Source organism: Miscanthus floridulus, chromosome 3 (assembly GCF_019320115.1).
Source record: "Miscanthus floridulus cultivar M001 chromosome 3, ASM1932011v1, whole genome shotgun sequence".
NCBI lineage: Eukaryota > Viridiplantae > Streptophyta > Magnoliopsida > Poales > Poaceae > Miscanthus > Miscanthus floridulus.
In genome coordinates, this window is record NC_089582.1 from 99842478 (window position 1) to 99914566 (window position 72089).

General features: G+C 41.1%; 2 protein-coding genes across 2 annotated transcripts; both read left to right on the forward strand.

Moving 5' to 3' along the window:
• The first annotated feature begins 11585 nt into the window (after nucleotides 1–11585).
• On the forward strand, nucleotides 11586–12329 carry LOC136546246 (uncharacterized). Its single transcript, XM_066538208.1, has one exon. The coding sequence runs from the start codon at nucleotides 11645–11647 to the stop codon at nucleotides 11981–11983; it is 339 nt and encodes a 112-aa protein (XP_066394305.1). The 5' UTR covers nucleotides 11586–11644; the 3' UTR covers nucleotides 11984–12329.
• An 18455-nt stretch (nucleotides 12330–30784) lies between these two features.
• Nucleotides 30785–31492, forward strand: LOC136546247 (uncharacterized). The gene has a single exon (XM_066538209.1). The coding sequence runs from the start codon at nucleotides 30847–30849 to the stop codon at nucleotides 31183–31185; it is 339 nt and encodes a 112-aa protein (XP_066394306.1). The 5' UTR covers nucleotides 30785–30846; the 3' UTR covers nucleotides 31186–31492.
• The last annotated feature ends 40597 nt before the right edge of the window (nucleotides 31493–72089 follow it).

Consider the following 72089-nt stretch of genomic DNA (forward strand, 5'->3'; position numbering starts at 1 on the left):
TAACATAGAGTTCGGTGACTGGGCACACAATGTTTCATTGATCCTTATACTTTATATCAAATTTCATTTGGACCACCTTGAAGAAGTATCGGGGTAGCCCTTTCCAGTCATAAGTATGCAGTTATACTTTATATCAAATTTCATTTGGACCAGTATCATGAACACTAAACTTTTCTCTAGTGCACATATTTTATTTGATGAGCATCATGTGGTATTGATAATGGGTCATCCAATGAATTGCAATCAATCACATGTTTATTCTGATGAAGTTTAATCAGGCCAATAATTAATCCTCTGAAAGCAAGATATATAAACAAAGACAACCTTGATGTCTCAGTGAGCTTCAATACATTCTTTAAGGTGTCCACAAAAATTCCATTGTACTTCTAGTCCTTGTAGTATATCTCCTTCTGTACTTCTTGCCAAATAAATTTTGGTCCTTGTAGTATATCTCCTTCTGTTCCATTGGGATTGATCTTCTGCTACATTTTTTATAACAATCTAAAGTATATTAGCTACTTGTCTAGCCTTCAATGCAGTTCTTGGATCTTGAAAAGAATAAATTTTAAACCCATCTTGCCTTGGGAAACATATTTGCTTCAGGTTGTTGTCAAAAATAGCTTTCTTTGTACTAGGAACTAACCACATAGAAAATGTAAATACCTTTCTCAGGTATACAATGTTCCATAGGCATGGAAGGGAAGATGGTCCTGGCAGTTAATATATTGTTGTGTAGCCTCTGGGAAGAATGAGACAAAGTGCCTTCCTTGACTAAATATGTTACATCTAATCCTCTAAGGTCACCTAGTTTAGAAAGTTCTTGGGTTGTCGAAAAAGATTTTGGAGCTTATGGGTCAATGTTGTTCAAGGTCCATTAATTTGTTAAATCTGTTAAAAGCATGACATGTCATAAAATACGTCTACACATACATGTTCTCAAAATACATAAAAAGGGTGCTCAAGTGAAAGGAAAATGAATTTAGGTTTAAATTGCTTTCCATGCAGGATTCTATATTGTTGGGGGAGTCCATGTAGTATATGGGCCAAGACTCCCCCTTGAAGTGGCCCAATTCGTGTTAGAGTAGTGGCATGTGAAATCCACCCCAACCAAGGGGGCACTTGTATATAGCCATTGTCTATATATGGTGCCCAATGGCATGAGAGCAAGGGACTCTCTCCCACCCACTCTCATTTGCTTCTTGTCAAATCCTTAAGTGTTCATGGATCCTCTTGGTTTGTTCCACATTAGGAGTTGGGCAAGATCCCTAAGTGTTCATGATCCTCTTGGTAGTAGACCTTACTTTACTTTATAATATATTTATATCAAAGTTCATGGATCGTATATTATATCAAAATTTATGATCCTCTTATCAGTAGACCTCTTAATAGTAGACCTTACTTTGTAGCAAAGTTCATGGATCCTCTTGGCAGTGACCTTAATTTATGTTAAATTTCATTAAGTAGCCCCTACCTATCGATCCCTAAGTGTTCATGGATCCTTATACTTTATATCAAATTTATTTAATTTTGGACCAGCTTGAAGCAATATTTCATGGATCCTTATACTTTGTATCAAATTTCGTTTGGACAACCTTGAAGCGGTATCGGGGTAGCCCCTTCCAGTCATTATTATGAAGTTATACTTTATATCAAATTTTATTTGGACCTGTATCATGAACACTGAACTTTTCTCTAGTGCACATATTTTATTTGATGAGCATCATGTGGTATGGACGATGGGTCATCCAACAAATTGCAATCAATCACATGATTATTCTGATGAAGTTTAATAGGGCCAATACTTAGTCCCTTGGAAGCAAGAGATATATATAAACAAAAAACAACCTTGATGTCTCAGTGAGCTTCAATACATCCTTTAAGGTGTCCACAAAAATTCCATTGTACTTCTGGTCCTTATAGTATATCTCTTTCTAGCCAATATACTTCTTGCCAAATAAATTCTAGTCTTTGTAACATATCTCCTTCTGGTCCATTGTGATTGATCTTCTGCTACATTTTTTATAACAATCTAAAGTATATTAGCTATTTGTTTATCCTTCAGCGCAGTTCTTGGATCTTGAAAAGAATAAATGTTAAACCCATCTTGCCTTGGGAAACAAATTTGCTTCAGGTTGTTGTCTAAAATAGTTTTCTTTATACTAGGAACTAACCGCATAGAAAATGTAAATACCTTTCTCGGGTATACAATGTTCCATAGCCTTGTCTATTCTATCCAAAGCATCGAAGGGAAGATGGTCCAGGCGGTTAATATACTGTTGTGTAGCCTCTTGGAAGAGTGTAGCCTCTAGGAAGAATGAGACAAGTGTCTTCCTTCACTAAATAAGTAACCATTGGAATTCTTCTTTAATCCTCTAAGGTCACCTAGTTTAGAAAGTTCTTGGGTGATCAAAAAAGATTTTGGAGCATATGGGTCGACGTTGTTTGAGGTCCATTAATCCTCGGTTGGTTGTATCATTTGTGTTAAATCTGTTAAAAGCATGACATGTCATAAAATACGTCTACACATACATGTTCTCAAAATATATAAAAAGGGTGCTCAAGTGAAAGGAAAATGAATTTAGGTTTAAATTGATTTTCATGCAAGATTCTATATTGTTGGGGGAGTCCATGTAGTATTGCTGCCGCTTCTAGGGATGGTAACAACAACCTGTTCCCTCTAACATTTGGAGTTGTTAGTAAAGAGGACAAAGATGACTAGATTTGGTTAAATAAGTTGAAAGAAGCAATTGCAGAATGGCAACAATATGGTGGACAGACCATATGTCTGATAGCAGAAGGTAAGTTTGCATGTCACCAATGGCAAAGTTATTATACAATCATATGCATTTTTTGTCATAGATGTAGCGGGATGTGCAGGATTTTGAGCAATGCAGTTAAAAAGGTGTTTCCTGCTGCAGAGGTTAGATATTGCTAGAGGCACATCTACCAGAATTTATCTGTAGTTGGGTATAGAGGTTCTCATTTGAAAGTGTACTTTCATGTTGTTGTTTATGCACACACTAAATATGAATTTGATGTTGCAATGCAAAATCTTAAAGATGTTACTGATAAGGCTCATGCTTGGCTCAGCAAGATACCTTGTTAAACATTAATTGGAGTAGAAATGCTTTTAGGACAGATAGCAAAACTGATCTGGTGAACATTTTGAGTGAGGTTTTTAACAACTACATAATTGATTATCATGACAAACAAATTCAGACCATGATGGAATGTATCAGAACAAGATTGATGAACATGAGACACCACAAAAGGGAGGAAGGCAGGTCAGCTCACTAGGAAATCACACCTTATATGGCTGAAAAAATGGAAAATGAGAAAAATCATGCACGGTACCACAGGCCAATGCAAGCAGGAGTATCAATTTGGTAGGTTGCTAGCATTGATATAGTTTATAGTGTGGATTTCTGTGAGCGTTTTAGGTGGGATCCATCTGGTTTACCTTGCAAGCATACTATAAGTGCAGAGGGGGGTGACTGATGAGGATATCACTCCTTTGGATACAAGCCATGGAGACAAAAAGAAACAGTGTGCACGTTCAAGTCATACAAGTAATGGTGGAGGCCCAGTCCAACTCAAGTTGGAGTCGATCTTGGATTCTAGGAGCAATCCAAGGTAAAATCTATGTCCAGGACACATATGGACTCCATTTTTTAGGACCCACATATGCATGGAAAAGATAATTTCATAAGCTAACCAATGTAGTTAGTTTGACATTGATATTCCACTAAAGTCAATGGGAATTGTAAAAAAAAATCAGTATCCAAAATCTGCCAAGGTGTTACGACACCATCTTCTGATCCGTTGGGCCATGCATCGTCTTAGATCCCATTAGGGGGCACATCCAGGGGCTGGTTTGCATGCACAGGACTTTATAATTAGTCATTATCGTACTCATTAGGGTTTAGGTTTTTGTTTTGTTCTTATTTTCCTCATGAAACAAACATTATTCATAGCACTTGTAACGCCAAGTTTGTCTACTATGAAGGGAAAATTGGTTTCATAGCATCCAAAGATCATGAGATCCAGAAAATACCACTCAAATATCACGGCCACATGAAATACCACCGAAAGAACCATCTGTTACCTGAAACTACCATTCTATCACGGTTTGACCTAATGACGTGAGTCCATCGTTGCTCCTCCCTTAGTGGAAATCCCACCCCTTCCTTTTCCTCAGTTTTGGCATAGGTGGATCCACTGTAGGATGGAGTCATGGAAGATCAGCATCAGCACAACCTCTGGCGAGGGGTCCAGCTGAGCTGGGTGGTGGCGAGCCTCTTTAGTGTCTTGTAGTTTGGGTGGTAGAGCTGTTGTGCCTTGCTGTGGACTCGCTGCAGCCCTCATTGGCGGGCACCCGTGCCTTTTCGCGCACCCAGCATCAAGGCCACAGACCCTACAATGTCCTCCTAGCCATACCCGAGGTGGCAAGCCGACGTTGTAGCAGTCCACGCTCTGCCCCAAGTTCTACGCTAATGGACTCGACAGGAATCTCATCCTTCTCAGTAGTACGCATGCATCTAGGCATCTAGCTCTTTTTTTGTATGGATGGAACTATGGAAGGTAGCTAGCTAATCTAACCCACGTGGCCATGAGCAGACATGATTATGCAACTACACACATGGTCGAGCTAGCGGCGTGCTTCTTAGCCTTCTTCCTCTAAGACCAGGTGACCAACTCTACAACTTCTCGTGGCACGCAAGCGAGCTCTGCAGAGGCGACAGTGGCACACGCGCAAACTCGACCAGCAGGGAGGCAATGATGGTGCAAGCGCAAACTCGACCAACGAGGCAGCGGCAGACAGGGGAGCTTGGCCAAGGTGGCGGAGGCACGTGTGCCAGCTCTACCATGGTGGCGGCAGTGCCGTGTAAGCTAACTGAGGAGGAGGCACTCACGTGTGAGCTATGTCTATGTCCGTCTCGGGTAGCCAGGAGTTGGATGTCCATGTTCATGAATCGACGAAGCTGACGCTGTTACCTTCAAATATGATGGAATGCCACTTTTAGATAATGGTTCTCTTTTAGTGGTTTTTTATGTAATGGAGTTCTTTCGGTGGTATTTTCTGAATCTCACGATCTTTCGATGCTATGAAACCAATTTTGCAATTAGGGCCCTTTTTAACTAAAATTGTGGGGTATAAACCCCCCTGGTGACTTTTAATTATAAAGGGGTGGGGCAGAGTACAACATACAATAATCAGACGCTTGTAGCAGAGTGCCTAACTAACAGTTAGACATTTTTGAATGGGTACTAAGAGTTATTGTATCCACGTGTGAATTTAACTACAAACTAACTTAGCCAGAGATAGCAACAAGGTTAGGATAAATAGGAGTGTAGAGAGGACTTCTAAGGCCTTTAAGTTTCTAACTTAAGTTAGCATGGTATTCTAGTGTTTACCAGGGGACATTACACAAGAAGAGCATAGCAAAATATACTTCTTCTATCACAACACGGGTCCCACTAGTCCTACAAATGGGAGATGGATTCCAAAGGACCTACATAACTATCACTTACACGGCCTACAACATGTTCTGAAATGTAGGGTGCATCCACAAGTAACCAATAGTCTAAGCACAACGCTTATACTAACGATTACTACTCTAATCTAGGAGCTTAACAAGGATTAAAGCACTCAAAAGAATTGTGCTCCGGATAAACACCAAAGCACAAAACTACTTTAAATCAGAAATCAATTACTAGAGTTATATCAAATGCAGGTTTGAAGAACCCGAATCCGCCAAGGTACAAGTCGTAGGAGTAGCACCGTCAAACTCGATACTTCCTCCAAACTCTTCCCTAACTATCTAGCTCACTATTTTCTATGCCCAAGAATAGATCCTAGTCTAGAGGACTACTATTCTCTTCAATTGTGATATGATTTCTAGAGGGTGTCTAGGGGTCCTTTTATAGGGGCCACCTGGCACCCTGTGGGCCCATGAAAACAAGGCACAGCTCCATATTGTCCCTCTATTCGAACCGACCTTGAATCACGGTGGAGATTGATCCTCAAAGGTGGTGGAGAGGCTTCATGTCAAAGGATAGACCGACATCCCTGACCCATTGGTCGAGCCCAACCAGGTGGTGGGGTCAGCCGACCCCACCTGTCATCCACTCGCATTGATCTTTGGTTGTTTGTCTTTGATGGTGGATTAAAGGTCCTTGGAGTCAATTTCATCATGGATAATCGTGTATTACACTGACATAGTATGGCCCACATGGCCCATTTTCTGGATAAATTAGCCTGCATACAATTCACCAAAACTTGTGGAAATCATTAGTTTAAATTCTATTTCCTATGGTGGTGATTGATCTTAAGGATAGATGCAGATTCAATTGACGGTTTATGTTTATAGACCGTCAAAAGACACTAAGCAAGAAAGGGATGAAAACATAGGAAAAAAATATGAACAAACATTACAAGGCATTGAGACACTACTGGATGGAGAAGTGCAGGTATTGCTTGATCTTGAAAAGGTGCGCAGTTACTTCCTTCTTAGAAGTAGACTTCTACGAACCAAGATTAGCAATCCTTCCATCAAAGATTAGAGCATTTCTTTCATTCCAAATACACCAAGCACCTATCATAAAAACTTCCATGAAGAATGGCTAAGCTAAGATCCCCTTAGCAGTAACAAGTTTCTCCTACATATTAGCTTCCTCCTCCCAAATAATACCCAAGGAGACCATCTAGTGACAGCAGAAGGATGGTGAAAGAATAAATGTTCAATAGTCTCCTCCACATTGTTCTAGCATAGAACACAACAATAGCCTTCCTCTAATAACTTGTTTCTTCATCTTAACATATTTCTAGTGTTGAGCCTATCATTTAGTAGAAGACAAATGAAGAACTTGATCTTTGGAACACATCTGACCTGCCATATCCATGTGACAGATCTACGAGGATGTAGAGATGCAAATTGGTACTAATAGTACTTATTGGATGAATAATTCTGAGGTCCCCAAATGAAACTCTAGCAGTCATTGGCATTAGGAAGAATAGGCTGCATTAGAAGAAGTTCATCCTTCAGTTCCGAGAACTTATTGTATGCATGTCTGGACATTGGGATTCTGAAGCAGCTTAATAAAGAGTCTGCATTTCTAAACTTCCAAAGAGAAATTCCTAGTACTCTTGCAAATTCAAACAGATTGGGATACTTCTATGAGTGAATAACACCAAATAAAAGATCATCCCAGAAGCTGACAGTATCACCTTTGTTTAGGGTGTAGAAAAGTAACCTCTATACAGAATGTGGAATCTAAGAATATCCTTCGACCAAAACAAACCCTTCTTTCTTCTAAGATGAGGAACTCCATCAAGGTAATATTTCTTCCAGATGAGTTTAACCAACTGAATATCCTCCTTCTTATAGAATTTATCTAAATGCTTTAGCAGGAGAGCATCGTTTTGGAGACTTAAGTTAATGATACCCATACCACCTTTGTCCTTGGGCTTCATGACAATCTCCCAAGCTCCCAAGTTATACCCTTTTCTAAAATCACTCCCTCTCCAAAGATAGTTCTTCCTATTTTTGTCAATGATATCCACAAATGTGACCAGCAATTTCAGTGAGCACATGTAATAGGTTGGGAGGGAGGAAAGCACAGAACTGACTAATTATAGTCTTCCAACATAAGAAAGGAATTGTGAACTAGTAGACAATCTTCTTTCAATTCTGCAGATTAGGGGAGGCCTTTGTTCTTGATCTTGTTCGCCTGTGTCGACTAGTCCTCTCGAATCAATACTTGAGCCCAGATTGATATACTTCATCTATATTTGCAATGCCAGCTGATTGTGTTCTTCACGTTCTTGCTTGTGTTCTCTGTTCGCTTGTAGGAAAATCCTTCTCAGCAAGGTCAATCGCGTTGTTGGTGGTTGATAACCAATGGAGTTGTGGGTTTAGCAGTTGTAGGGGTACAAATCATATTTGGTTTCAAGCCTGGATCAGAAACATCGAGTATCCACACATGGAATCTATCATACCTATTGAAAGATCGGTCGGCCCAAGTCTCCATCAGTGACCATACAATGCTTTGATCTTTGTTAACTATAATTTTTTGTGGAAACATGTGTTGTACTAGCATTTAGATAATGGCAACCCAGAAGACACTAAACTTGGAAATCATGAACAAAGCACCACGTGTATGTCTAGACACATTGATTAACATGTTCTATATATCCATCCGTCTGAGGCTGGTACACCAAACTCATGCTCATGCACAAGGTTGTACCACTACGCTTTAACGTAGCTTGCACAAAATGATTGTGCAAATACGATCATGGTTAGAGATCATAGACTAGAGCATATCGTGGAGTTTGTAAACATGATCCATGAATGTGTGAGCAAACGAGAGAGCACTAAAATGGGGAGATAGTGGTATGAAATGCCATATTGAGTGAGTTTATCAACCACTACAAAGATGAAGTTCTAGGTATTGGAACAAGGTAAACTACATCAATGACGTCCATTGACACCATCTTCCAATCATGAGCAAGAATAGGTAAAGGTTGCAACAAGCTAGGTGATTTTCTATGATCAGGCTTGGCTTGGTTATAAATAGAGCAAGATTGCACCCAAGTTTTAGTTGTTGCTTCATGTGAGGCCATCAGAGGAGCTGCTTAGTCCTTTTGTCGGTAACAATAAAACCTAAATGTTCCTTCATAGTACTATCATGAAAGGCTTGAAACACTTCCTGATGCAAAGGTGTAGTTGTGCAACTAGATCTTAACTTTATAACTAAAACCTTGGGACAATGTATAATGTCCCTAAAATGAAACACAAAGGGCTAACTGGGCAAAAAGATGTTGAATCATAAGATCTTCATCATAGTAGAAACCAAAAGTTCAACCACTGATGCATAGTAACTAAGAGAGGCAACAATTGACAAGGAGAAGGATGTTGAGAAGGAGCATCAACTACACCTTTTCCATATTGTTCTTGCAAATAATCTTATATTAGAAACCCCAAGAACTTGGTAAAGAATTTCTACTACCATGTAGTACGCAATCTCTTTGCAAACAAATCAACTAAGCCTTTTTATTAGTGAAAATGATGAATTCACCATGTTGGAGATAGGATCTCGACTATGCAATATCCAAGTTAATAGCCATGTATGATCTTCACATCTGTGTAAAGACCTCTTGTCTTGAGACCAAGCCCTACTAACATAACCAAGAGGGTTGTCTTCATGTGTGAGCACAACACCAATACTAGCATCACACACATCAACTTCAGTGCAAAAGAATTTTGTGAAGTCTGGCATATACTTGGACAAGTGTTGTCACTAGAGAAATCAAGGCTTGAAGTGATGATTCAGTTGCAGGGGTCCACACAAAGAATGTATGCTTGCGTTGAAGATTACTCAGGGTCAGGTTTATTTAGTGAAGGGATCGTGACACCTAAGAAAAGGGTAAATTAGGTCACTTAAAAACTAAAGCCAAAGATCACTTATACCTTTGTGGCAATCCAAGGACTTGATCAAGTGAGACTTGGTAACTAGGAACATGACTATGGTAGAGTTCTAGTGTAGATTAGGAGCGGCGCACGGGTCCCTCAAAAGGAAAAAAAAATATAAGAATGATACTTTCAAGTATAATTCAAAATGGGACAACCTCGAGTAATGAAAAATGTAATGGAATTACAAGATATAATTATGGTGATATAATGCATGTTTTGCACATTTCTAATAGAAAATGGGACAACCTGGGGTTTGAAAAAATGATTTGAATTGACTTTTCTTCTACAGTGCAATTGGAGGATGTAACACCACCTCGTTAACTGATTGTCCACGGATGGTTGAACATTGGTATATATACTATATCGTTATACTTAAGGACAAGTTTCATCAAACTAATTAATAATAGGCATTTTTATTTACAGGTGATACTTTAAGAAAGGTTTCGAATAAAGAAGCATCAAATAGAATAATGAATTCAAGAATAATGAATTTGAACTAACATTGACTGTTGTAAGCGTTTAAAGTAAGTGTATTTGTTTAACTTTGGACTGATGCCTCTTCTTTGAAGAGGGCTGAAGCTGGAATTTTCCATTATCTAAAAAAAGTGAGTATATATTTCATCATCTATGTATTATATCTTATCGCAATGTTTCTACGTATGCTACAAAATCAACGATGACAGTATTCCTACTTAGGTTTTTTATGTGCCTTGTTCAGTTGTTCCTCTAGCTTTCTACAAAGTTGCACATGTTTAGAGGGGTAGCTAGAGGGTGGTCAATGTGGGCTACGAACCATTCTAGCAGTTCTGGGCACTTTGCTGTGATCGGCGATATTCAAAATCATAGTAGTCTTGGATCAACAATGTTCATTTAAATACTTCCGATAGTTTTTACAGCTGGTACCACTAGTACAAACAATGTTCGGTAGTAGTGGTTCCAGACCTATTTCTACTGACATTTAAGTCTGCCGCCAGTGTGAAAGGCCGTGAAATTGCGAACATCATAGGTGTCTACTTGAGATGTGCCACTGTTAATACATTTGCACAGGCGATTCGCTTAATCCAACCTCCAGTGTTAAATAGATTTGCATTGGCGGTTCACCTAAGCCAACCACCGGTGTAAATCATTGACACATGCGGTTGGTTTATGTGAACTGTCAGTGTAATTTTTTTACACAAGCGGTTTACCTAAAGAGCCACCTCTAGAAAATGTTTTCCAGAGGCGGTATAGTAGCATAACCACTAGTGAATTATTTTTATTTTTGACAATTGAAATGAACCCAAATATAAATGGCAGGCAATTATATTTTCATGCATGACAAAACACAATTTACTACAATCTACCATAGTCATCAACCCAAGTGTATATACAACAAAGTTTTCAGCTCATAAGTTCCATGAATTCTCTAATAATCATCTTGTTTAGTTCTAGCCTGGCAAAATCTACAAGATCTCGGTATTGTGGCTGAGCTAACTCGGAGGTATTATCATGATATTTTCCATCAAAGTTCCATGACAGCATTGGAACATGAACCATACTTGCTCGCAGTTGGACGGCAAACAGTACCCCACATAGTAAACTTGTGGATCTTAGATCAAATAAAGTAATGCACATACTGTGACGTACGGTTTATTCGTTTTGTTATGCCTGACTCATCATTCGTCAAGCAAGTGATCTCTCCCAGACAGAGATTATATTCAGTGTTTTTCACTGCAGGGTGCCAAGTAAGCTGGACTGAAACGCATCGATAATCCATAAGATGACACATTTGATACGGAACTTAGCTTAATTCTATAAGAACGAGCGACGTACGACGACGGCCCTGTTTCATTCACTAGTACGTACGCTAGCTTGATATCGTTGGAGTTTGGTGAAACTAACCATGCATCATCGGATCTGATACTGCATTACTTCCAGGACTGAACATTAATTCATCGCCGCCTTGCACGAAATCAGCATCCCATTTAATTAAACTGAGCTTGGATCTTTTTAAGAGCCCAGAAAGCTTCAGTTACCTACGTGACTGATAGTAAATTTATTGCAGTTGCACCCTATATAAATAGCACTGCCTCACTACTCCATTTCGCATCTCTATCTTATACGTAGCGGCGATCGATCTGAGTATCTGACCATCTCGATCACTAGGATCAATCCGAAACTCACTTGCAATAATGGCTGCTCTGAAGATTGCCACCGTGTGCATGCTGCTCCTGTTTGTCGGCTCAGACCTGGCGCGCCCGGCCATTTGCCTTGCATCATCCCCCGATGATCAGGAGGCCGCGGCCGCCGGCGCGCTGCTGCGGGAGCTCCTGGAGCGCGAGCTCACCCAGAAGCTGAGCCTTCTTGCTGAACAGCACGGCGGCGACGTCGGCGAGGTCTGCACTCCCGCGTGCCAGATCTGCCTGATAATCTGCGGGATCACCTGTGTGCTCAACCCCAACCCGGCAACCTGCTTCGCCAACTGCACCGTCGCCAACGGCTGCTTCACCAAGACTTTGCCGGTCGCATAAGCCTGCATGCGTGCATTGCTTTGAGTCAGCCAAGTGTTCTTAGGCTTATCTCGTCAGATTGGTTACTGGTACCATGTGATTCTGTCTTATTTGTATGTGCCCTGTACGGACAAGTTTACAATAAGAACCTGCAGGAGGCACCAGGTTGGCCCGTGCAGACGTCCGGGGCTGGACGGCTCTTGGGAACTGTAGTCGTTGACCATCGTCCTGATGGTTGCTCAGTATCAAATGAATGTAAATGTGCTTGTAAATGTGTTAATCAGTGTCCTCGTTTGTGTGACTGTATAGTTTGTATGCAAATAACAGTCGTTTCATGCGGCTACTCTTAACGATGTACTTCTACGAATATATTATGGGATATATGGGTTGTATGTATATACGTACACCAATCTTCGTACTACTTACATTTGTTTTCTGTTAGTGCCGAAGGGGATACGAAATACTCCCTCTGTCCCACGACAATTGTCGTTCTAGCTCAGTATTTAAGTGACCAGGTTCATAAAGAAGTCCATGTATCTAGTCATATGGATGTCCAGGTTCAGACCTGCAATGATGCACCTGGTTCAGAGCTACGACGACAGAGACAACGGGACGGAGGGAGTAGATCTTATCTATTTTCTACACATAATTTAGCTCTAATAATTAATATATAGAGAGAGAGAGGGGAAAGACTTTTTTTCTGGACGGGTGTGCTCGGACAGAGGAGGAAGAAGAGGGTTGGACTGTTCGGTTTTTATATTGTAGCTAGCTAGGACACTGTTAGGTTCAGACTTGACAATGGTATTATTGAGATAGCACTGTCAGTTTACGTAATGACCAGACATTGGCATATCACTATCAATGCTAGCTCGTACTCTACTCGACAATGATATTACTATCCAGTCGTGGCTTAACCTAGTGTGGATATGGATCTTCACTGCTAGTCAATAGAATCTCAATCGTTGTCCAAGTCTAGACTTATGATCGAACGGTGAAACCGAATCAATATTGGCTCTAGCACATGTAGCAGAAATTATGTATAATAGCACAATTGACAAAAAAGAAGCACCACACAACACATCCAATCCGGCCAGGTGGACAAAACCATATTAAACATTTAGTTCACGAAGTGTGGGGATCGTAGAATATGGCCCAAAAGGCTGAGCTTCACCAAAGGCATCGGTTTATTTAATCTTTCTTCTCGTTCTTTACAACTCAAAAACACATGAATATACTCATTCCGTTTCTTTTCACTTGACATATTTGGTTTGTCCTAAGTTAAAATTTTATATGTCAACCAAACATATGTAAATGCACATTCAAATGCAACATACAAGTTTATGTGCTTGCTCCACCTACTTGTGTGCATTAATTTTTTATTGATTCCCTTCTATTGTCATATCTCTCATTTCTCCCCCTTTCTCAATGCTTTTTCTCCTCCTATCTTATCTTTATGAACTACTTCTCCTCCTTTGTCATTAATGAACACAAAAATGTGAGCTCAATTTTTTAGATAGGTTGAGTTAGCCAACTTGAAATCAATGGGGTGAATATATGTATGTGAGGATCATTAATTCACTTAGGTTCAATCTAGATTATTTACCAAAGAAATTTAACTCGGTTTGATCCAAGGACAAGCTTCTTCACACATCTCTCAATGGTTATCTTGTCCATGTTGAGTTAAACACTTTTAGCTTATTTTCTAGATTGAACACTAGGTTCACAAGCCCACAACATGTCACATGCTACCACTAGATCATATCAAACATAAAAGCAATTGTTGTACCATACAAGCATCAAATTCATTTAGTTTTCATAAATGAGCCTAATAAACATGTGGAATGACTAGATGCACTAAACATGTCCTTAGCAAAGGATGTATGCATGCCAAACAACTTTTACCTTGCTTTGCTCGAAGGAGAGGCATGTCATATAAGTGGGGGTGCATCAACACATATTTGAGAAGACAAGTATGTTCAATTCATTCCTTAGCTTGCAAAACCTTTTCTCATCAAGTGGCTTGGTGAATATATCGGCAAGTTGATCTTTGGTGCCCACACTCTCAATTGAAATGTCACCCTTTTGTTGATGGTCTATTATGAAATAATGGCGGACATCAATGTGCAGTGTTCTTGCATGTTGAACCAGGTTGTTGGTGAGCTTCACGGCACTCTCATTGTCACATAGCAGTGGCACTTGTTTGAAGTTGATTCCAAAATCATCCAAAGTAGCTCTCATCCAAAGTAACTGAGCACAACAGCTACTGGCGGATATGTATTTGGCTTCAGTGGATGAAAGTGCAACACTATTTTTCTTCTTTGATGACCAAGACACAAGTGATCTTCCCAATAATAGACATGTGCCCGATGTGTTCTTTCTATCCACTTTGCATCTCGCATAATCGGAGTCCGAATATCCAATTAACTCAAAGTTTGGCCCCTTAGGATACCACAATCCAACATTTTGTGTATGCTTAAAATACCTCAATATTCTTTTTATTGTCTTCAAATGACTTTCTCTTGGTGAGGCTTGAAATCTAGCACACATGCATATACTAAACATAACATCCGACCTTGATGCGGTCACATAGAGTAGGCTTCCAATCATAGACCGATATAACTTTTGATCCACCATATTGCCACTAGCATCACTATCCAAATGCTCATTTGTCCCCATAGGTGTCACACCCCAAAATTTTTGATTTTGGGTTATGAATACAAAACATTAAATAAAATAAATGGTTTAAATATTTATATAAAATTTATAAAGGTCAAATTAAGTTTTTGCCAATTTAGATACAGAATAGTGTGGTTTTCCAAATTTTCTAAATTAATTTGATGGGCTTTTGTTGATGTGGTGCTTATCTGTTGCTTGTTTTTGGTGATTTTGTGTGTGGTAAGTTTTAAAAACACATTTAGACATCATCCGATCCTTCCCGGGAATTTTCCGGAGCCTTTTCCCATTTTCCTATAGCTTAATAATCCAATTTTTGGATGCTCTAAAATCTCTTTTCATGAGCTCCTTGAAGGCATTTTTTCCTCCAAATAGGTGCTCTAGGAAACTTTTTCTTTAGAGCATGATTTTTCCTAGGTAACGAGAGAATCCGGCAAAGAAGACCAACGAACCAACACTTGGGCAATTGAAGCATCACCACAAGCAATGATATGATGTTGCATGACTCCCACTAGGAGCTATAGAGACAAATCATTTGATTACATAATAATAAGCAATGACAAAAGCAATCTTCAGTTGAGAGACATGGAATACAAGATGGATGGCACTAGTAGCTGGAGGAAATTTCTCCAAAATCTCTAAGGGACCGAAGACCTTGAGTGATAACTTGTTACTAGACAGATACGTAAATGAAGATTGAACATCAGGTTGGAGTTTCAAGTAGACAGAATCCCCCACTAAGAACTAGTGCACTGCTTGAGTTTTCACCCTGTTGCTAAGCACGCATGAGATGATGTTCCGACATAGATCATTCATCAAGTTATGTTCAAACTAACATAGAGTTCTGTGACTGGGCAAATAGTGTTAGGCACAATGTGCCAAAGTGTAGAGGAGGGTGACTGATGAGGATATCACTCCTTTGGATATAAGCCATGGAGAAAAAGGGGACCAGTGTGGGCATCCAAGTCATCCAAGTAATGGTGGAGGCCCAGTCCAACATATAAGTCATCCAATACTTTTAATCTTTCATCATCCTATTCTTCTAAAATGTCATCTTTTCTTCTATCAGCTTATTGATTTTTACCAAATTTGATGCAATAAAATAACATGCAAATCAAGCTCATATATGCACACATAACAGCCATGGTACCATATAGTAATACTATACATACAACTAAGTGTTCATGGACCCTCTTGGTTCGTTCCACATGAGGAGCTGGGTGGGATTAAGTGTTTATGGATCCTCTTGGCAGTAGACCATACTTTACTTCATAATATCTATATATCAAAGTTCATGGATCGTATATTCTATCAAAACTCATGGATCCTCTTGGCAATAGACCTCTTGACAGTAGACGTTACTTTGTATCGAAGTTCATGATCCTCTTGGCAGTGACATTACTTTATATCAAATTTCATTGGGTAGCTCCTTCCGATCGATCCCTAAGTGTTCATGGATCCTTATACTTCATATCAAATTTAATTTGGACTAGAGCTTGAAGTAGTATTTCATTGATCCTTATACTTTACATCAAATTTCATTTGGACCACCTTGAAGAAGTATCGGGGTAGCCCTTTTCGGTCATAAGTATGCAGTTATACTTTATATCAAATTTCATTTGGACCAGTATCATGAACACTAAACTTTTCTCTAGTGCACATATTTTATTTGATGAGCATCATGTGGTATGGACAATGGGCCATCCAACGAATTGCAATCAATCACATGTTTATTCTGATGAAGTTTAATCGGGCCAATAATTAATCCTCTAGAAGTAAGATATATAAACAAAGACAACCTTGATGTCTCAGTGAGCTTCAATACATTCTTTAAGGTGTCCACAAAAATTCCATTGTACTTCTGGTCCTTGTAGTATATCTCCTTTTGTACTTCTTGCCAAATAAATTCTGGTCCTTGTAGTATATCTCCTTCTGTTCCATTGGGATTGATCTCCTGCTACATTTTTTATAACAATCTAAAGTATAGTAGCTATTTGTCTAGCCTTCAACGCAGTTCTTGGATCTTGAAAAGAATAAATGTTAAACCCATCTTGCCTTGGGAAACATATTTGCTTCAGGTTGTTGTCAAAAATAGATTTCTTTGTACTAGGAACTAACCACATGGAAAATGTAAATACCTTTCTCAGGTATACAATGTTCCATAAGCATGGAAGGGAAGACGGTTTATGTTTATTGTAGAGACCGTCAAAAGACACTAAGCAAGAAAGGGATGAAAACACAGGAAAAAAACTATGAACAAACATTACAAGGCATTGTGCCACTGTTGGATGGAGAAGTGGAGGCATTGCTTGATCTTGAAAAGGTGCACAATTACTTCCTTCTTAAAAGCAGACTTCTAGGAACCAAGATTAGGAATCCTTCCATCAAAGATTAGAGCATTTCTTTCATTCCAAATACACCAAGCACCTATCATAAAAACTTCTATGAAGAATGGCTGAGCTAAGATCCCCTTAGCAGTAACATGTTTCCTCTGCATATTAGCTTCCTCCTCCCAAATAATACCCAAGGAAACCATTTGGTGATAGCAGGACGGTGAAAGAATAAATGTTCAATAGGCTCCTCCACATTGTTTAGCATAGAACACAATAGTAGCCTTCCTCTAGAAACTTGTTTCTTCTTCTTAGCATATTTCTAGTGTTGAGCCTATCATTTAGTAGAAGACAAACGAAGAACTTGATCTTTGGAACACATCTGGCCTGCCATATCCATGTGATAGCTCTAGGAGGATGTAGAGATGCAAATTGGTACTAATAGTACTTATTGGATGAATAATTTTGAGGTCCCCTAATGAAACTCTAGCAGTCATTGGCATTAGGAAGAATAGGCTGCATTAGAAGAAGTTCATCCTTCAGTTCCAAGAACTTATTGTATGCCTCTCTAGACATTGGGATTCTGAAGCAGCTTAATAAAGAGTCTGCATTTCTAAACTTCCAAAGAGAAATTCCTAGTACTCTTGCAATTTAAAACAGATTGGGATACTTCTATGAGTGAATAACAACAAAATAAAAGATCATCCCAGAAGTTGACAGTATCACCTTTGTTTAGGGTGCAGAAAAGCAACACCTCTATACTGAATGTGGAATCTAAGAATATCCTTCGACCAAAACGAACCCTTCTTTCTTCTAAGATGAGGAACTCCATCAAGGTAATATTTCTACCAGATGAGTTTAACCAACTAAATATCCTCCTTATAGAATTTATCTAAATGCTTCAGTAGGAGAGCATCGTTTTGGAGACTTACGTTAATGATACCCAGACCACCTTTGTCCTTGGGCTTCATGACAATCTTCCAAGCTCCCAAGTTATACCCTTTTTTCTAAAATCACTCCCTCTCCAAAGATAGTTCTTCCTATGTTTGTCAATGATATCAACAAATGTGACTGACAATTTCAGTGAGCACATGTAATAGGTTGGGAGGGAGGAAAGCATATAATTGACTAATTAGAGTCTTCCAGCATAAGAAAGGAATTGTGAACTAGTAGACAATCTTCTTTCAATTCTACAGATTAGGGGAGGCCCTTGTTCTTGATCTTGTTCGCCTATGTCGACTAGTCCTCTTGAATCAATACTTGAGCCCAGATTGATATACTTCATCTATATTTGTAATGTCAGTTGATTGTGTTCTTCTCATTCTTGCTTGTATTCTCTGTTCGCTTGTAGGAAAATCCTTCTAGGCAAGGTCAATCGCATTGCGGGTGGTTGATAACCAATGGAGTTGTGGGTTTAGTGGTTGTAGGGGTACAAATCATACTTGGTTTCAAGCCTAGATTGGGAACATCGAGTATCCGCACATGGAATCTATCATACCTATTGAAAGATTGGTCGGTCCACGTCTCCATCAGTGACCATACAATGCTTTGATCTTTGTTAACTATAATGTTGTGTGGAAACATGTGTTGTACTAGCATTTAGATAATGGCAACCAGAAGACACTAAACTAGGAAATCATGAACAAAGCACCATGAGTAAGTCTAGACACATTGATTAACATGTTCTATATATCCATTCGTCTGAGGCTGGTACACCAAACTCATGCTCATGCACAAGGTTGTACCACTACGCTTTAACATAGTTTGCACAAAATGATTGTGCAAATACGATCATGGTTAGAGATCATAGACTGGAGCATATCGTGGAGTTTGTAAACATGATCCATGAATGTGTGAGCAAACAAGAGAGTACTAAAATGGGGAGATAGTGGTATGAAATGGCATATTGAGTGAGTTTATCAACCACTACAAAGATGAAGTTCTAGGTATTGGAACAAGGTAAACTACATCAATGACATTGTCGACACGGAAATTCATCCCGTGCTGAGGGCACACGAGCAAGCCGGAAGGGTTCGCTCGATCGAGCTGGAGATCCACCTAGCTTCGACGCAGGGATGGCCGATCCTGCGCACTCCTCCTGAGACATGCTAGTCAATTTGACCCTACAATTGACAAGAAGAGAAAGTTTATCAGTAATTTAGGGCGGAATGTGCCGGTGTTGCCAGATAGTCCTGATGTGTGGCTCTGAGAGTCGATATAAAAGGAGATTGACTAAATAGTTCATAAGAATAAATTAGTTAAAGCTCGTGGGGTTGTGTAAGAAGAATCGGTTATTGTTCAGGATGAAAATCATTACTTAAACAAATATTGGTCAATGGCAATAAGATGTCAACAATAATTGGTTTATGCTAAGCCAATGACTACGAGTAACCGAACCTCTTTTATATAAAAGAAACAGTTCATCACCATTCAACCATTTAATAAAGATAAATCTAATGAACATATTAGATCTCATCTATCGTTATGACCAGTGGGGCATGAGGCAGAATTATGCAGGCCGTAGAAACAACAATAGACTCGATGACCCTAACTTATCACTAATATCAGTGGGGCATGAGGTAGAATCATGCAGGTCATAATACAATAATAAGATCATGGAGCTAACACATCTTTCAACATATCTCTACTTCAATGATCTCGTGATGTAAACTGTTCATGAAAGTGCTCGATATCGGCTAAAAGAGCCAATTTAGGCATAGCGCACAGTTAAAGTCATGCCCTCTCAGGAACAGATCTACCAAACAACGATCCCCACTCCATGGTGCTAATAGTGGGGTGTGAGGCGGGATCACACAGGCTATGATAACGGGCCATAGAACAGTTTTTGCTAGCCAATAGATCTACTACAGATTAGACATGCCATAACCACACGCTATGCACGATCAAGATTGATATAAAACAGCCGATCAAACACAACTCATCATTTAAAACACAGATTAGGTCAGTTTAGATTAACAAATGATGGGTTAAACAAGATATAAGGCCGATCAAGATCAATCTCAATTGGGCAAAGTGATATTGCTATAATTAAATAAATAATGGAAGCAATAAGCAATATCGGTAACTTAATGAATCTATCCGAAGGATCACCACCCTTAGATAGAGCCAATAACTTGACCTTAATCTAGTTCGAGTAGTGGAGGTTGACTGGATCGATGTAGCCTTACTTGAACTAGACAAGAATCGATAACTAACTTATACCAGAGTCGCAGTGGAGGTCGACCGGATCGATGCAGCCGTACGAATAGAGGTATAAGCCATGACGGTACTTACAGACAAGTAGTGGAGGTCGACCGGATCAATGCAGCCGTACTCGCTGAAGAACTCGCCGAGATCTACTCTACTCCTACTCCTAAGGGGTGATCAGAGCCAAAAAAAAGTAAGTAACTTGTATTGGATTGATTGTCTTTTACAATAGCCGGGGTCCACTATTTATACCCAGAGTCTAAGCATGAATCCTACTCAAGTACGACTTGGTACAATCTTTGCTATGAAGAAAATATTCCTATCTTAAGATAACTTGGACCCTAATCTTTCCCCTTTTGTAGAGTCCGATATGTATTTTCCTGACATCGATCGTGGTTCATTATCATCATCTGCTGACGTCATTTAAAGAGAGCTGATTCCAGTGTCGCACCCGAACCGGCTGATATCGATCCTCATGCAACCAATTCCTTGATTGGCACTAACTTGGAAGCCTGTGAGTTTCCACGTTCTTCTCTCAAATTTTGGTGTAAACACATGCCCCCCAATTTTGGGACAAAATGGTTTTATTCCAAAATTCCAGTTTATTGGTTTACCATACCGCAACCGTTTTATCCGAGATGTACGCATAACTTCTAACTTCCTGGCCCGAGTCTTGTACAATAGCCCACCAGTATCTCTTCTGACTCACTTGGCCTTTCTGCTTTCTCCTTCTTTCTCAAGCCAACCTCAACAGCTGACACCGTCACCAACAAGGCTTCAAACCCTAGCAAATCTTCCGTTCGATCGAGCCATCATCCAAGCAATCTTTGTCAAATTCAAACCTATTTTGGCTATAATGGCGACCATTGACCATGTCCTTGAGGTATGCCTCCAAATCTCCACTCTCGAAGCATCAGTCGCTACTTAGTATTTCTTTCTTTCTCAAATTTATTTCATCTGATTTCTAGGAAATGAGGAACGAAATCTTGATTCCTTCAGTTATTACTCCCAATGTCTATTTTCTTGGGCCTATGGGTGATCCTGATCCAGCTGATTTCGCCCATCAAGAAACCAACCAAATCCCCTTCAAACAGTCTGCAGTCGATTTGTCCTCTTGGAATACCAAAACTCCCTTCAGAAACTAGCCAAAGGTGCCTAAGGGATGGAGAAATTGGTTACGTAGGGTGTCCAAGAAAAAGGACAGAGATTAGGAACTTTATGATCTGAATCAATGCTTGACTCTTTCATTGTCTGGGATGGAGAGGAACGACTCACTTCTGATTGCTGCATCTTCTGTGCCGGCCTCGTCGTCGGATTCTTCTTACTCCTACAATGGCGATGACGCCCAGTGTTTCTTTCATGAGTGGAGAATGGCACAGAATCATTATGCTGAGGCGACTTGAGAGAATGGCCAACTCGAGATCCACCTCGAGGTATCTCAGGCTGCCCTTCATGCGGCCAAGGAGGAGGCCATTGCCGTTCGAGCGCGGCTGGCCCAATCTGATGCTGCGGTGGAAGGTAAGATGAGTTCCATGAATGCTTCCATTTTGATTCCCACTGTCTTTGTCTTGATGGTCTTTCTGTTCCTATGATTGCCAGCCCTGATGGTGTAGTTGGAGTCTCTCCAACTAGTGGCGAACGCAGCCGCGAACGCCATCAATGCTCAGGGTTCCCCCATTAATGCTCATCTCCAAGACATACTGGCCCACATTCAGGAGATCGCCCTCCATGGCGTTCGTCATGGCGCGTCAGTGGTGCTAAACGTGGTGCTAGTCCAGATCAGGTACGAGCTCCACACCATGGAGACCAGTTTCCCAATGGGCGATGGTCTTGAGGAACATGAGGACTTGATGAAAGAATTCATCATAGCGGCGGAGGCTATCGTGGACATCACATCCGCTCAGAATGTGGTAAACAAAGTCTTTGATTAGATTGTACTTAGGGCAAATAGATGAATGAAATCTTTTGCTCATCTATGAATATGTCTTAGTGCAATGCCCCGATGCATTACTGTCTTTGTTTTTATTTCTTGCTCTAGAGGCGATACATATCGTATCGGCTTTTATGTCTTTGAAGATTTTTTTTATTTTTTTAACTAGAGGCGATACCCTTTTGGTACCGGCTATTAGAGCCGATGACTAAATGAGTTGGCTATCAAGTGTTGATCAACTTCTAGGATAACATCCCTTTAAATATTTTATCGCAGAACTTTTCATACCAAAGGTTAAACGATTGATCAACCCATGTCAAGCATCCCATTAGCGAAACAGAACTCTTTTAAGAAATCTTATCAACTCTAAATCGCACTTACTACTCGACTTAGCATTCACATGCGTCAACCTAAACCCATCTCCAGGGCTAATGCTTATTTTTTCCTTAATCCAATGGCCGTTGTGAAGCCATGACTATTTACTAAAACAAACTCTCAGAGCCGATTGCTTGCATCGGCTGCTGGCTTTCATTGCTGATTTTAATGAAGCCTCCTTCCCATAACTTGCTAGAAAAGCATTCGAAGTCTCCTAGTTCCCAGAAGACTGGATTGGCTGTTGCGATGCTCACAGTCTCATCAGCGTGAACCAGTTCGACATCATCTCCATGCCATTGAATCAAACACTGATGCATGGTCGATGGTATGCAATAGCTCACATGAATCCAATCATGACCAAGGAGCAAACTGTATGACCATTTTCCATCGATGACGAAGAATGTGGTGAGCAGAGTCTTACTCCTGATTGTCAATTCGACATTCATTGCCCCCCCGGGTCTTAGACGCATTACCCTCGAAGTCCTTAAGCATCATGTCAGTCTCCATCAGATCTCCTGGTCCCTTGCCAAGTTTACAAAAAGTGGTGTAAGGCATGAGATTGATAGAAGCACCTCCGTCCACCAACATCTTATTCATCGGCTTCCCATCAACCAAACATTTTACATATAAAGCCTTTAGGTGCTGATGCTTGATTGGTTTATCAAATATTGCTTGTTGTATAACCGTTAACTTGGCAACTATCTCCTCATACTCCGATTCATCAAAATCTGAATAAACTTCTTGATCTGCCAGAGTTCTAAATTCTGATGGCAACAGAAAAGCCATTTGGATATTAGCCGATGGTTTCTTTCTATCAGCTGTTTGCTTAGCACGCCATACTGGAGGCTTGCTAGATGCTTGAGTCTGTTCCAACTCTTTATTCCTTAGGCATTGCACCCTTCTCTTCTGGCTTCTTATCAGACCTCCTGGACACCATTGGCCTTCCTGTCAAACATATTCTCTCTCATTGCCTTCTTCTTCATAATCAGCCCAATCTTGATCGGCAACTCTTTTTCCCAGCTGATTATGAATACTCTCATTTTTTAAGCATCGATCCATATTACTATGATGATATGCATCTTGAGCATGGATAGACCGGTAGTTGGTTTGAGATTGCCTAAACTCCTAATATTGATTGCTGCATTCTGGACAGTCATGTCTGGTAGGCAACTTCAAACCTTCATTCCAGCAATGTCTGAAGAAAGGACAATTCCAATATGATTTGGCTTGTTTCCTTTGATACCTCTCTCTTTCCAGTTGACGCTGGTGTTCTTGATCCTCTAACCAACGCTGATAATCCTTTTCCTTCTACCGCTGCCACTTATTCAACGGAATCCGAGATGTAACTTATGGCTTTGTTGCCCCATCTTTTGATGTTTTCTCTTGCTTATATCGGTTCTTTTGCTTATCGCGACGTCTTCTAATTTCTCTGTACTCGTTAGCCGATATTTGCATCTCAGGATCGACTGTTCTAGCTTCTCTTGATTTGATTGATGTTAGGACCTTAGTCTTTCCTTTAATCAGCCTAGCATCAACCATGTTTTGATCTCCTAGGAAAGGATTATCATCAACTTTCATTTTCCGAGGCGTATTAAATTTGAGCCTTCCTTGCTAAATAGTCCTCTGTATATGCTGCCGAAAAATTTTGCATTCATTTGTGGAATGAAAAGTAGCATTATGGAACTTGCGGAACTTCTTATTCTTCAACTAATTAGGGGGCAACATAACATGATTATCGGGCAACTTGATTTGCCCCTTCTCAAGCAAGAAATTAAAGAGCTTGTCTGATTTTGTGACATCAAAGTCATAGCTCTCCTCGACTCCTCTTCCCCAAGGATTTGGCACCATTACTGTCTTTTTGCCCTAATTCCATTCAGCTGCAGCAACCTCTTCCTCTTCATCTTCATAGCCGTCATCGACTGAGTATGGATTATAAGCTTCGACCACTGTGGTACTCTTCTAGAATTGGATATCTCTGCGCATACTCTAGAATTGGCTATTGCGCTGCCACTCATTGAGCCAATTGACCCAAGTTGTCAAATTCTTGTCCCAGCAGCTTTTCTTTCCACATTGGCAGCATTCCTTGAATGACTAAAGCAGCTAGTTGATCATCAGCCAAGTTTAAGGAGAAGCATAAGTTCCTAGTTTCTCAGAACATCTAAAGAAACTCAGTGTCCGATTCATTAGTCTTCTGCCTTATAATTGTCAGATCGGTAATCTTCTTTTCTCCAGTCCCTATGTAAAAATATGTATGAAACTTCTTCTCTAGGTTAGCCCAATTGGCAATGGAGTTGACTGGTAGTGATGAAAACCAAGAGAAGGTTGGCCCTGACAGGGACAAAGAGAAGAAACAAACTCGATGGGCATCCTCAACTGATGCCTGCCCAATTGCGTAAGATACCGACTAACATGTTCTATCATGCTTGTATTGTCTTGGCCAGTGAACTTAGCGAACTCTGGGAGCCTATAATTTGTGGGAAGAGAAACCAAATCATACCATTCTAGATATGGGCGTTTGTACAAGAAGGTTAGCCCTTTTGGCTTTAGACCGAACTGATTCTTCATCATCTTGGTCACCCTGAGCAACAACTCATCAGCATTTGAATTTGGATTTCTCTGCATCTGCTGACCCATCTATGGATTGAAATTCCATGTGCCTTGATGCCCTAGATTTGGAATCATGTGAAGAGTGTTATAATCTATGCCATAATGATACCCTTGTGGAATCTCTATCTGCTAGTTCCTTTGCTGGTTTGCTGCTTGAAGTCTCTGATTATAGACATGAGGATCTATATCTCTACAGATCCTTTGGATTGATGGTGCTATTTTTTTAGCCAACGATGGTATGTGGCCTGATGTGACAAAATTGCTCACCTGGATCTGATCTTGCCCCGCCGACTATTGCACATGTTGTACTAACGGTCCAGGATTATCTATATCTAATTCATAGTAGTTCCATGAGCTTGTTTAGATGAACCCTAAACTACCTAGATATCATCACTACCAGCTGATGTTACTTCTTGATGACTAGTACTGACTTGATTAGTCCCTTGGGTAGCTGGATGTGGAATGTTGTAACAAGCCAGACCAACTTGACCAACTAGAGACCCATGAATTACCTCTTTCATGGTGTTGTGGAATGTGTCCAAGAAAGCTTCATTATGGCTGGATATGGCATCACGAATAGATTTGTCTACAATTTCCGTAAAGAAATGCCTGTCTTCAGCTTCAACTGTATCTGTCTGCCCGTGTAATAGAACTCTTGGTAGTGGAAATTTCTGAACAATTGTGTTGTCATGTGTTTTGGTGTAGGACAACAAACATTTGTTCTGAAATTCTTCTGTAGCTTTGCCAATGACATCTTTATCTCCATCAGGTAGATCTTCATAATGTACCATAAGGATATCGTTGTTGTTGTGAACCGCCATGACGATTGTGGTGTCCCACCAAGCATGCCAGAAACATGTGTCAACATGGAAATTCGTCTCGTGCCGAGGGCACACGAGCAAGCCAGAAGGGTCCGCTCAATAGAGCTGGAGATCCGCCTAGCTTCAGCGTAGGGATGGTCGATCCTACGCACTCCTCCTGAGACGTGCTAGTCAATTTAACCCTACAATTGACAAGGAGAGAAAGTTTATCAGTAATTTAGGGTAGAACATGTCATTGTTGCTAGATAGTCCCGAATGTACGGCTCTAAGAGCTGATATGAAAGGAGATCGACTAAATAGTCGATTCTAGCATATTCATAAGAATAAATCAGTTAAAGCTCGTGGGGTTATGTAAGAAGAATCAGTTATTGTTCAGGATGAATATCATTACTTAAACAAATATTGGTCAATGGCAATAAAATATCAACAATAATTGGTTTATGCTAAGCCAATGACTGCAAGTAACCGAACCCCTTTTATATAAAAGAAATAGTTCATCACCATTCAACCATTTAATAAAGATAAATCTAATGAACATATTAGATTTCATCTATTGCTATGACCAGTAGGGCATGAGGCAGAATCATGCAGGCCGTAGAAATAATAATAGACTCGACGACCCTAACTTATCACTAATATCAGTGGGGCATGAGGTAGAATCATGTAGGCCATAATACAATAATAAGATCATGGGGCTAATACATCTTTCAACCTATCTCTACTTCAACGATCTCATGATGTGAACTATTCGTGAAATTGCTCGATATCGGCTAAAACAGACGATCCAAGCATAGCGCATAGTTAAAGTCATGCCCTCTCAGGAACAGATCTACCAAATAACGATCCCCACTCCATGGTGCTAAAAGTGGGATGTGAGGTAGGATCACACAGGCCATGATAACGGGCCATGGAACAGTTTTCGCTAGCCAATAGATCTACTCAAGATCAGACATGTCTTAACTGCATGCTATGCACTGTCAAGATTGATATAAAATAGCCGATAAAACATAATTCATTATTTAAAGTGCAGATTAGATCAGTTTAGATTAACAAATGTTGGGTGAAACAAGATATAAGGCTCATCTAGATCAATCTTAATCAGGCGAAGTGATATTGCTGTAATTAAATAAATAATGGAAGCAATAAGCAATATCGGTAATTTAATGAATCTATCCGAAGGAACGCCACCCTTAGATAGAGGTATAAGCCATGACGGTACTTACAGACAAGCAGTGGAGGTCGATCGGATCGATGCAGCCGTACTCGCTGAAGAACTCACCGAGATCTATTCTACTCTACTCCTAAGGGGTGGCCGGAGCCGAAAAAAAGTAAGTAACTTATATTGGATTGATTGTGTGTCTTTTACAATAGTCGGGGCTCACTATTTATACCCGGAGCCTAAGCACGAATCCTACTCAAGTACGACTCATTACAATCTTTGGTATGAAGAAAATATTCTTATCTTAAGATAACTAGGACCCTAATCTTTCCCCTTTTGTAGAGTCCGATATGTATTTTCCTGACGCCGATAGCAGTTCATTATCATCACCTGTTGACGTCATTTAAAGAGAGTCAATTCCAGTGTCGCACCCGAACTGGCTGATATCAATCCTCATGCAACTGATTCCTTGATTGGCACAAACTTGGAAGCCTACGAGTTCCCGCGTTCTTCTCCCAAATTTTGGTGTAAACAGACGTCCATAGACACCATCTTCCAATCATGAGCAAGAATAGGTAAATGTTGCAACAAGCTAGGTGATTTTCTATGATCAGGCTTGGCTTGGTTATAAATAGAGCAAGATTGCACCCAAGGTTTAGTTGTTGCTTCATGTGAGGCCATCAGAAGAGCTACTTAGTCCTTTTGTAGGTAACAATAAAACCTAAATGTTCCTTCATAGTACTATCATGAAAGGCTTGAAACACTTTCTGATGCAAAGGTGTAGTTGTGCAACTAGATCTTAACTTTATAACTAACACCTTGGGACAATGTATAATGTCCCTAAAATGAAACGAAAAGGGCTAACTAGGCAAAAAGATGTTGAATCATAGGATCTTGATCATAGTAGAAACCAAAAGTTCAACCACTGATGCATAGTAACTAAGAGAGGCAACAATTGACAAGGAGAATGATGTTGAGAAGGAGCATCAACTACACCTTTTCCATATTGTTCTTGCAAATAATCTTATATTAGAAACCCCAAGAACTTGGTAAAGAAATTCTACTACCATGTAGTACGCAATCTCTTTGCAAACAAATCAACTAAGCCTTTTTATTTGTGAAAATGATGAATTCGCCATGTTGGAGATAGGATATCGACTATGCAATATCCAAGTTAATAGCCATGTATGATTTTCACATCTGTGTAAAGACCTCTTGTCTTGAGACCAAGCCCTACTAACATAACCAAGAGGGTTGTCTTCATGTGTAAGCACAACACCAATACTAGCATCACACACATCAACTTCAGTGCAAAAGGATTTTGTGAAGTCTGGCATATGCTAGGACAAGTGTTGTCACTAGAGAAATCAAGGCTTGAAGTGATGATTCAGTTGCAGGGGTCCACACAAAGAATGTATGCTTGCGTTGAAGATTACTCAGGGTCAGGTTTATTTAGTGAAGGGATCGTGACACCTAAGAAAAGGGTAAATTAGGTCACTTAAAAACTAAAGCCAAAGACCACTTATACCTTTGTGGCAATCCAAGGACTTGATCAAGTGAGAATTGATAACTAGTAACATGACTATGGTAGAGTTCTAGTGTAGATTAGGGGCGGCGCACGGGTCCCTCAAACGAAAAAAATTATAAGAATGATACTTTCAAGTATAATTCAAAAGGGGACAACCTCGAGTAATGAAAAATGTAATGGAATTACATGATATAATTATGGTGATATAATAAATGTTTTGCACATTGTCTAATAGAAAATGGGACAACCTGGGGTTTGAAAAAATGATTTGAATTGACTTTTCTTCTATAATGCAATTGGAGGATGTAACACCACCTCGTTAACTGACTGTCCACGGATGGTTGAACATTGGTATACATACTATATCGTTATACTTGAGGATAAGTTTCATCGAACGTGGTACTTTAAGTAAGGTTTCGAATAAAGAAGCATCAAATAGAATAATGAATTTGAACTAACATTGACTGTTGTAAGCGTTTAAAGTAAGTGTATTTGTTTAACTTTGGACTGATGCCTCTTCTTTGAAGAGGGCTGAAGCTGGAATTTTCCATTATCTAAAAAAAGTGAGTATATATTTCATCATCTGTGTATTATATCTTATCGCAATGCTTCTACGTATGCTACAAAATCAACAATGAGAGTATTCCTACTTAGGTTTTTTATGTGCCTTGTTCAGTTGTTCCTCTAGCTTTCTACAAAGTTGCACATGTTTAGAGGGGTAGCTAGAGGGTGGTCAATGTGGGCCACGAACCATTCTAGCAGTTCTGGGCACTTTGCTGTGATCGGCGATATTCAAAATCAATATACTTGGATCAACAATGTTCATTTAAATACTTCCCGATAGTTTTTACAGCTGGTACCACTAGTACAACAATGTTCGGTACTAGTGGTTGCAGACCTATTTCTACAGACATTTAAGTCTGCCGCCAGTGTGAAAGGCAGTGAAATTGCGAACATCATATATAGGTGTCTACTTGAGATGTGCCAGTGTTAATACATTTGCACAGGCAGTTCGCTTAATTCAACCTCCAGTGTTAAATAGATTTGCATTGGCGGTTCACCTAAGCCAACCACCGGTGTAAACCATTGACACAGGCAGTTGGTTTATGTGAACTGTCGTGTAATTGGCGGTTCACCTAAGCCAACCACCGGTGTAAACCATTGACACAGGCGGTTGCTTTATGTGAACTGTCGTGTAATTTTTTTTACACAAGCGGTTTACCTAAAGAGCCACCTCTAGAAAATGTTTTCCAGAGGCGGTATAGTAGCATAACCACCAGTGAATTATTTTTATTTTTAACAATTGAAATGAACCCAAATATAAATGACAGGCAATTATATTTTCATGCATGACAAAACACAATTTACTACAATCTACCATAGTCATCAACCCAAGTGTATATACAACAAAGTTTTCAACTCATAAGTTCCATGAATTCTCTAATAATCATCTTGTTTAGTTCTAGCCTGGCAAAATCTACAAGATCTCGGTATTGTGGGTGAGCTAACTCGGAGGTATTATCATGATATTTTCCATCAAAGTGAATTATATTATTTCTTTCACGATGAACCGGGACATGACCAGTAGCTTCCATGAAAGCATTGGAACATGAACCATACTTGCTCGCAGTTGGACGGCAAACAGTACCCCACATAGTAAACTTGTGGATCTTAGATCAAATAAAGTAATGCACATACTGTGACGTACGGTTTATTCGTTTTGTTATGCCTGACTCATCATTCGTCAAGCAAGTGATCTCTCCCAGACAGAGATTATATTCAGTGTTTTTCACTGCAGGGTGCCAAGTAAGCTGGACTGAAACGCATCGATAATCCATAAGATGACACACTTGAAACGGAACTTAGCTTAATTCTATAAGAACGAGCGACGTACGACGACGGCCCTGTTTCATTCACTAGTACGTACGCTAGCTTGATATCGTTGGAGTTTGGTGAAACTAACCATGCATCATCGGATCTGATACTGCATTACTTCCAGGACTGAACATTAATTCATCGCCGCCTTGCACGAAATCAGCATCCCATTTAATTAAACTGAGCTTGGATCTTTTTAAGAGCCCAGCAAGCTTCAGTTACCTACGTGACTGATAGTAAATTTATTGCAGTTACACCCTATATAAATAGCACTGCCTCACTACTCCATTTTGCATCTCTATCTTATACGTAGCGGCGATCGATCTGAGTATCTGACCATCTCGATCACTAGGATCAATCCGAAACTCACTTTGCAATAATGGCTGCTCTGAAGATTGCCACCGTGTGCATGCTGCTCCTGTTTGTCGGCTCAGACCTGGCGCGCCCGGCCATTTGCCTTGCATCATCCCCCGATGATCAGGAGGCCGCGGCCGCCGGCGCGCTGCTGCGGGAGCTCCTGGAGCGCGAGCTCACCCAGAAGCTGAGCCTTCTTGCTGAACAGCACGGCGGCGACGTCGGCGAGGTCTGCACTCCCGCGTGCCAGATCTGCCTGATAATATGCGGGATCACCTGTGTGCTCAACCCCAACCCGGCAACCTGCTTCGCCAACTGCACCGTCGCCAACGGCTGCTTCACCAAGACTTTGCCGGTCGCATAAGCCTGCATGCGTGCATTGCTTTGAGTCAGCCAAGTGTTCTTAGACTTATCTCGTCAGATTGGTTACTGGTACCATGTGATTGTGTCTTATTTGTATGTGCCCTGTACGGACAAGTTTACAATAAGAACCTGCAGGAGGCACCAGGTTGGCCCGTGCAGACGTCCGGGGCTGGACGGCTCTTGGGAACTGTAGTCGTTGACCATCGTCCTGATGGTTGCTCCGTATCAAATGAATGTAAATGTGCTTGTAAATGTGTTAATCAGTGTCCTCGTTTGTGTGACTGTATAGTTTGTATGCAAATAACAATCGTTTTATGCGGCTACTCTTAACGATGTACTTCTACGAATATATTATGGCATATATGGGTTGTATGTATATACGTACACCAATCTTCATACTACTTACATTTGTTTTCTGTTAGAGCCGAAGGGGATACGAAATAGATCTTATCTATTTTCTACACATAATTTAGCTCTAATAATTAATATATAGAGAGAGAGAGAGCGGAAAGACTTTTTTTTGGACGGGTGTGCTCGGACAGAGGAGGAAGAAGAGGGTTGGACTGTTCGGTTTTTATATTGTAGCTAGCTAGGACACTGTTAGGTTCAGACTTGACAATGGTATTATTGAGATAGCACTGTCAGTTTAAGTAATGACCAGACATTGGCATATCACTATCAATGCTAGCTCGTACTCTACTCGACAATGATATTACTATCCAGTCGTGGCTTAACCTAGTGTGGATATGGATCTTCACTGATAGGTCAATAGAATCTCAATCGTTGTCCAAGTCTAGACTTATGATTATTGGCTCTAGCACATGTAGCAGAAATTATGTATAATAGCACAATTGACAAAAAAGAAGCACCACACAACACATCCAATCCGGCCAGGTGGACAAAACCATATTAAACATTTAGTTCACGAAGTGTGGGGATTGTAGAAGATGGCCCAAAAGGCTGAGCTTCACCAAAGGCATTGGTTTATTTAATCTTTCTTCTCGTTCTTTACAACTCAAAAACACATGAATATACTCATTCCGTTTCTTTTCACTCGACATATTTGGTTTGTCCTAAGTTAAAATTTTAAATGTCAACCAAACATATGTAAATGCACATTCAAATACAACATACAAGTTTATGTGCTTGCTCCACCTACTTGTGTGCTTCAATTTTTTATTGATTCCCTTCTATTGTCATATCTCTCATTTCTCCCCCTTTCTCAATGTTTTTTCTCCTCCTATCTTATCTTTATGAACTACTTCTCCCCCTTTGTCATTAATGAACACAAAAATGTGAGCTCAATTTTTTAGATAGGTTGAGTTAGCCAACTTGAAATCAATGGAGTGAATATATGTATGTGAGGATCATTAATTCACTTAGGTTCAATCTAGATCATTTACCAAAGAAATTTAACTCGGTTTGATCCAAGGACAAGCTTCTTCACACATCTCTCAATGGTTATCTTGTCCATGTTGAGTTAAACACTTTTAGCTCATTTTCTAGATAGAACACTAGGTTCACAAGCCCACAACATGTCATATGCTACCACTAGATCATATCAAACATAAAAGCAATAGTTGTACCATACAAGCATCAAATTCATTTAGTTTTCATAAATGAGCCTAATAAACATGTGGAATGACTAGATGCACTAAACATGTCCTTAGCAAAGGATGTATGCATGCCAAACAACTTTTACCTTGCTTTGCTCGAAGGAGAGGCATATCATATAAGTGTGGGTGCATCAACACATATTTAAGAAGTCAAGTATGTTCAATTCATTCCTTAGCTTGCAAAACCTTTTCCCATCGAGTGGCTTGGTGAATATATCGGCAAGTTGATCTTCGGTGCCCACACTCTCAATTGAAATGTCACCCTTTTGTTGATGGTCTCTTATGAAATAATGGCAGACATCAATGTGCAGTGTTCTTGCATGTTGAACCAGGTTGTTGGTGAGCTTCACGGCACTCTCATTGTCACATAGCAATGGCACTTGTTTGAAGTTGATTTCAAAATCATCCAAAGTAGCTCTCATCCAAAGTAACTGAGCACAACAGCTACTGGCGGATATGTATTTGGCTTCAGTGGATGAAAGTGCAGCACTATTTTGCTTATTTGATGACCAAGACACAAGTGATCTTCCCAATAATTAACATGTGACTAATGTGTTCTTTCTATCCACTTTGCATCCCGCATAATCGGAGTTCGAATATCCAACTAACTCAAAGTTTGGCTCCTTAGGATACCACAATTCAACATTTTATGTATGCTTCAAATACCTTAATATTCTTTTTATTGTCTTCAAATGACTTTCTCTTGATGACGCTTGAAATCTAGCACACATGCGTACACTAAACATAACATCCGACCTTGATGCGGTCACATAGAGTAGGCTTCTAATCATAGACCGATATGACTTTTGATCCCCCATATTGCTACTAGCATCACAATCCAAATGCTCATTTGTCCCCATAGGTGTCACACCCCAAAATTTCCGATTTTGGGTTATGAATACAAAACATTAAATAAAATAAATGGTTTAAATCTTTGTATAAAATTTATAAAGGTCAAATTAAGCTTTTGCCAATTTAGATACAGAATAGTGTGGTTTTCCAAATTTTCTAAATTTATTTGATGGGCTTTTGTTGATGTGGTGCTTGTCTGTTGCTTGTTTTTGGTGATTTTGTGTGTGGTAAGTTTTAAAAACAAGTTTAGACGTCATCCGATCCTTCCTGGGAATTTTTCGGAGCCTTTTCCCATTTTCCTATAGCTTAATAATCCAATTTTTGGATGCTCTAAAATCTCTTTTCATGAGCTCCAAATACTTTATTTGGATTCATCATCATCTTTCAAACTATCTCTCAAAGTTTTCCTTCAATTTTTAGAATTTAGAAACATTTTTCTGGGATTTAAAACGGTTTCATATTTTTGTGGAATTGTTTTTGAAATAAAAATGAATTTCTAGAATTTTTTAAATTAGAAAAATACCTCATTTTTTCAGTGATCCAAAACACTGACACTATATATATGCCAGTGTTGTCCTCAATGCGCTGGTTCCAGATCTGAAATTGCTTTCGCGACCCGCCACTACTACACATAGGATTTTAGGAGGTGCCCAAACATTAACGGAGGTGAGCACAAAATCCAACCGTCTCCAAAAATATCGGACGATTAATGGAGGCGGACGTTTTCATTTATGAAGGCCTGCCTCATAAAATCAATTTACCGAGGCGGTCAAAAAATCCTAAAATCTATTTATGGAGGCGGGCCTATTAAGAAGTTCGCCTCCAAAAATACAGGCCATTTTCAAAGGCGGACACCTTATAAGGCCCGCCTGTGTTAATATGGCTGAGGCCCAGCAAGACCCATTAATACGTGCGGTCCATTTCTCTCTATCGGGCCTATATATATAATGCCTTAGGGTTTTAGGATCGCTCCACCTCTCTCTCTCTCTCAACCCACAACCAATCACCTCCCTCCCTCTCGCATAGGCACAGAAGCGGCGCTCACGGCTCCTCCCTCCCTTCGGTCCCTCTCTCTCTCCAGGTGCTCTCACGGCGGCGGCGCCCTCTCTTCTCCCTCTCTCATGGCCGGCAGAGGTGGCTGCTTGCCCTCCAGCGGTGGCGTGGGCCTACAGCGACGACACACCCTCCAAGAACGGTGTGCTGGTGAGGTGTACCACCAGTGCGCCTCCCTCTCTAGCGTAGAGGCGTGGAGGAGGCTGGCCACGTGGATCCGACGAGGAGGAGCCTGACCGCGCCCGGATCTAGCGAGGAGACTGGTCATGCTCGGATCGAGCAAGGAGGAGGCCGGCCATGCCTGGATCCAGTGGCAGCACGAGGCCACAGTTCCTCCCTCAGCCACAGCTCCTGCATCGGTGCCGGATCTGGTCCCTCTCTCTGGATCTGGCCGGATCCGATGAAGGACACAGCGGCGGCAGTTTAGGTATGCCTCTCCCCATATTCCTCTCTCTTTCCCTCTTTATGTCCCTCGTTCTTCTCTCTCTCTCCTTTGCAGATCTGGGCGAGGGACGACAGCGGATGGAGGCGGTGGATCTCAACGAACGACGGCAGTAGATCTAGGAAGACGACGAACGAATCTGGGCGAAAAGGCGGTGACTCCAAAAGCTGGAGCTAGCTCTAGAACCTAGATTTATTTATTTATTTATTTTATTAATGGAGGCTAGCATTGTAGCCTGCCCACCTTGGAAGTAGACATTTACCGAGGTGGAAGATTTGACAGCCTGCGTTGTTTTTTGATTTACCGTGACCTTCCAATGCAATCGGACAGAATGCCCACCTCTAGAAATGTAAAATGACCGCCTCCATTAAGTTTTTTTTGTACTAGTGAGCCACCCATAGTGTCCCACATCTATCGCCCAAGTGTTGTATGTCTAGGTTTGCGGTGAACATTCGGCAAGCTTTTCCGACCACATCTTCCATCTCTGGCAAATTCTGCTTCCACCCGGTGGTTTGTCTCACTGCGATCTACAGCGTCATGTATTCCTTTTCACGAATCCATGCCCGTTTAACCGTTTCCCATCTCTTCTTTGTCTCTGGCCAGGAGCATCCATGGCCGACACCATCTTCTATTTATGGCCAACTCAGCCCCTAGCCATGTTGTCCTAGCCCCGACTTGGCGCCATGACCATAGGACCCATCCGTGCCCTAGATCCTAGCCCCGCAGCTTCTCACGCCCTGCACAGCAAGGACCTTTTTAGAATTCGACCATTATGGGAAGTGAGCTTCACTAAAATGCCATCCCACAATGGGGCTGTTGGCACAAAAATTTGTCCCATGCTGAGGCACACGAGCAAGCCGAAAGGGTCTGCTCGATGGAGTTGGAGATCCATCTGGCTTTAACATAGGGATTATCGATCCAGCGCACTCCTCCCAAGACATGCCAGTCAATTTGACCCTACAATTGACAAGGAGAGAAAGCTAATCAGTAATTTAAGGCAGAACATGCCGGTGTTGCCAGACAGTCCCAAATGTGCGGCTCTAAGAGCCGATGTGGAAGGAGATCGACTAAATAGCCGATTCTAGCATACTCATAAGAATAAATCAGTTAAAGATCATGAAATTATGGAAGGAAAATTGGTTATCATTCAGGATGAATATCGTTATTTAGACAAATATTAGTCGATGGCAGTAGGATGTCAACACTAATCAGTTTATGCTAAGCCAATGACTGCAAGTAACCGAATCCCTTTTTTGTAAAAATTCAGCCCATCATCATTTTACAATTTAATAGAGATAGATCAAATGAACATACTAGATCTCATCTATCGCTATGACCAGTGGGGCATGAGGCAGAATCATGCAGGCTGTGGAAACAGCAATAAATTCGACGACCCTAACTTATTACTAATATCAGTGGGGCATGACGCAGAATCATGCAGGCCATAATACAATAATAAGATCATGGGGCTAACATATCTTTTAACCTACCCTTACTTCAATGGTCTCGTGGCATGAACTATATATGTGAAAACACTCGATATCGGCTAAAACAGCCGATTCAGGCATAGCACACAATTAAGGTCATGCCCTATCAGGAACAGATCTACCAAATAACGATCCCCACTCTACGGTGCTAATAGTGGGGTGTGAGGTAGAATCACACAGGCCATGATAACGGGCCATGGAACGGTTTTCGTTAGCTGATAGATCTATTCAAGACCAGACATGCCTTAACCGCACACTATGAACGATCAAGATTGATATAAAATAGCCAATAAAACATAACTCATCGTTTAAGATATGGATTAGATTAGTTTAGATTAATAAACAATGGGTTAAACAGGATATAAGACCGATCTAGATCAATCCCAATCGGGCAAAGTGATATTGTTGTAATTAAATAAATAATGAAAGCAATAAGCAATATCGGTAACTTAATGAATCTATTCAAAGGACGCCACCCTTAGATAGAGCCAATAACTTGACCTTAATCTAGTTCGAGCAGTGGAGGTCAATCGGGTCGATGTAGCCATACTTGAACTAGACAAGAATCAATAACTAGCTTATACCAGAGTCGCAGTGGAGGTCGACCGGATCGATGCAGCCGTACGAACAAAAGTATAAGCCATAACGGTACTTATAAACAAGCCAGAGGTTGGCCGAACCGATGCATCCCTGCTCGCTGAAGAACTCGTTGAGATCTACTCTACTCTTACTCCTAAGGGGTGGCCGGAGCTAAAAAAAGTAAGTAACTTATATTTGATTGATTGTGTGTGTTGTTACAATAGCCGGGGTATAATATTTATACCCGGAGCCTAAACATGAATCCTATTCAAGTACGACTCATTATAATCTTTGGTATAGAAGAAAATATTCCTATTTTAAGATAACTTAGACCCTAATCTTTCCTTTTTTGTAGAGTCCGATATGTAGTTTTCTGACGTCGGCTACAGCTCATCATCGTTATCTGCTAACATCATTCGAAGAGAGCCAGTCCCAGAGTCGTATCTGGATCAGCTGATATCGATCCCTATGCAATCAATCTTGGAAGCCTTCAACTTCCCACGTTATTCTTCCAAATTTTGGTGTCAACACATGCCCCCCCCCCCCCAATTTTGGGATAAAAGTGATTTTATTCCAAAATTCCTATTTATCTATTTACCGCACCACAACCGTTCTATTCCGAGATATATGCATGACTCCTGACTTCTCGGGCCGAGTCTTTTATAATGTCCCAATAGTATTTTTCCATCTCACTCGGCCCATTTGCTTTCCCCTTTTTTCTTGAGCAAATTTTAACAGCCGACGTCGCCATCGCCGAAGCCTCAACCCTAGCAAATCTTCCACCCCGTCAAGCTTTTACTCAAGCGGTCTTCCTCATATTCAAATCTATTTTGGTGGTAATGGCGACCAACGACCATGTCCCCGAGGTATGCTTTCAAGTTCTCATTCTCAAATTGTCAGTCGCTACCCTATATTTCCTTTGTCCTCAAGTTTATTTTATCCGATTTCTAGGAGATGAGGAACGAAATCTTGATTCCATCAGCTGTTGCTTCCAATGTTTATATTCTTGGGCCTATGGGTGATCCTGATCCATCTGATTTTATCAGTCAAGAAACCAACAAAATCCCCTTTAAACAGTCTGCAGTGGATTTGTCCTCTTCGAATACCAAAACTCCCTTAAGAAATTGGCCCAAAATGCCTAAGGGATGGAGAAATTGGTTCCATAGGGTGTCTGAGGAAAAGGGTGAAGATTGGGAGCTTTATGATTTGAATCAATGCTTGACACTCTCATTGTCTGGGATGGACAAGAATGATTCACTCTTGATTTCTGCATCTTATTTCTGGTCCAATGCCCTTAATGCCTTTGTATTTGGTCACGGTCCAATGACCATCACTCTGGCTGATGTTTGCATGTTGACCGGCCTTAGAATTACTGGATCAATGTAGCCTTATGAGTACTTGAGTGCTAGATCCAAGAAATTAGCCAAGATATCAGACTGCATAGGATGGGCTAGTTACATTCTGAACCACATTGGAGACGAATCAAATGTTAGTGAAAGGGAATATGTAGCCATTCTGAACATGTGGCTTGAGAGATTTATCTTCTGTGGGTCATCTTGTGGACCGACTTACAATTATAAACTCATGGCCAAGCATCTAGCAGTAGGAAAGGATATCTCTCTTGGAAAGTATCTGTTAGGAGTCGCTTATCATCTGATGTACCAGGTAGCTGCCCAATTACTGAAGAATGGACCAGTACATACTATCAGTGGCCCCTGGTGGTTGATACAACTGTGGCTTAACTTGTACTTGCACAAGATTGTAAGGCTAGATCTCACAAACCTAAGTTTCCCTTCCTCTAACTTTGATCAAGAATATAGAGGCAAAGAAGGAAGAACCCATCAGTGTATAAGCTATGGTGAAGCTGCATCGGCCATAACAATCAATATTGACATTGGCCATCTCTTCAAAAAGTTTTATAGAGGGTTTGATGCAGACATCCTAACTTGGTTGCCATATGATGAGGATGAAAACAATGAGCTGATCTTCCCACTCAAATTTTGATTTGAATCAGGTTGTTCAGATGAGACGGCGACTGTAATCTTCAATTCCTTTATCAAGTCCTGCATCCTTCCAGCCAAATTTTGTCATGGTCATGGCAAAATGGCTATAGTTTCCTTCCTCCTAGGCAACCTTCCAACCTATGAATTTTATAACCCTTCTTTTGTAGCTCGTCAGTTTAGTTTTGGTCAATTGCCTCCTCAACTTTTCTTCAAGGATATACTGAGGCCAAGAAAGGATATTAGTGAAGTACTGGAAGTCTCCATAGTTTTCCAACTAGGGTTAGATCTTCCTTCCATTTGCTTGCATGATTGGACCAGAGTCAGCTTCTCTTCCACTCTCTTTGACTCCTAGTGGCAAGATTGTCACTCTCATCTTTTCTATGGGTTGGTTCACCCTTTGTGTATAGCTCTAGATGGGGAATTTGCTTCTAGCAGAGAGGTAACTTGCTATTTCTTTTCAAGAAAATTACTCGATGAATTCCTCTACCAACTATTCTAATCGACCTTTTTAGGATGCTGAATTTGATCCTCCGAGCTTGGATAGGAAGGGGCATCCTATAGATTACCAGCCACCATGCCGAGTTTCAAGAATGGGATCGGCTGCACCTTCACTAAAGAAATTGATAAAAACTCATGCTGCCTCCACTATTGTAATATATCAATCATCAAAGCGCAAGGCGGCTCAAGGGACAACCCAGAAAACCACTACTGGGATGAGGCTCCATAGAACGAGACCGTCAGTTGCTCAAGTAAACAATCCATTTCCTTCTCAAAATGACAATCAATTACTGAGCCCCTTCCTTCATAGTTATCAACCATTGCATCCCAATTGGTTCTAGGTGCGGAGCTATTATCCCAGGCGTTTGGTTTGGCTTCAACTAGACCTTCATCAACCGATCCCCAAGAAGAGCTGATTTTGGTTGAAACAACAAATGCTTAAAAATGGTAGAAGACGTGAGTCCTCCCATCTCATCCTTGATGCTGCCGAAGTATTTCCACAAAAATTATTTATTCAACTTTTATTCCTCATCTGATTTCTTACCATGCTAGGTACTTCCTGAGGAAACACCAACGCAAGAGCAGGAATTTGACAGACCCCTTAATGAACATGATCCTACCATTGCTGACGTTCAAACTGTCAACTCCCCAATCCTACACACAACTGATGGTAGGAAAGTCACGTGCTCAATTTATTTCTCTACAATAAATATGAACTAAAAAATTTCTGATGTTTGTAGATGTCAATGTTGAGAGTCCAGAGCCAATTCAACCAGATATTACCGGTGCATCATCAGTTGTTCCTCCTCTTCGGACAGAAGCTACTACAGAAAAGGAAGCTTTTTCATCATTCATTTTGTTATAAACTGATTTAAACCTCCTAACCAAGATTTCTTTACACATAGGCACTCGATCTTCTAGCCCTGAGCTACTCTTTCAATCTTGAGGAGTATCTTGATAAAGATGAAATCAGCTCGTCAGCCACCTCCTCTAAGGAAGCTTTATCAGAAGAGACTAGAAATTAGCTAAGAGACATATTGTCAATGTTTGAGAAGAATATATCCAATTTGGTCCAAGACACTGATTCAATGCGGAGAGTCTTCTTGGATATTAAGGGCAACCCATCCCTAGTTCTTTCTAGAGTCCTGTCACCTTTATCTACTTTTGAAGATCAGGCCCTGAAGGTGAAAAAGGCTCAGAGCAATTTGTCCAACCATGAAACTTTATTGGCCAAGGGGAATTCCAATAGGCAAGAGGCCAAAGAGCTAACACAGTTGATTGATAATTTGAGGAACTCCTCCCTCAGTATCGACCCAGAATTGTCTCAACTAGAAACCAAGTGTGCGGAACTTGAGAAGGAGCTAGAAAGTGTGAAGGTTGCCATTGATCGTCATAAGTCCACCCTGGCTCAAATACCCAACGCCATTAAACAAAAGAAACAAGAATTATTGGCCAAAGTCAGAGAAGGCAGAGCCATCCAGAGTAGCCTCGAGAACATTCCTGGATCAGCCAAAGAAGATAAACAATAAATCACAGAAGTTGGTGCTATCCAGCTAGAAGTGTTGAAAGCAATCTAAGATGTTCTAGGCTTGTAATTCGTGTAGCAACATACGCCTTGTGTAGAATCAATGACAACCATACTTTCCATCGCCTTATTGTACTTCTTGCTTTCGGCTAAAGAGCTGATTTGAAAATAGCCGATTACAGACTTTCAACCTTAAATCCAATTAAGTCTGAAAACATGGCCCTTACTATTAAGAGAACCCCTCAATCCTCTATCCTCAGTCACCCGGCGCCATATTCTCATCGATATTAGTGAGGTGGCGCTTTGCCTTCTATTAATTGCGGTTGCCTTTTGCACATCCCAAGGCGTCTACCTCTCCGCTCCATGGCTTTAAAAACAGTCGAGGGTTTTGGCCTTGAACCCATCTACACTTGCAACCGTTCCTATTCCTTCGCACTTCTCCACCCTCGCAAACTCTATAGCATCCTTTTCCCCTTCTTGTAGATCCAATGGTCGGCGAGGACAGCCAAGGCAAGCGTACAGTGGAGGAGATTCTGGAGGAAAACATGCCAGCAAGCCAACATCTTTGACACATGAGGTGAGATCGACATCTTCTGTTTGTGACGATGAACTATTCTGATTTGTCTATAGATTCATTTTGAATGATAGTCTTCGTCCTCTTCCTAGGGCCAGCGAGCCCTCTGACGCTATGTCTTCTGCACCGGCTTCGTCGTTGGATTCTTCTAACTCCTATAACGATGATGATGCTCGGTGTTTTCTCCAAGAGTGGAGGGTAGCTCAGAACCACTATTCCGAGGCGACTTGAGAAAATGGCCAGCTCAAGATCCATCTTGGGGTCTCTCAGGCTGCCCTTCATGCGGCCAAGGAGGAGGCCAGTGCTATTTGAGCATGGCTAGCCGAGTCTGACACTACAGTAGCGGGTAAGACGAACTTTAGGAACGCCTCTATCCTGATTTCCACTATCTTTATCTTGATAGTTCTTCTGTTTTCTATGATCGTTAGCCTTGACAGTGTAGTTGGAGTCCCTCCAACTGGTGGTGAATGCGGCCATGGATGCTGTTAACGCCAGGGGCCCCCTCATCAACGCTCGCCTCCATGACATTCAAGCCCACATTCAGGAGATCGCCCTCCACGATGTTCGTCATGACGCATCGATGGCACTGACTGCAGCGCAAGTCCAGACCAGGTATGAGCTCCACACCATGGAGACTGGTTTCCCAATAGGCGATGGCCTCGAGGAGCATGAGGATCTGCTCAAAGAGTTTGTTGTCGTGGCTGAGGCCATTGTGGACATCACATCTACTCAGGATGTGGTGAACAAGGTCTTTGATTAGTCTGTACTTAGGGCGAATCAATGAACAAAGTATCTTACTCTTCCATGAACGTATCTTAGTGCAATGCCCTTGTATATGTCATGTTTGTCTTTGTTTTTATTTTTGCTCTATAGGTGATACATATCGTATCGGCGTTTTCACATCTTTAGGATTATTTTTGAACTAGAGGCGATACCCTTCTGGTATCAGCTATTAGAGCAGATAACTAAACAAATCGGCTATTAAGTGTTGATCAAATATTAGGATAATGTCCCTTCAAATATTTCTCATCGATTGCTATTGATAGGTTGCACCATAACTTTTCAGACCAAAGGTTAAATGATCGATCGATCCAGGCCAAGCATCTCATTAAGCAAAACAAAACTTCCTTTAATAGATCTCTCAACTCTGAATTGCATTTATGATTCGACTTAGTGCTCACATATGTTGGCCTAAGCCTATCTCTAGGACCAATGCTTATTCTTCCTCAATCCAATGGCCGACGTGAAGCTACGACTATCCACTAAAACAAACTCTTAGAGCTGATTGCTTGGATCAGCTGTTGACATTCATTACTGATCTTAATGAAGCCTCCTTCCCATAGTTTGTCCTCAAAGGACTTGTGGCCTTCCTTGTGACATATGTAGCAAACCACGGTTTGTCCTTCATCAACCTTCTTCACTCCCTTGATGGTGTTATCTTGATGAAGTTGGGCTTGCTTCGTTTTGCCTTTCACTTGAGTCAAGTCCTTGGTGAGGCGAGCCACTTCTTGCTTGAGTTGCTCATTCTCCATTGCAACCTCTTGTGTGCATGTATCTACAATAATTTTCTCAACACAAACTTGGTTGCACAAGGGTGAGTCTAAACATAAATCATTGTAAGAAGTGGAAGCATCCTTTTTAGGCATGTTGAAGATAGAACTTTTCTTTTTAGATGCCTTAGTGGGGGTTGTACCAATGGCTTTGAGATTAGCAACTTTATTAGTTAGTTCATCATAATGTTTGCACATGGTTTTCATTTTAGCAAGCAAACTCTTATAAGCATCTTGTGAGCTAGCTAACTTCTCTTTTAATTTTTTATTTTTCTTTACAAGTTGCTCATCATTGATTGTGCATGCATTTATTGTTGCACTAGCCTCAGGTTACTCAATTTTAGTAGATAGTTCAATATTGAGATTAGCAAATGTCTCATATTGTTCAAGCAAGGTTTTATATGCTTCTTGTGAACCATCTAGCTTTTCTTACAACATTTTTAGCTTCTTTTGTTGACTAGTGCAAACTTTAGCATAATTAAGATTTTATTGCACAAGTTCATTAAGAGAAGGCATTTCATCATTACTATCACTCTCACTAGAGGATAAGCTTTCGTTACCTCATGCCACAAGGCACACACGAGAAGACCTTGATGATGAGTGCTTGTGGTCTCGCCTCTTGTGATGGTATCTCCTTCACTTGAAGAATTATCCCATGACCTTATTGATGTGAGGGCTTTGTCCTTGTACGCATTCTTCTTTGTCTTGGGTGTGGGCTTGTTTGGACAAACTTCTATAAAGTGCCCCAACTCGCCGTATCCATAGCATTCTTTCTTTCTTTGCTCATTTCTTTGATTGGTAAAAATGAGATCTTGAATTTGGATAGGCACACCCTTGACATTGAGCCTTTGGTTCATCTTCTCTACCTTGTTGATAAGTTTGATTGATTCTTCATCAAGGTCCGAGGTGGAGGAGGAAGATTGATCATCATCACTTGAATCATCATCATCATCTTCTTCTTCTTCTTCATCTTCACTTGAAGTGCTTGAGCTTGAGCTTGTCTCAACTTGCTTGCCCTTCATCTTCTTTTTCTCACTACATGTGAGAGCTTTGCCTTTGCTTGATGAAGAGGCTTCTTCTTGACCCATCTTGTATGACATTTCAAATGCCACTATCTTGCCAATGACTATGGCCAGGGTCATGGTGCTTAAGTCCTCCATGTTGTGAAGGATGGTGATGATGCTTACATATTTCTTTTGTGGTAGCACAGAGGTGATCTTCCTCCCGATGTCTGCATCATCTAGCATTGTTAATCCTATTGAATGGAGCTCATTGATAATTAGATTCAAATGAGAATACATATCACAAACAAGCTCATCATCATTCATTTTAAAGGAATCATAATTTTGCTTAGCTTGACAATGTTCTTGCTCACGGACATTAGTTGTACCATCATGGAGCTCTTGGAGTTTTAACCAAATTTCATATGCCGTATTTAAAGTGAACACTTGGTTAAACACATCCATGCTAAAAGATTCAAACAAGCAATTTTTAGCTCTAGCATTGAAATAAATTTTCTTTTCTTCACTCTTTGTGGGTTTATCGGGACTCTTAATGGGCTTCATCCTGTCCTGAGTGACTCTCCAAACACCCAAATCTACTGCCTCAAGATGACAAGCCATTCTAGCTTTATAGTAGGGGAAGTTAGTGCCATCAAAGTGCTGAGGCCTAGAGATATTCATCCCAACCACTCTAAATAGCGTTGGCTCAACGGCGGTTAAGCCAAAGGTCCAAATTGAGCCAACTGGCTCTAATACCACCTGAAGGGGACTGTGACGCCTAAGAGGGGGGTGAATTAGGCAACTTAAAATTCCAATTCTAAACTATGACCTCTTTTTCTAACCTTAGCAAAACCTATGCAAAAGATAAACTATCTAAATATGCAACTATAGTTTTGCTAGTGTGTTGCTATCTCTACCACAAAAATGAGTAATACAAACAATGTAAATACAGAAGCTAAAGATCAAGGTAGAGATATGCAAACTCCCGTCGATGACTCTGGTATTTTTACTGAGGTATCGAGAAGCATGCAAGCTTCTCCCTAGTCCTCATTAGAGCCCCTCATAAGGAATCCCTCACAAGGGCCAAGCTCTTAGTCGGGTAACTCCGTGGATAGCCTTGGGCCTTCCCCACACATAAGTGGGTCTTCGACGTGCCTTCCAGCAAGCCCCTCCTAGATGCTCCCCATCGTCTTCACTATCGAGCTTTCAGCCAAAACGTCATGGGCCTTGTTCCCTTCGGTACACGGTGGCAGCCACACCACAAACATTGTTGGTGTAAGCTCACAAGACTACAAGCCCTTCGATGTACAACAATGGTGTGCACAAGCACCAAGTGATAAGAGGTATGCAAACCTCACTAAACACTAGGCCTAAACCTAGAGCAAGCACATAAGCGGTGGTCTAATCAACCTAAGCATTTCATAAAGCACCTAAGCTAATCACCTAATGAATCACTAAGCACTATGCATGTAGAGATCGCTAAAATAGTGTATCAACACCCTAGATATGTTTTTTCTAGCTCCACTAACTTCAAATGGCTGGTTGGGGGGTCTATTTATAAGCCCCACTGAGAAAGTAGCCATTGGGGACGAAATCCCGCTTTTCTGCTACTGACCGGACACTGCTTTTGTCCTGACCGGACGCGTCTAGTCGTCCCGATAATTAGAGCATGATCAACTGATCGAACGCTGATGGCGTCCGGTCACATGCCACCGGACATGTCCAGTCACAATTTTGTTGCTCTGGAACCTCTCTGTACTTGATCGGACGCTGCAGTTCCTATGTCCAATAGATTTGTCGCCAGCATCGGGTCAGTGCCGAGTGTGTTGCTAGGATGATGAACAGTGCCATTGGTGTGTTCGGTCACTTTATTGTTTAGCATCTGGTCACTATTGCTGACGCCTGCTGTTGTCGAGCCTCTTGATTGGAGCATCCAGCCGCTATAAGGGTTCCGTCCGGTCACTGTGTTTGGTCACCTCTGTGAGCTCGTTTCTTTATGATCTTGCATCCGGCTTGGTTCCTATCTTCGTGCTTGGACTATGCTTAATATCTTGGGTCTACTCTTGTGCTTCTAGGGTCTTGCTAATAGTATTGATCATCATATCATCATGTCGCCTTTGTCCAAGTCACGTCTTGCACCCTATTAGACTACAAAACAATCACTTGCAAATTCATTAGTCCAATTTGATTGTGTTTGTCATCAAACACCAAAATCCAAAGTAAATGGGCCTAGGGTCCATTTTTCTTATAGTGGCCTCTAAAAGTTGACTGGAAATTGGTTAATTGGAAGCAAATACGTCATCAGCTGACCATCATATCCTAGAGCTTCGGGGTGGTGAGTGATACTGGTTGGTTACCAAGCAAGTCCTTGTAACACCCTGGTGTTAAGCATACATTTGGCATTATCATTGCTCGAGCACAAGCATCATTGATCATTCATGAGCATGAGCATCTCAAATTTTATCTCTATGATTGTGTATATCACATGTGTTGTCACTAAATGCTTTACATATGCTAGGGTTTACATGTGACCAATGTACAAAATGCTTGTGGGGCCTTAGGGGTACCTTAAACATGTTTATAATGTCACATGGAAGAACTTTGGTATTTATGACTTGGACCAATTGGGCCTCTAAGTCATGGTTATAGTGTAAGTTACCATTTTCAAGTTGTATGTTTGACCTAAGTTGAACTATAGCATATATTGTTTGCATGGCAGTGCACCCTTAAGCAAAGTTGTAGTACTTGACTAGATTAACAACTTTTATTTTTGAGTCATGACCTAATTCAATGCATAGCATGCTCAAAAATAGCTCTCAAGTAGCAATAAAATGTTGTTTTCAAACTTCGAAAATTTTCTAAGTCTGGGACTAATTTTCAGTTTTAATGTACCATACTTTGGAGCTTTGTATTTTGAAAACTATGGTGAATTCGATGTTGCTCCCTAAAGCAAAGTTGGAGTTTACATGTAGTTCTACAACTTTGATTATTACAATTTTTGCTGAATCACGCTAGTTTGAGAGCTCGAGAGTGAGCAAGGAGGCGGTTTTAGTCGCTTTGAAATGGCATAAGCCGAGTCAGAGCAGGCCGGTGGTGGCCGACCATCATCAGGCCACGCTCGCCATCTAGCAGCTATACACCGGTGCATGCCCCACCAGTCTAGCCAGGGAAAGCTTCAACATCGCCACGACGCGCCCATCTGCTCTCTCTCTCGCTCATTTCCTCTCCCTGGCTCGCTCTCGCACCCGCCAAGCGACACCGAGCTCACCATTGCCGCCGTCGCTACACCATTTTCCAATCAATCATGCCAATAGCTCTGCCTTGTTCCACGCTTCAACCTCCACCCCTTTGCTAAGCACTTCGAGTCTAGGTAGGAGTGCACTTTTCTGTTTCTGCCGCCGATGGTTTCGCCCTAGCGCTGTCGAGCTCCATGCTCGTCGTGGCCAACACAAACTCAAGCCTTTTCATTCTTTCTCTCTCTTGTCTTGTCACCTCTATTGGTCATAGGAACTCATGCCAATGACCTTTTAGATGCTACCGCCCTAACGGCACTGGAACATGGCCGCGTACCGCCGTGCCATCGCCGTCGTGTGGCCATGCACATGAGTAGAGCTCACCGCCACCTCACTAGAACCCCAACCACTCTAGATAGCTTTGTTTGGTTTTCATGAAGATGTAGCGTACCTCACCGGAGCACGTGATGGCCGGAGAACGCCGGCGTATCACCGTGCACCATTGCCGCCAACGAGCCGTCTCCAGTGAACCCTAGGTCGCGTCTTCACCACCAACCGACGTGGCTCATTGTGGGGAACACGTTGGTGTCACCATCGTCGCCAGTGATCTCACCGCCGATAAGATATGGCTGGCATGTGGGTCCTACTGACTAGCGGGCCCCATCTGTCTGTTTGTGTGTTTGTTTTGATTTTCTTATTTTTCACAGATTTGAATACCAAATTCAAAAATTCATATCTAGAGCTAGGAATGTCCAAATTGAGTGAACCAAATTTTGTTGGATTCATTATGAAGTATAATATTTGATAAAAATATGAAACCTACTATTTTGGATGTTTTTCTACAAAAATTCAATGGAGCTAGATAAGTGCTTTTAAATTGTTTTTAATCTTGTAAAATGCATTACTTGAGCTAGGAAAGTGATAAAATTGTGATTCCAATTTTGCTAATCTTGTATTGACTTGCTCTAGTTAGGAAAAATGTTGAACTTATAGTAAACTTGATTGGAGTAGGGCCTTTATATTTATCTTATAATAAATGGTGTTTTCTGAGGAAATTCATAAGGATAAAAATAAGTAACATATTGCCATGCAAATTTTTGTACAGTGTTATTGGATTTTAGGAAAGCTAAGAAAAATATAAAATCTGTTGTTTGACACTTTTCACTAGGCTAAAATATTTTTGCTAAAATAAGCCTATGGAACTTGTCATTTTTGTAGAGATGGATATATTTATCCAAATGGAATTAAATTTGTACAGTAGACTTTTGCGGTCATATGTAGGATACTATAATTTTCTTAGAATTTATTGTGCACTTTTCATATATTTTTCTTTTAAACCCTAGTGTCCAAATAAATTAATAAAGGCATTTAAATAATTTATTTGGGCTTGACCATCATATTTTCTAGAGTGTGTATGATGCCTATGAATTGTTGGTACCTTTGGTTGTGCCCAATTTTGATTTCTTGTATGCAGTAAAATATTATGGCTCTAAAATTCAATTATAGAAGTTGTTTGGATAGATTCTATTGCTAGGTGTTTTGCATAGGCAAAATGAAGTTTGCTATAAAAATGGTTAATAACAAAGTTGTATGGAATTTCTTTATATATCTTGTGTCAAAATTTCTAGGCAATAGGACAAATGGTTTGAGAGTTATAGTTGTTAGAAGTTGGTCTTCTAAAATGCTTACTCTCTGGAATTTCTGGAAAGACCTTGGAAGTTTACCTATTTTGGCTAGGATAGTAGTTGAATCAGCTTTTGATGATTAAATCAAAGTTGTAGGAAATTTTATAAGCTTTCCAGAAAGTCTAGGATCATAGCATTTGGTAGAGTTTAACTCTAGTTATGATCTAAACTTGTAGCTATTGTGCTGTGGTCCAAAAATGGACTTAGTGTGGATTCTTGAAATTTCTAGAGAAGAGATATGCACCTACTCAGTAAATAAGAATTTAACCTTGTTATCATCCTAATGACCTAATATGATAGTCATCATTTAATCATGCACATTATCATGACATGGCATCCATGGCCCTTCTTATGCATTCATGATTCTAACTTTTTGCATATGCATGCAATAGGTGCAACGGAAAAAATCATCGTGTTGGAGTACGAGGCCGATCCTTAGGAAGAGCATCAATGCTGCAATAGGAGGTCCTAGGAGAAGACAAGCCTGATGGTGAATAGTTGCCAAAGTGCCCAGATCATCAGCCCTCAACCTTTGTGAAAGGCAAGCCCTGGAGCAATTGAAGCCTCCTATGTTTTCGAACTATCAACTTGAGTCCTTTTATGTTGATGCATTAAGTACTAGGAGTTGATTGGAACCACTTGTTGCATATATCTTCCTTGACCAGATATACATATCTTGAATCCTATGTAGGTTCAGGATCGAATATATGCTTAGCCATGCTTAGTCGGTGGAAGTCGGGTGATTCCCTGTCACCTGCATGATATAGGCTGATAACTAATCATGGTTGGCTATATGTGCTAGCATGGAATATAACCATGTGTTAATGAATAAAGGAGATCGGGTAGGATCATGATAGAAAAGCAACAAGGCATAGAGGTCTTAGGTGCCTATCTATTCCCATCTGTGTTGGTTAAGGACCGATTCGTTGTACGTCCTCATGACATGTTGAACGCATGCCTAGCACTTAGCTGGTCAGATTCGATGATACAACTGTGAAGCCGAGTAGCTCAATTTAGTCTAGGCCCTGATAAGTGAAAGTGCGCACACTGGAGGCAGTAAGGATGTGCGGAGAACCAATGGCGTGAGTCGAAGGGTGGGACCGGGTCCTGATCTTCCTAGTAGATTGGTAGAATCTCTGAGGGTGCGGTGCTGATTAGACCCGTGAGTTAGTCCTAAATTGTACCAAAGGTGACCTGAGGCTACCTTCATAGGGTGTGCCTCGGTTTGTGTTAGGAATAAATTCCCCAGCTGGGTAGGAATCGATTCAAATCGTCGTCTCTCTCGGATAGTGAGAACTTGACTGAGCAGCGGCAATGTAGAGTAACTTAATGGAAACTTGATGATTATGATGATGCTCAAATGATTCTAATCCTAGATATGGTTACTAATGCTTGTTAGCTTAATCAAGTGATTGCTCTAGTATAGGTGCTAATCTAGAGATGCTTAATTAAATAGGTATTCAAATTGATGCTAGAGGTACTAAATCTCCAAACTATGTTACTAAAGCATTTATGCAAAATGTTGTCAAGCTAACTCCACCTTTAAAGCCATGCATACTCCTTGGTGTCTTATTATTTTGGTTTATAATAGTTAAGTCTTGCTGAGTACATTCTCGTACTCAGGGTTTATTCCCATTTGTTGCAGATGACGTAGTGTACCATGGTTACTACAAGCATTGCATAACTCCTGCAGTGGATGGAGAGTAAGACCAAGGATATGGTCATTTTATATCATCTCACCTATGTGCTTTTATTGGAGATGATCTTAAACTAGCTATGTATTTGAACTATATTGATGTTGTTTCAAAACTATGTTGCTTTCGCTACTTCTAAATTTGAGTTGTAATAACTTTGTTGAAACTCCGATGTATGAGAACTATTTATGAACCTGTTGTAATATGTGACTAGTTGTGTTTAATCATGTACAATCTTTGTTTGTACATTGGTTTGTTTGAGATCCTTCATGATTTCATTGGACTACCGGGTTTATATAGGTTCAAGTATGATGGTTCAATCGCTTCGGTGATTGCTATTGTACTTGTGCTCTTATAAATTGGACGGTTATGTTACAGCTAGCATCAGAGCAAGGTTCAACATTAAACTTGTCATATGTGTATTTAAAACAAAGGTTTTAATTTTAAAATCATAAAGTATGCCAGTGGTCATCTCATTTATGCCCAATTAAGGACTACTAGGTAGCTATATAAGTACTAACATGGGATGGGTTTTTACTTTCGTTGTCCATACGGCGTGCTATTGTATGGATGTCATTCATTTGAGTGGTAATGTATGGATCGAATGCCTCTACACCCAGGTAATAAGGTAAGTTGATGAGTGGATTGACCGCAAGATGTGAGTGTGCGGTTGGGGAGAGCTAGCTTTGATACGGCTGTATATGCATGCTTGCATGTGTGTATGATGCGTATTTAATTGTGGGTAATAAATTGTCATCGAGTAGATTTGATACAGAAATATATATTGCGATATATATATGGAAGTATTTAGTTTTACCGCTCACATATATTCAACCTAGAGCCCATATTACATTCTCGTGTATTTAATTGTTGGGATGGGCTGAAATGAATCTTCTACAGGTACACTAACAACAAAACATCTAGCTCGTTTAGTTACGATTATATTGAGAGAACGTATGTATGCCACCATGTATATCGTTAAGGATATAATTTCTCCTAAGTTTGTGAGGACATATGGAATGTGCATGCATCATGATAAATCATTCATTCATATCATTACATTGTTGCTCCCCTTATAAATTTCAGACTACGTTATGTAACCCTTTTCTATGATTGTGTTGTCTCACAGGAGTTATACCATTTTGATATAGATGGCAGCCCTAGGAGTCCCTGTTGCAAGCGACACCTTTTTGGCATTGTTTGGAACTCCCACCCTACTATGGAGGGTACTGCACTCAGTCGGGTATATGGAACCGCCTTGCTACTTTTGGAGTGAAGTGGTAACTAAGGGACAATGGTGGTATGATGTATGGGTGACTGTCCCAGCCCATGCTGATCACCCACAGTGGCAAGGCTAGAGTGTGGAGTCAGATACACAGACACCTTGGGAGGGTGCCCAAGTTGCAGCTTTCGAGGTCCTCAATGAGATATGTTAGGAGTTTGGGGACAATCTTATCAACGGTCCTGTCGGATCCTTTCCTCGGGTGGACACATCTTAAACTGCTTGGACCCAACCAGGCGGTAATGCTTTGGTAAGAGATTGGGATGAAAGAGCAGGAAGTAGTAATGCTACCACGAGTGCCATGTATGCTGTTATGAAGATGTTTTACTCTCGCCAAGATAGCTACATCAGCTGTATGCAAGAGCTCCAAAGGGCATAGGCTGCACAGCGTAGGATGCGAGAACATGTGCATAGGCACCAAAGGGCAGTTAGAGCAGCTTAGAATGAGATAGGTAATTATATGATAGCCTTGGAAGCTCATCGGGGGGCAGTTTGTCCATGCTGTTGCTGAGAGGGATGTAGCCATAGCAGAGGATCAGGGGATCCATGTGGAGAGAGATGAGGCTATTTGTCTTGCTGAGTCTAGGGAGGCTGCCCGAATCTAGACTATGTTTTAGGCTACTAGGCAGGCAACTGAGTTTGATCACAGAGAGCAGGAACTTATGTGCCAGGTTGAGGAGCTTTAGCTAGATGTTCATCATCTCAACAACATGGTGAACCCAATTCTTCCTCTAGATGCTCCAGCGGTGGAAGAAGACCCTAATGTGTTGATTGCTGAGGACGATGGCATGGAGGTGGATGCGAAGGCCAGGACTAAAGATGAGGAAATTGAGCCTTTTGAGGATGACCACGATGATGGTGTGTTCAACATCGATAGCGACCACCCCGAGGAGTAGCTTAGCATTAGTATCTAGCAAGATGTGTTAGCTCTCTCTCTTTGATCCTTTATGTAATGAACTCATAATTTAGTTCGATCTCATGATGTACCCTTTGATGTACTCTTGAAACCTTGCATGTAATCCATGTTGTGGTTGCACTTTTAATGAATGATAGTTGAGTTGGCAAGCAATTTGCATATACGGAATGCATTGTGAATGGCGTTAAGTAATATAATTGGTGATGTATGATTGTGGAAATGAATTATTGTGCCTCTGTTTTATTGTATGAATTTAAATTCTCTCCAGTAAATTCAGCTTGGCATAATTATACAATTCTTCTCTAATTTTCTGACATCATCAATAATTGCATATTGTTGCAATTCTACAGATGCCTCGCACCTGTTCTGGAGCCAGTGGGAATAGTGGGAATGAATGTGCTAGGGGTAGTGGCTTGAATGGTCATGACAATGAAGATTTACCACCACCACCACCACCCACTCTGGTAGAATTGATGGCTATGCTCGCTGAAGGGCAACATGCTATGGGTGAGGCTATGGGCACCATGGCACAGCAAGTCGCCTAGGGTAGGCATCAGTGCTAGGGTGCAGAGCCAAACCAATATAGTGATTTCAAGGAGTTCCTAGATATCAAGATGCCTATTTTCAAGAAGGCTAAAGAGACACTCCAAGCAGAGGAATGACTGAACACACTTGAACAAAAGTTTCATTTGCTAAGGCTGACTAAGCTAATGAAAACTGAGTATGCATCCCACCAGTTGCAAGGGCCTTTAGGCATTTGGTGGAGTCATCACCAAGCCACCCTGCCTGAGAATGCTCACATTACCTAGAACCAGTATAAGGCTGCTTTTCGAGGACACTATATTCCTCTAGTTCTTATGAGTATCAAGCATACCGAGTTCATGAAGCTGACCTAGGGTACTAAGAGCTTGACTGAATATCTACATGCTTTCAACAACTTGTCAAGATATGCCACGGAATTTATTGACACTGATGCGAAGAAAATTGCTAGTTTCAAGCGAGGGCTTGGTCCCAAGTTAATGAAGACTCTTGCTAATAACAAGTCTACCACTTTCAATGAATTTATCAGTGATGCCTTAACTCAATACAATCAAAACAACATTTATGCTTCATCCAAGAATCGGAAGAGAGCCTTTGAAGTAGGCGCTTCTTAGTCAAAAGCTCCAGTTGCTGTGAGACCTCGGTTTCACCCACCTGCTCCCAAGTTTAGGCCACCTCAGAAAAAGGTGCGAACCATTCAGAATCAGAAGGTGTTTTGCAAGGCCTATTATGTTGCTCTGCCAAAAGGCAGCTCAGGACAAGGAAGTTCCAATGTTCCACCCAACAACCTGTCGTGTTGGAACTACAACAAGCCTAGCCATTGGGTAAGAAATTGCCCCTATCCCAAGAAGAACAACCAGAAGTAGGGTAATTCCAATGTGCGTTAGGGACATGTGCACTATACCACTATTGAAGAAATTCATGTCGGTGAAGTTATTGTGGGTATGTTTCTTGTGAACCAACATCTCGTAGTTGTTTTGTTTGATTCTGGGGCATCCCATTCATTTATGAGTCAAACATTTGTATCTAAGCATAATCTAAGGGTAGTTACTATAGATAAGGGTAGCTACTGCATAAGTGCAGCTAGAAATCAAATCTCCACCAACCAAATAGTTAAAGATGTGTGCATCTCAATAAGCAAATGGGAGTATACCGTAGATCTTGTAGTGTTGCCCGAGTTGGGGATAGATGTAATCCTGGGAATGAAATTGATGAGTGGCCATGGAGTTCTTATTGATACTTCCACCTGGGTGGTTATGTTAAGGGAACCAGGCAGTAAGAATGCTTTCTTAGTACCACTTCCTAGAGATTTTGACCTCCAAAATGTAGCTAATGCTATCCAGCCCATGACTATTACTGACATTCTGGTGGTGTGTGAATTCATGGACATGTTTCCAGATGAGTTGCCTAGGTTACCGCCTGACAGAGAGGTAGAGTTCAAGATTGAATTATTACTAGACATGGCACCTATCTCACGAAGGCCTTATAGGATGCCACCTAATGAATTAGTTGAGCTCAAAGTGCAATTGTAGGAGCTTCTTGAAAAAGGTCTCTTTTGACCCAGCTCCTCACCGTGGGGTTGTCCAGACTCATGAAAAAGAAGGATAAATCTTTGTGGATGTGTGTGGACTACCGACCCCTTGATGTGGTAATGATCAAGAACAACTATACATTGCCTCGAATTGATATCTTGTTTGATTAGCTATCAAAGGCTAAAGTGTTCTCTAAGATCAATTTGAGATCGGGGTACCACTAGATTAAGATTAGGCTGGAAGACATACCTAAGACTGCCTTCTCTACTAGGTATGGTCTATATGAGTATCTTATCATGTCATTTGGGCTGACCAATGCTCCTGCCCATTTCATGTATCTCATGAATTTGGTGTTCATGCCAGAACTTGATAAATTCATGGTGGTGTTTATTGATGACATCTTAATTTATTCTAAGAATGCGGAAGATCATGAAGAACACCTAAGAGTTGTCTTAATAAGATTGCGAGAACATAAGTGCAAGAAGTTATGGATTGGAAGGCCCCGATGTCAGTTCATGAAGTTTAGAGTTTCCTTAGATTTGCAGGTAATTACCATCGTTTCATTCCAAACTTCTCTAAGATAGTCAAGCCCATGACTAGATTACTTTAGAAAGATGAGAAATTTGTGTGGACTTTGGAATGTGAAGCTGCTTTTCACACTTTATGGACTTTGTTGACCACCGCCCTGGTTTTAGCATAGCCTGATATAGAAAAAACATTTGATGTGTTTTGCGACGCATCTAGTACTGGTTTGGGGTGTGTGCTCATGCAAGAGGGCCGAGTCATTGCCTATGCCTTGCATCAACTAAGGAAACATGAGGTTAATTACCCAACTCATGATTTAGAGCTAGCCGCAGTTGCTCATGCTTTGCAGATTTAGAGGCACTATTTGTTTGGCAATGTGTGTCACATTTACACTGATCACAAGAGCCTCAAGTACATCTTCACGCAACCTGATTTGGACATGAGACAAAGAAGATGGTTAGAGCTAATCAAGGATTACAACCTAGAGGTGCATTATCATCCAAGCAAGGCAAATGTAGTTGCAGATGCTTTGAGCCAAAAGTATCATAGCAAACCATTACTAGAAGATGGCTTCAACCTACTACATCGTGTAGTTTTACATAATCTCACTATCAGTTGCTCTCTTGAAGCTAAGGTCATGGAACTCCAAAAGACCGACATGGGTATATTTCATATCAAGAGAAAGATGGAAGAAAAAGAGACTAAACATTTCAGATTAGATGAGAGAGGTCTACTCTAGTTTAAGGATAGACTTGTTGTACCTAAAGATAGAGAACTTAGAAACCAAATCTTAGATGAAGCCCACTCTTCTAAATTGTCCATCCATCCTAGTAGTAGCAAGATGTATCAAGATTTGAAGATCCGGTTTTGGTGGACAAAGATGAAGAAAGAGATTGCTACATATGTGGCTAGATGTGATACTTCCTGCTGAGTCAAAGCCATTCATTTGAAGCCAGTACGGCTACTACAACCACTGCCTGTTCTAGGTTGGAAATGAGAAGAAATCAGCATGGATTTCATTGTTGGTCTTCCAACCACTCAGGGGTAACGATTTCATCTAGGTAATTGTGGACCGTCTGACAAAGTCTGCACATTTCATTCTAGTTCAGATAGTTTACCGCCCACATCAATATGCAGAGTTGTATATCACCCACATAGTACGATTGCATGGGATACCAAGAACCATTGTGTCTGATAGAGGTTCATAGTTTGTAAATTGTTTTTGGGAACATTTACATAATCAGTTGGGTACCAAATTGATCCAAAGTTCTGCTTATCACCCTCAAACTGTTGGGCAAATAGAGCGAGTGAATTAGATTCTTGAAGACATATTAAGAGTCTATGTAATATCTTTAAAGGGTTCGTGGGAAAATGGCTACCTTTGGCTGAGTTCTCCTACAACAATAGCTATCAGGAAAGCATCAAGATGGCCCCTTATATGGCCGCAAGTGTAGAACTCCTCTAAATTTGGTTGAGCCAGGTGAAAGAAGGTATTATGGTATTGACTTTGTCAAAGAAGCCAAAGAGCAAGTTTGGACCATTCAGCAACATATAGAAGCTGCTCAATCAAGATAGAAAAGTTATGCGGATAAGAGAAGGAGTCCTCTTGTATTTGAAGTTGGTAATTACGTGTACTTAAAAGTATCATCGATGAAAAAGGTACAGCGATTTGGTGTGAAGCGAAAGTTGGTGCCCCGGTATGTGGGCCCATACAAAATTATTGAGCAATGTGGACTAGTAGCTTATAGACTTCAACTACCACCAGAGATGAGTGCCATCTTTAATGTTTTACATGTATCTCAATTGAAGAAATGTCTTCGTGTGCCCGAAGAAACCATTGAACCCACTAATGTCAAGATCCAATCTGATTTGATGTATGAAGAAAAATCTATCCAGGTGATAGAAGAAATGGAGACAATGACTATAAGTAAGGTGGTTAAGTTCTATAAGGTGGTGTGGAACAACCATAGTGAGCAAGATGCAACGTGGGAAAGGGACGATTTTCTACGTGATGCCTACCCCACTTTCTACAAGGATTGGTAGGTCTTTCCAATCTCAGGATGAGATTTCTATAAGGGGGATGGGTTGTAACACCATAGTGTTAAACATGCATTTGGCATTGGCATTGCATGAGCACAAGAATCATTGATCATTCATGAGCATGAGCATCTCAAATTTTCTCTATGATTGTGTATATCACATGTGTTGTCAATAAATGCTTTACATATGCTAGGGTTTACATGTGACCAATGTATAAAATGCTTGTGGGGCCTTAGGGGTACCTTAAATATGTTTAGAATGTCACATGGAACAACTTTGGTATTCATGACTTGGACCAATTGGGCCTCTAAGTCATGGTTAGTGTAAGTTACCATTTTCATGTTGTATGTTTGACCTAAGTTGAACTATAGCATAGAGTATTTGCATGGTAGTGCACCCTTAAGCAAAGTTGTAGTACCTGACTAGAGTAACAACTTTTATTTTTGGGTCAAAACCTAATTTGGTGCATAGCATGTTCAAAAATAGCTCTCAATTAGTAATAAAATGTTGCTTTCAAACTTTGAAATTTTTCTAAGTCTGGAACTGATTTTTAGTTTCAATGTACCATACTTTGGAGCTTTGTATTTTGAAAACTATGGTGAATTATATATTGCTCCCTAAAGCAAAGTTGGAGTTTACATGTAGCTCTACAACTTTGATTATTACATTTTTTGCTGAATCACGCTAGTTTGAGAGTTCAAGAGTGAGGAAGGAGGCGGTTTCAGCCGCTTTGAAACAGCATAAGCCGAGTCAGAGTAGGCCGGTGGTGGCCGACCGTCATTAGGCTGCGCTCACCATCTGGTGTCCATATGCCAGCGCGTGCCCCACCAGTTTGGCTAGGGAAGGCTTCAACATTGCCACGACGTGCCTGTCTGCTCTCTCTCTCTCTCTCTCTCGCTCATTTCCTCTCCCTCGCTCGCTCTCGCACCTGCCAGGCGACGCCGAGCTCGCCATTGCCACCGTCAGCATTGCCACCGCATAGCGCCGCTATCGCCGCACCATTTTCCAATCGATTGTGTCAATAGCTCTGCCTTGTTCCATGCTTCAACCTCCACCCCTTTGCTAAGCACTTTGAGTCTAGGTAGGAGTGCATTTTTCTGTTTCCACCGCCGATGATCTCGATGGAGCGTCGCCGAGCTCCATGCTCGTTGTGGCCAACGCAAGCTTGAGCCTTTTCATTCTTTCTCTCTCTCATCTTGTCACCTCTATTGGTCGTAGGAACTCATGCCGGTGACCTTTTATACGCTACCGCCCTAACAGCGCTGGAACACGGCCGTGCACCACCGTGCCATCATCGCCGCGCGGCCATCCATGTGAGTAGAGCTCACCACCGCCTCACCGAAACCCCAATCACCCTAGATAGCTTTGTTTGGTTTTCATGAAGCCGTAGCACACCTCACCAGAGCATGTGATGGCCGAAGAATGCCAGTGTACCGCCGCGCTACCTCTGCCATGCGCCATTGCCACTGGCGAGCCGTCTTCGGTGAGCCCTAGGTCATGTTTTAACCACCAACCGACGCGGCTCATTGTGGGGAACACGTTGGTGTCACCATGGTCACTGGTGGTCTCACCGCCGGTGAGACATGGCTAGCCAGAGCACCTCCTCTACTTTTGTATCGCTAACGCATGGGTCCTACTGACTAGCGGGCCCCATCTGTCAGTCTATGTGTTTGTTTTGATTTTCTTATTTTTCACAGATTTGAATGCCAACTTCAAAAATTCATATCTAGAGCTAGGAGTGTCCAAATTGAGTGAACCAAATTTTGTTGGATTCATCATGAAGTATAATATCTGATAAAAATATGAAACCAACTATTTGGGATGTTTTTCTACAAAAATTAAATGGAGCTAGATAAGTGCTTTTAAATTGTTTTGAATCTTATAAAATGCATAACTTGAGCTAGGAAAGTGATAAAATTGTGATTCTAATTTTCCTAATCTTGTGTTGACTTGCTATAGTTAGTAAAAATGTTGAACTTGTAGTAAACTTGATTGAGTAGGGCCTTTCTATTTATCTTTTAATAAATGGTGTTTTCTAAGGAAATTCATATGGATAAAAATAAGTAACATATTGTCATGCAAATTTTTGTACTGTGTTCATGGGTTTTAGGAAAGCTAAGAAAAATATGAAATCTATTGTTTGACACTTTTCACTAGGCTAAACTATTTTTGCTAAAATAAGCCTATGCAACTTGTCATTTTTGTAGAGATGGCTATATTTATCCAAATGGAATGAAATTTGTACAGTAGACTTTTGGGGTCATATGTAGGATACTATAATTTTCTCAGAATTTATTATGAAATTTTCATATATTTTTCTTTTAAACCCTAGTGTCTAAATAAATTAATAAAGGCATTTAAATAATTTATTTGGGCTTGACCGTCATATTTTCTAGAGTGTGTATGATGCCTATGAACTGTTGGCACCTTTGGTTGTGCCCAATTTTGATTTGTTGTATGCAGTAAAATATTATGGCTCTAAAATTCAATTATAGAAGTTGTTTGGACAGATTCTATTGCTTGGTGTTTTGCATATGCAAACTAGAGTTTTTTTGTAAAAATGGTTAACAACAAAGTTATAGAGAATTTATTTATCTAGCTTGTGTCAAAATTTCTGGGAAATAGGCCAAATGGTTCGAGAGTTATAGCTGTTAGAAGTTGGTCTTCCAAAATGCTTACTCTGTGGAATTTCTGAATAGACCTAGGAAGTTTACCTGATTTGGCTAGGATAGTAGTTGAATCAGCTTTTGATGATTAAATCAAAGTTGTAGGAAATTTTATAATCTTTCCAGAAAGTCTAGGATCATAGCATTTGGTTGACAAGAACTCTAGTTATGATCTAAACTTGTAGCTATTGTATTGTGGTCTAGAAATTGACTTAGTGTGGATTCTTGAAATTTCTAGAGAAGAGATATGCATTTGAAGATCAAGTTAGAGCTAATGTAGACGGGGATCCCGATCTTCCGTCAGGTTCAAGATAAATAATGATTTGTTCGGAGAGCGACACACCGATCCCGCTTCAGATCACAAAGACCCAAACCCTGCAACCTTAGCACCACGTCTCCTCTGGTTATCAACCATGTCACAATCCGGTTGACCTCACCAAGAAGGCTAATCCCTGCTGTGAATTGAAGAACACAAGCAAGAACAAGATAAAAAGCAACTCAATTAAAGTGACAATTGCAGATGAATGATTAAGCACTCGAAGTTGGGGTCTCGTAAACCGATAACGGTGACTGTTTAATGATAGATTAATCTAAAACAAAACCCAAAAACCTAATGATGGCGGCAGTGTATGATTATAAAGGTCTTAGGGTTGTCTCCTACCCTAGATGCGCCCCTAATGGGCCCAAACACGATACACGGCCCAACGGACCAAAAGAAGGTGTCGCAGCACCCTGGCAGATTCTAGATGCTAACTTGTTTTGATGATTTCTGTTGATTCCAAAGAGCTTTTGACGTGAAACTACTTGGATTGGCTTCCTTATCAAATTATCTTTCCATCCATATGTGGATTATCGAAAACGGAGTCCGGATGCGTCCTGGGTGACCAGTTGAAGGCAGACTGGTCCTAGATTCCGAGGCAGACTCGAACTTGAGTTGCTTTGGGCCTCCACCTCAGGGACTCGAACCGAAGTAGCCTCGGGCCTCCTTCTTGACTTGGACACCCTTGCTAGCCTCCTTCCCCTCCATCCCATGTACCAAACATGGTCATATGCATGGGTGTCATGTCCTCATCAATGATGATGACAAGAAGAATAAGAAGAAGGACAAGAAGGAATAAAAAGAGAAGAAGGACAAGATGACCTTCAAGAAGAAGAAGAAGGGTGGTTCATATGTGGTCACTTGGGATAGTGATGCTTCCTCAAGTAATGATGATGATAGTGATGATGACAAGACTACCAAGAAGAAGGCACTTGCAAGCATTGCTATTAAAGAGAAGTCTTCTCTCTTCGACACTCCATCATGCTTCATGCTAAGGCCACTAAGATACAAACTTATGATGATGGAAGTGATGAGGAAAATGATAATAAAAATAAAAGTGATAGTGATGATGATGAACCAACTAAGGATGAACCAGTTGACATGCTAGATGATACTAAAGAACACTTTGACATTAAGAGAAGGGAATGCAAAAGCTTCTGTAAGGAACTAAAAGCCCTTAAGCAAGTCTTTGATGAGCTCAATGCATCTCATGAGAGGCTAGAGGAAGCCTATGTGAAGCTTGGCAAGGCTCACAAGAAACTTGGAAAAGCTCATTCCTCTTTGCTTAATGAGCAAAATGAGAAGGAGCATGTTGAGACATGTGATGAAGGCTTAACTTGTGATATAATTGATGAATCATTCCATAAGCCTATCATTGTTGCTCCCACTAACCCTCCTTGTAGTACTTCCACTTCCACCTCATCTAATAGTGATGGTTTCACATGTAATGCCACACTAATGGTTGAGAATGAGACCCTCAAGAAGAAGGTCAATGAGCTCAATCACACCTTGGCTCAAGCCTATGGTGGTGAGGACCGCTTGCTTATGTGATTGGGTAGCCAAAGAGCTTCTCTCTATAAAGAGGGATTGGGCTATACCCCCAAGAAAGGCAAGGCGGCCTTTGCTGCTCACAAGACTAGTTTTGTGAAGAATAATGGTCGATTTGCACTAGTTTCAAGCAAGTTGATCATAAAGAGCATGAGTGCAAGAACAAGAGCAAAAGTGCTAATGTATTCTCAATTAAGATTAATTCTTTCTATGTGCTTACTAAGAGTGCAAATGGTGTAAAGGTTAAGTTCATTGGGGCACCATGGATGGGCTCAAAGAAGAAATTCATTTGGGTACCAAAGAGCTTAGTGACTAACCTTCAAGAACCCAAGTAAGTTTGGGTACCTAAAAAGAATTAATCTTCTTTTGCAGGTCAATTACAAAGTCGGAGGAAGGCACTGGGTTCTTGATAGTGGGTGCACTCAACACAAGACTGGTGATGCAAGAATGTTCAACTCAATCAACACCAATGACAATGATGCTTATGATAGTATTACATTTGGTGATAATGGCAAATATAAGGTCAATAGGCTTGGTAAGATTGCAATATCCAATGACATGAGCATTTCCAATATGTTACTAGTAGAGAGCTTGAACTTCAATTTGCTATCCGTGGTTCAATTGTGTGATCTTGGATTCAAATGCATATTTGGGGTAGATGATGATGAGGACATGACACCCATGCATATGACCATGTTTGATACATGGGATGGATGGGAAGGAGGCCAGCAAGGGTGTCCAAGTCAAGAAGGAGGCCCGAGGCTACTTTAGTTCGAGTCCCCAAGGTGGAGGCCCAAAGCAACTCAAGTTCGAGTCTGCCTCGGAATCTAGGATCAGTCTGCCTTAAACTAGTCACCTAGGATGCATCCAGACTCTGTTTTCGATGATCCACATATGGATGGAAATATAATTTGATAAGGAAGCTAATCCAAGTGGTTTCACATCAAAAGCTCTTTAGAATCAATAGGAATCATCGAAACAAGTCAGCGTCTAGAATCTGCCAGGGTGCTGCGACACCTTCTTTTGGTCCGTTGGGCCGTGTATCGTGTTTGGGCCCATTAGGGGGCACGTCTGTAACACCTCGGGTGTTAGCCTTGCATAACTTGACTTGCATAGCATGAGCATGAGCATCAAGCATTCATAAACAAGCATTTACAATTGAAACATTAGATTGAAACATCTGCAACATTTGCTTGTTATCACATGTTTCCTTGAACATATGCAACTTTTCTCATTATTTCATGTCTCCATGTGTATATGCATATGATCATGAGTGTACACATGTACTTGGTGGATGTAAGTCACACAAACATGTAGCAACACCTAGGTTAGCAAATAGGACATTGTTCATGGTCACCTTTCATGAACCAACACTTCAAGATTTCATGTGATTAAACTAAATAGCACTATGAGTGACTAATACATGAAATGATTGTATGACCTTGCAATTTGCTTAAACATGTTTAGAGTATCATTATGAACAACTTTGATATTCATGCTTAGGGGTAATTAGGTCATTAAGCCATAGTTTGAAGCATACCATTCTTTAAATGTGACATGTTTGACGAAATTTGAACTAGGTGTTAGAGACCTTGCATGGAGGTGGTCACTAAAACAAAGTTGTAGTATTTGATATAAGGAACAACTTTTATTTTTGGGTCATTGAATGATTCAGCTCCTAACATGCTTGAAATTGGATCACAAGAATCAGAAAAATCAACATGCAACACTTAACAAAATTTGCTAAGTCCTTGTTAACTGACCGAATGACAAGCCGATCTTTGTGATGATATTACTCAGTTTTGGTTATGAGTTAGCACTTGATTCCTTAAGAACAATTCAAGCTAGTACATAGGACTACACAAGTCATGTAGATCATTTACGTTAAGGAGCTACAGTTTAACAGTTACATCACCTTGAAAACCCGCTGTCAGGCGTCCATCGCGGTTTCTGACGAACTGAGCGACGCAGCTCAATGGTCGACCGGCGTCAGTGTTCACGCACCGTGTGGAGGCCAGCGGACGCCGTGCGTCGCCGGAGCCCCTCCGTGTGTGGCCAAGGCAGGCCAGCGCGCGCGTTAACACCCCAGCGCTCGCCTACTCCTTTCTGCGCCTTCATTTTCCTTTCTCGGCTCCTCCTTCGCTGTTCGCAGTGCCTGCAGCAGCGGACCGCCGCCACGCCGCCATCGCCATCACCGGCGATAGCTCACCCTCTCCGCTTCTCCATCACCACAGCCACCCCGTAGTACTCCCACTGTCCCACCGCAACCACCCTGCCAGCTAGAGGCGCTCGGTAAAGCTTCAGCGCCACGCGCAGCCTCGCCAGAGTTCATCGCTGCACCATGACGCCGTGCTCGAGACATCTCTAACCACCTCTAGCAGTGATAGTGAGTGCAATAGCTTCATCATCATGTGTCGATGCTCGGCATAGCGTTTGATTGAGTTTTCACGGCCAACCCCGGCGTCTCACCATCGTCTGACTCCACCGCCCCGCCATTGATGCCACCATCGTTGTTAGCTCCGACGACTGATCCTTTTAGTTAGCTCAATAGATGCATAGTGTCTTGGTGGTCACATCAGTGTCAGTGCTAATGGGGATAGGGATCCTGATCTTCCATTAGGTGATGGTAACTATCATTGTGGCGAAGAATGACACACCGATCCGGCCTCAGATCGAAAGATCGAACCCTGCAATCTTAGCTCCACAGCTCCTCTGGTTATCAACCAAGTCATGGACCAGGTTGACCTCACCAAGAAGGCTAATCCCTGCCTATGCAATGAAGAACACAAGCAAGAACAAGAAAGAACGCAACCAAATTGCAGATGAAAGATTAATCTCACGAGTTGGGGTCTCACAAACTGAAGAACGGCGAAACTATTTCTTAACAGAATAATCTAAGCAAAACCCAAACCCTAATGGAGGGGTGGTGGCTGTTTATGAAGACTCTAGGGTCATGCAAGACCCCTGGACGCACCCCTAATGGGCCCAAACTCGATACATGGTCCAATGAACCAAAAGACGGTGTCGCAGCACCTTGGTAGATTCTGGATGCTGACTTGTTTTGACGATTCCTGTTGATTCCAAATAGCTTTTGACATGAAACCACTTGGATTGGATTCCTTATCAAATTAGATTTCCATCCATATGTGGATCATTGAAAACGGAGTCTGGATGCGTCTTGGACGACCAGTTTAAGGCAGACTGGTCCTAGAGGCCGAGGCAGACTCAAATTCATGTTGGACTGGGCCTCCGGCTTGTGTTGGACGTCCTTGCTGGTCATCATCACCTCCTCCATGTCCTCTTAGTCCCTCTTGACCCTCTCCAATGTTCCTAAGCAATATAACATCATTAGGTAGTAGTCTATTCTCAAAAGTATGAAAAGGATCGCTTAAGAACGAGCTCACCTATAAATTGAGTTGACGCATTCGAGCTCGGGCCATTGGACCTTGCATGATGGTTGGAGGATTAGCTGGTACATCCAAAGGAGTGATGTCCTCATCATCCTCCCCCTCTTGAATTGGAGTTGTCCTCGACTCAAGCTCATCTTCTTCTCCCAAATAAGGTTTCAAATCTGCAATGTTAAATGTGGGACTAACCCCGAACTCGGGTGGCAACTCAAGTTTGTATGCATTATCATTTATTTTCTCAATAATCTTATAAGGACCAGCTACTCTTGGCATTAATTTTGACTTACGTAGCTTAGGAAATCTATCTTTTCTTAAATGTAACCAAACTAAATCACCCAGTTCAAGTTTAATCTCTTTTCTACCTTTACTACCAGCAATTCTATACTTTTCATTCATGCTTTCAATATTTGCTTTAGTTGTTTCATGCAACTTATGAATAAAATCAGCACACTCTCTAGCATCACTATGTATTCTCTCCGTGGTAGGTAAAGGCAAAAGATCAATAGGAGCACGGGGGTTAAAACCATACACTACCTGAAAAGGACTTACCTTGGTGGTGGAATGTTCCGCCCTGTTATATGCAAACTCCACATGCGGCAAACACTCTTCCCACATCTTCAAATTGTGCTTCAAAATGGCTCTCAACATGGTGGACAATGTTCGATTCACAACCTCAGTTTGCCCATCAGTTTGGGGATGACATGTTGTAGAAAACAGCAGCTTGGTCCCCAATTTATTCCACAACATGTGCCAAAAATGACTCAAGAATTTTGCATCACGATCTGAAACAATAGTAGAAGGCATACCATGCAAGCGAACAATTTCTTGAAAGAAAAGGTCAGCAATATGAACAACATCATTGCTCTTATGACAAGGAATAAAATGTGCCATCTTAGAAAAATGATCAACCACCACAAAAATACTATCCCTCCCCCTCTTAGTCCTTGGCAATCCCAACACAAAATCCATAGATATATCTGCCCAAGGAGTAGAAGGAACAGGAAGAGGCATATACAAACCATGTGGGTTCAATCGTGACTTAGCTTTTTGACATGTGGCACACCGAGCCACATACCGCTCCACATTACGCCTCATCCTAGGCCAAAAGAAGTGTGTGGGCAGCACCTCCTCTGTCTTCTTGGCACCAAAATGTCCCATCAATCCGCCTCCATGTGCCTCCTGTAATAACAAAAGATGAACAAAACCAACTGGAATGCATAGGCGGTTAGCTCTAAATAAAAACCCATTGCTAATCATAAACTTATTCCATGTGCGTCCCTCTCTACAATTAAGCAGCACATCCTTAAAATCAGGATCAAGCGCATATTGTTCTTTAATGGATTGAAGACCAAAAATCCGGCAATCAAGTTGAGACAGCAATGTATATCTTCTAGACAAAGCATCAGCAATCACATTATCCTTCCCTTTCTTGTGTTTGATAATATAAGGAAAAGACTCAATAAATTCAACCCATTTAGCATACCTACGATTCAGATTATTTTGAGAGCGAAGATACTTAAGCGATTTATGATCAGAATGAATAACAAATTCTTTAGGCCACAAATAATGACGCCACATCTCTAAAGAACGGACAAGTGCATACAATTCTTTATCATATGTGGAATAATTAAGAATAGGACCATGTAATTTTTCACTAAAGTAAGCAACAGGATTACCATCTTGCATCAAAACACCACCAATGCCAACTCCACTAGCATCACATTGTAGCTCAAAAGTCTTACCAAAATTTGGAAGTTGCAGCAATGGTGCATGTGTAAGCTTGTCCTTCAAAGTGTCAAAGGGCTCCTCATGTGACTCTCCCCAATGAAACACCACTCCTTTCTTTGTCAACTCATGCAATGGGGCAGCAATGGTGCTGAAATCTTTGACGAAGCGGCAGTAGAATCCTGCAAGACCAAGAAAACTCCTCACCTGTGTGATGGTTTGGGGAACCGGCCAGCTCTTTATGGCTTCAATTTTCATCTCGTCCACCTCAATTCCCTATGGAGTTACAACATAGCCAAGAAAAGAAACTCGATCCATGCAAAAGATGCACTTCTCAAGGTTACCAAATAAACGTGCATCACGTAAGGCATTAAAAACAGCACGTAAGTGATCCATATGTTCATCAAAAGACTTGCTGTAAATCAATATATCATCAAAGTAAACTACCACAAAATGACCAATAAAAACTCTTAAAACCTCATTCATTAAGCGCATGAAAGTGCTAGGTGCATTTGTCAAACCAAAAGGCATAACTAACCACTCATACAACCCGAATTTGGTTTTAAATGCAGTTTTCCATTCATCTCCAAGTTTCATTCTAATCTAGTGGTAGCCACTTTGCAAGTCAATCTTAGTGAAAATTATATAACCACACAACTCATCAAGCATGTCGTCTAGCCTAGGAATAGGATGATGATACCGAATAGTAATATTATTGATGGCTCTACAATCAACACACATACGCCAACTTCCATCTTTCTTAGGAAGCAAAAGTACAGGAATGGCACAAGGACTAAGGCTTTCACGTACATACCCATGGTTCAAAAGGTCTTAGACTTGCCGCTAAATTTCCTTAGTCTCCTCAGGATTGGTTCGATATGTAGCTCGGTTGGGTAAGGTCGCTCCCGGAATCAAATCGATTTGATGCTCTATCCCTCTCATAGGTGGCAGCACCGGGGGTATCTCAACTGGAAAAATGTCCTCATACTCCTGCAAAAGGTTAGTGATAGCAGGAGGTACTGAGCAAACAATATCATCAAGTGAAAACATAGCTCGTTTGCATACCAAAGCATAGCAAATATCATCATCAGAAATTTCATTAAAGTCACATTTTGTTGCAAGCATAACACCACCCTTCAATTTAATCCCCTTAGCCTTAGAAATAGATGTAGACTTATCCTTTTAGGTGGGAAAATAGAATTAGCAACTTGCTGATTTTCAGATTGAACATCATTCAAACTAGCAGCGTGTTCTCTATCAGCTTGTACAATTTGAGCAGGGGTCAAAGGTACCAAAGTAATTTTCTTTCCTTTATGCACAAAAGTGTATTTATTACTTCTACCATGGTGTGTAGCATCATTATCATGTTCCCAAGGATGACCCAATAAAAGTGAACAAGCTTGCATAGGTACCACATCACAATCAATAGAATCAGCATAAGAACCAATGAAAAATGAAACTCTATAAGTTTGTGTTACCTTTGCTTTACCAGAATCATTTAGCCACTGAATATGATATGGACGTGGGTGTGGGCGTGTGGTCAAGCTAAGCTTCTTGACCAAATTAGAACTCACCAAATTATTGCAGCTACCTCCATCAATAATGACACGTGCTCGACGGTCGCTGATGATGAAGAAAATCTAGAACAAGTTATGGCGTTATAGCTTCTCAGGTTGCTGGACTTATGAGTTGAGCACCCGCTGTACAATAATGCTCCTATAGGATGCCGTGGCCTCGTCACCAAGGACTTTGCCGTCCTCCTCATCTGCATCTTGGTCTTCTTCATCCTCAATATCAGAGGTGCTGATGTAACCATCTTCTGTAGCAATATATGCCTGCTGACTTGGGCAGTCCTTCTGCACATGGCCAATGCCATGGCAGCGGTGGCACTGAATACCCAAAATGCATCCTGTTGATGCAATGGATGAGGAACTCTTGGTAGGCACCTACAAAGAATTTTTACCTGAATCTAAAAGTCGTGCGGGAGGTGTCTTAGGTGTAGCAGAAACTCTAGAGGCTATTGGTCGCTTGCTCGCTGGTGGAGGCATCCGAAAAGTGGTTGGCTTGGTCAGCCCCGAAGATGGTGCCGAGCGTGGCATGTATGTGCTAGTGCTGACCTTGCTCTTGCCATGCTGTTCATGCCCCTGCAATTCCTTTTCTACAAGCATAGCGAACTGAAACAACTAGTTGACAGTGTTAAATTCTTTATAATCAACAATGTCCTAAATGTCACGCCTCAAACCAGAATAAAAATGACAAATGGCATCTTCGTTTCCCTCTACAACACTATAGTGCATCAATCCCTTTTGGAGCTCACCATAGTAATCCTGTACAGATTTATCTCCTTGTTCTAAACGCATCAATTTCTTATGCAAGTCTCTATGATAAGAAGGAGGAACAAAACGATCACGCATAGCTACCTTAAGTTCTTCCCATGTACCAGGTAAAGCATCCTGTGCAGCTAGCCCATTCCACCAAATAATGGCAAAATCCTTAAACTCACTAGTAGCTTGTCTAACTCTATGCTGCTCAGGTACAAGGTGGGCACTAAACTTTTGTTCTACCGTCATCTCCCAATCAAGATATCCCTCAGCATCATAATGACTCAAAAAAGATGGTATTGTGAACTTAATCTTAGCATAAGGATCATCGGGCACATGGTGATTATTACCTTGACAGTGGTGGTGGTGGACACCACCCATACCTGTCGTGTTGTGGCGAAGACGTTGCCGTAATCTTTCTTGTCGGATAGCTGCTCGACCTATGTTTCTAGCGGCATCATGTACCGTGTCTTGACCATCGGTGTTGCTGCTGGAAACGTCATTGTTGCCCCACCACAAAGGTTTCCAACTCAGTAACCTTGTCGGTTAGCGTGGAAATTCGCTTGTCCAATCTCTCCATGCTATTGCCAATGTTGAGTTCAATGAGTGCGTCAGTGACGGCCTTCCTAACGGCCTCATTCATCCTTTTTTGGGCATCCTCTACAACAGCTTGTAGTTGCTCTTGGCTGACACACTCGCTGAAACCCTTAGGATTGTTATCTGCAGTCTGTTCACCTCCTACCATTGAAAACACAAAAATAGGAACAAACAGGTGAAAGTTATCACTACCAAATAACTATGTGGTTGTAGTGGTGTCACTTTTCACAGCAAGTGGAAGCGTCTTACCAAGCTCTTACCAAGTTCTTACCAACGCAAGCAGTGGGCGGTATAACCGGCGGCTGGTTCGTGATACCTGTGAGGTAGTGGTATCAAGATTGCAAGGCCCTTTGTCTATACTGATCTAAAGAATTTGTGGAGCTTGGAAGGCAAACAAAGAGTAATATGTATATCTGGCACACAAGTCAGTAACAGAAAGTAATGCTGAATTATAGTCCAAAGTACTTGTTCTCGTTGCTGGTCTAAAGTGTTGCAAGTACCAGGTTGTGACAAAAGTATGGTGGATAGCAAGGTGATAGGTATGAGAAAAACAAGTATGGTGGATGGAAACAGCAACACAAACAAGGAACCAGACAGCACACGCAAACACAGCTCACTTTGGGCTTCTCTATGTGCTCCTCTAGATATTGTTCCTCTTTTGCCCCTCTCTTTTTTTTCTATTTTTTGGGCTGTCGTTGTTTTTTTGGGAAATTTTGACTTTTTATTTTATTTTTTTGATATTTTTCCTTTACTTAGGAGCACAAAAGCAGTAACCACAGAAAATATGAGCCCAAACAAGTGTAAGACATGGCCTATGGAATTTTTAGAAAACTAGATGAAAATCGACAAAAACCTTAGACCATGAAACGAGGATCTTGTGACCACTTTTTGGCCAATCTAAAAATTCCGAACCCTAATAGTGTGGGGGATGGACAGATCCAAAAATTTTTTCTGATCGATTTGCATATATGGAACGTCGAAAACGGAGTTCGTATGCGAAAACTGGACCAGTTTTAAGAATTGGCTCCGAATTAGAGGACAAAACAGGAACAATGTGTGCAAAATTGGTCACAACAGCCAAGATTTGATGGAAATGATGGGGGAAAACACACGAACTGGACTCTAACACGACCTAACTAGCAACAAGACCTTGACCAGGACACAAACTCAACATGACGGACTCTGAAACTGAAATATGCAAAGGCTATAGCGCGGAAGGTTCTAGGATAGGAAAAACGAGTATGGCACTAGACTATGGGACGAATATGAAACACTCAAACTAGGGAATAAAAATGAACTTGATGGTATACCTTAGCTTTGATTACCACTTAATGGGGACGGGGATCCTAATCTTCCGTCAGGTGATGGTAACTATCGTTGTGGCGGAGAATGACACACCGATTCGGCTTTAGATCGAAAGATCAAACCCTGCAATCTTAGCACCACAGCTTCTCTGGTTATCAACCAAGTCATGGACTAGGTTGACCTCGCCAAGAAGGCTAATCCCTGCCTGCGCAATGAAGAACACAAGCAAGAACAAGAAAGAACGCAACCAAATTGCAGATGAAAGATTAATCTCACGAGTTGGGGTCTCACAAACCGAAGAACGGCAAAACTATTTCTTGACAGAATAATCTAAGCAAAACCCAAACCCTAATGGAGGGGCGGCGGCTGTTCATGAAGACTCTAGGGTCA

What these genes read in the sequence shown, in the direction of transcription:
- LOC136546246 (XM_066538208.1), top strand. Translation starts at nt 11,645, where the DNA reads ATGGCTGCTCTGAAGATTGCCACCGTGTGCATGCTGCTCCTGTTTGTC.
- LOC136546247 (XM_066538209.1), top strand. Translation starts at nt 30,847, where the DNA reads ATGGCTGCTCTGAAGATTGCCACCGTGTGCATGCTGCTCCTGTTTGTC.